Source organism: Polistes canadensis, unplaced genomic scaffold, assembly GCF_001313835.1.
Source record: "Polistes canadensis isolate GaletaPanama2010 unplaced genomic scaffold, ASM131383v1 scaffold_252, whole genome shotgun sequence".
Classification (NCBI taxonomy): domain Eukaryota; kingdom Metazoa; phylum Arthropoda; class Insecta; order Hymenoptera; family Vespidae; genus Polistes; species Polistes canadensis.
This window is the reverse complement of record NW_014569799.1, coordinates 165,217-230,258: the sequence shown is the minus strand read 5'-3', so window position 1 is coordinate 230,258 and position 65,042 is coordinate 165,217. Positions and strand designations below refer to the sequence as shown.

The 65,042-nt window shown below is 31.4% G+C and overlaps 6 protein-coding genes and 1 non-coding gene across 9 annotated transcripts; 4 read left to right on the top strand and 3 right to left on the bottom strand.

The window, feature by feature from the left end:
* Positions 1-12,693: 12,693 nt before the first annotated feature.
* Positions 12,694-21,289, top strand: LOC106790643 (cytochrome P450 4c3-like). Its single transcript, XM_014755708.1, has 8 exons — positions 12,694-13,269; positions 17,234-17,431; positions 18,010-18,195; positions 19,700-19,769; positions 19,877-20,003; positions 20,102-20,329; positions 20,448-20,610; positions 20,746-21,289. Exons 1-8 carry the CDS (start codon positions 13,080-13,082, stop codon positions 21,084-21,086), a joined length of 1,503 nt encoding a protein of 500 aa, XP_014611194.1. The 5' UTR covers positions 12,694-13,079; the 3' UTR covers positions 21,087-21,289.
* A 184-nt stretch (positions 21,290-21,473) lies between these two features.
* Positions 21,474-22,556, top strand: LOC106790645 (U11/U12 small nuclear ribonucleoprotein 25 kDa protein-like). Its single transcript, XM_014755710.1, has 2 exons — positions 21,474-22,100; positions 22,229-22,556. The coding sequence occupies exons 1-2, from the start codon at positions 21,798-21,800 to the stop codon at positions 22,490-22,492; spliced, it is 567 nt and encodes a 188-aa protein (XP_014611196.1). The 5' UTR covers positions 21,474-21,797; the 3' UTR covers positions 22,493-22,556.
* On the bottom strand, positions 22,190-23,698 carry LOC106790644 (ATP synthase subunit s-like protein). The gene has a single exon (XM_014755709.1). It carries the CDS (start codon positions 23,418-23,420, stop codon positions 22,551-22,553), a length of 870 nt encoding a protein of 289 aa, XP_014611195.1. The 5' UTR covers positions 23,421-23,698; the 3' UTR covers positions 22,190-22,550.
* A 294-nt stretch (positions 23,699-23,992) lies between these two features.
* On the top strand, positions 23,993-25,780 carry LOC106790646 (dynein light chain Tctex-type 1). Its single transcript, XM_014755711.1, has 3 exons — positions 23,993-24,396; positions 24,581-24,746; positions 24,979-25,780. Exons 1-3 carry the CDS (start codon positions 24,376-24,378, stop codon positions 25,125-25,127), a joined length of 336 nt encoding a protein of 111 aa, XP_014611197.1. The 5' UTR covers positions 23,993-24,375; the 3' UTR covers positions 25,128-25,780.
* Positions 25,552-35,375, bottom strand: LOC106790642. The gene is made up of 12 exons (XM_014755707.1): positions 35,182-35,375; positions 32,186-32,248; positions 30,749-31,135; positions 30,275-30,569; positions 29,323-29,461; positions 28,667-28,860; positions 27,908-28,601; positions 27,659-27,831; positions 27,375-27,530; positions 27,218-27,308; positions 26,423-27,135; positions 25,552-26,343 (listed from the first exon to the last, which is right to left on the bottom strand). The coding sequence occupies exons 1-12, from the start codon at positions 35,214-35,216 to the stop codon at positions 26,200-26,202; spliced, it is 3,084 nt and encodes a 1,027-aa protein (XP_014611193.1). The 5' UTR covers positions 35,217-35,375; the 3' UTR covers positions 25,552-26,199.
* A 1,227-nt stretch (positions 35,376-36,602) lies between these two features.
* On the bottom strand, positions 36,603-60,275 carry LOC106790652 (calcium uptake protein 3, mitochondrial). 3 transcript variants are annotated; one of them, XM_014755717.1, is made up of 12 exons: positions 60,017-60,275; positions 44,443-44,584; positions 43,790-43,900; positions 41,841-41,888; positions 40,159-40,241; positions 39,395-39,457; positions 39,086-39,190; positions 38,368-38,496; positions 37,981-38,204; positions 37,727-37,884; positions 37,435-37,592; positions 36,603-36,890 (listed from the first exon to the last, which is right to left on the bottom strand). In XM_014755717.1, the coding sequence occupies exons 1-12, from the start codon at positions 60,230-60,232 to the stop codon at positions 36,822-36,824; spliced, it is 1,506 nt and encodes a 501-aa protein (XP_014611203.1). In that variant the 5' UTR covers positions 60,233-60,275; the 3' UTR covers positions 36,603-36,821. The 3 variants fall into 3 exon arrangements, with proteins under 3 accessions (XP_014611203.1, XP_014611204.1, XP_014611205.1); XM_014755718.1 differs by lacking the exon at positions 39,086-39,190 and having other exon boundaries at positions 36,604-36,890; XM_014755719.1 differs by lacking the exons at positions 39,086-39,190; positions 39,395-39,457 and having other exon boundaries at positions 36,604-36,890.
* Positions 49,902-49,974, top strand: Trnar-ccu. Its single transcript has one exon. It is a non-coding gene; the product is annotated as a tRNA-Arg (tRNA).
* Positions 60,276-65,042: the final 4,767 nt, after the last annotated feature.

Sequence of the window (65,042 nt, the reverse complement as noted above, 5' to 3'; positions counted from 1 at the left end):
ATTAAAAGTGCGACGTGTTATTAGGTCATCGATAATTATCTGCTTGGACATACGATTAATTGTGCTCGTGTATATGTCAATGAACTCTATGTTCATTCATGGTTCACGAGCTTTACTAATGAACAGTGAGCGTCAATTAATTTTGTAATAATTAATAATTAAAATCATAAAAAAATACAAATTAATTTGTTTAAAGTAGTATGAAAGATCTTATCTTTCTTGCACATAGAAAATGTCCAATGCAGTTTTCAGGAAATGAAGAAAGAAGAGGCTAAATGCCGAAGAGGCTAATGCCGAAGAGGCCTCCACAAATTTGTGGTATCAAGTGGGCAACTACACAGACTATTAAGTTATTTTCAAAAGTTCAACAGCAAGTTCGAACTTTTCGAGAATAGCTCTCTAGTCATATTTATTATATTACATTCTTGCTCGTCATTAATTTGTAGTTGTAATTGGAGATGATGGACCATTCCATCTCCTTGAGACACCAAATTCGTGTCTATATTGTCCAAAAGATGCATATGTGTTAGTTAGAGTCAGAAATATTACAATTTTTATATTATTAAATTTTAAAGCTTTAATAACGTTCAGTAAATATTATAGTAATTTCTCTTTTCTTGTTTCGTCTTTAAGATTTTTGAATGTAATCGTATTTTATTTAATTTGCAATTTTTCTTTTCTATTAGTATTTCATAGTAATTATTAGATATTATTTTTTTTGGTAATCTAATATTTGTACTTTTTCCTTTTTCTTTTTTTTTATATATATATTTTATGTAAATGTAAAATCACGCGTTTAAATTTAATTTTATTGCAACGGGTAATAGAGATTTTTGATAAAAATAAATAAAGAATTTGATTGAAAAATGCATCTGCGAATGGGACGATTTATATGTCAGGCTATTGTTATATACTTGATTGTATGATTAATATAGTTTTCTTTTTGTTACAGGTGATCATCTTTGGATTCAACATCAAACCTTTTTGATTTTCTTTTATTTGAATGGTTGTCTTTTAAAATATATGTTTCAATGCATTTCTGAAGGTATATAAACACACTAAACATGAAATATAATTATTTAAATTTTTATTATAAATATAGCTTCATATAGTTGTGAGGAAATGTACCAAAGATTAAACATTTGTTTTTTAATAATATGTTTTATCAATGAATATATCTATTCGATATCTAAGACCATAGATCAATTTGTAAGTTAATTTCCATAACAATAATTGTGACAGGTGTACGGTTTGTACCATAACTTCAAATGCATTTTTATACTTCTTCCAATAATCTTTATTCAATCTAAAGTAGAATTAACTCATAGTTAGATATTTTTGCTCAATTTCTCCTGTCCATTGTCAATTAAATCTGGCGATGACATGCGTGTATCCGAAAAAGGCCTCGAGTGCAAACGGTTAAAATATTTCTTACTATTAAAGTATTTTTTATCTACATATATGCGATTATCATGTATCATTGGTCGGCAACCTTTACCGACCATTTCCTTCTATAGATAAGTAAGCATTCTTTTTTATCAAATTATTATGGTCTTATTTCAAAGATCGCGTCCGTCAATGTACGTATTTTTATTTTGATATTGGCATAGTTTCTTTTCCGGAAAGAAATTTCTTCTGAGTGATAATTCTTGATATCCTTATTGCAGCGAGAAATTATTGCACGGTGCGTGCTGTTTCATAAATCCTTACATCCAAGAATCACCTTATCAGTACAAATTGTCCAATTGTAGATTCTTTCATGCTAACAGTTGCACAAAGAACCGATTTTTTGTTATTGAAAAGTTTTGTCACTGCCAGATTTTAGTAACAAAAGATGGAAGAAATTGATCTAAAATATCTAAATAGGACTTTCTTCTTATTTTGCTTTTTCTCCTTGCCAAAGTTTATCGGGCTAATGAACGCTCATTCGTGCGTTGTAAAAAAAACTGGGTCAATGGAATCGTGACAAGGGCTGCTTGATTATTAATTATTCGAGTCAATTAATCTTGACTTGCATTCAATAAAGTTAGATTGGGATAATGCTCTTGCTTGTTCTCTTTATTTTATTATCGGCCGATAAGAAATGAACTGTATTTATCATTTCTTTTTCCCTTGTCTTCATTCGTATATAAATATACACATATTTGTCTTTTTCTATCTTATTATTATTTATTTGTCTCTTATAATTCCAATTAACATACATTCTCGTTAAATTGTCGCGATTATTATCCTTCTTTCTCTCACCGTTTCTTTTTTCTCTTATGTTTGATTTTCATCGTGATCCTTTTCTCTTTTTTTTCTAAACGTATATGCTATTTATCAAGCGTGAAAAGATTAATTACTCACAATCGGTCGACCTATACTTTTAGGGGTTTGCGAAAAACGATAACCAAACCGTTTCTTTTTTTTTTTTTTTTTTTTTTTTTTTTTTTTTTTTTTTTTTGAAATAAAAAACCTGGACAGTCTCAGATTCAAATAGAGCAGACCCGTCGAGTCCTTAGACATTCTCCCGAGGGTTAGGCGGTCATCCGTGGTAGGGAAGGTCACTGTCAAGGTCGTACACGTGTCGTCCATCGTTGGGCCGAAATGGGTGGTCCTTTTATCAGGGCCCACACGTGTATCCTCACCACCACTTTCAACTGAACTTCTACACGCCCGTTCAACCGTAGACGCATTGCGATAATGCATTTAAGTTTAGTTGTGTATATATCGCACTATAATATTTACATGAATATATATATGCATGCGTGTTACTACAATCGAAATGACGTACCAGTAATTATAAAATAAAAAATTGAACAATAAATAATTCATTAAATGTCTGATAAAATGACGTAAGTTACATTAAATGAAATATCAATCACAATGTAGAAGAAAAGAAGACGTTGCATTTAGATTTTTATTGAAAATTTTATTAAACTCAACTTACTTCTAAAATATATTCTTCCAAACACCAATTCGCTTGTAATATAAAATCAATGTCTCCTTTTTTCCTGACAAAACATATTCAAATTTATTTACCAAATTATTTTTCCAAAAATAATAAAATTTGTTCAAATTATCTTTCCTAATAATTCATATTAAATTCATAATATAATATAAATCATGAAATCATTATTTAAAATTAATGATTAATTAATGATTTATATATATAATACGAATGATAAATTAATGAATTATTTAATGAAGAATATCACACGTAATTTTAATTTAAATATAATACAATAATATAATTATAATTATTTATCAGATGAAGTGTGTTATAAAATTCATAATTTGTGTAAAAAAGAAGACAATGTTTAATTGGTTTATACATTGATAATTTTTGTCTCTAAATATACTTATTGAACGAAAAAGATTGGAAAGATTGAAAGAACAAGAAGGAAACCCAGAGATAGTGAGAGAGATAGGAAGTGAACAGTGGGGGAAGGTAACAGGAGTAGGTGAAAAAGAAAAGAAAAAGGACAGAAATTTTTTTTTTTTATAAGAGCCAACGGTTTGTGCTCCGCCCTACGACACGTGTGTAGCCTTGACTTTAAGCTTCAAAGGCAAACCCTCTGTACTCTTACACATACATGCATACATATATTCACACGTAAATCACACGCATATGTATATACAAATACGTAAGTTTAGAAACGATGATAGGATACTTCGAAGTCATGCATACTTACATACGAAATAAATCACGAAAATATTTATTATTACCATTCTTCTTCAATTATATAAATAATTCCATGATAATTAAAGAAAAATGAAAAATACGAAGTAGAAAAAACGAACCGACAAGCTACTAAAATAGAAAAAAAAAAGTAGGTTCCGATAAAGTTAATAATGACGACCACTTGTAGCAGAGATAATAGAAGATGATGAAAAAGAAGAAAAATAAATTCCATCTACTTTGTATCATGCGAATCGTATGATCATTGAAGAAAAAAAAGGGAGAGAGATAACTCATTTTTGTGTCAGTCAATAATTACGAAAGAGGACTAACATAAGTTAAGAAATTGTTGAAATTCACAAAATTCTTTTTAAGATTTTATTTGTTTTATTAAAAAAAAATGAAACCATATAATTTTATGATTTACTCTTATAGTACAATACGTTTTTTCAAAATCACGTGCATCAGCTTTTGACGTTTTATTTTTTCCTTTGAATATATTGTTGCACGTACTACACATTGCACACTGCACTTACTAAACCCTAGATTGTATCTTATTGTTAGAAAAAAAAGCAAACAAAAACTTAAACCACACCTTTGACTTTTCATATATTATTTTTATTTTATTTTCTATTTTATTATCTATTTTTCCTTTTTTTCACACATATGTAAATCCGGTGCAGTGGTCAACGTGTTAACTTAATCTTAGAATACATCATAAGATTATTATCCAAAGAGTTCAGATAGTTTAATCTTTAAACAATACTTTACATTTAAAGAATCACATTGTTTTTTTCGAACTATCTGTGATCAATCATAAGTGAAAGTAAGAGTGAAAGTTGGAGTGAGAGTGTAAAAGATAATTTACTCCCAATTGAATTGAAAGGAGTTCTCGTTTACAATTTTGGCATATATATATAGTGAGCCACAGAGAAGTATGCGTACTTACTCCTAATGTAAATGTGAAATAATGAATATCTATTTGTAATGTAAAGTTTCAAAGTTCTTTTACACAAAAATTTATCTTAGGATTTATAAACTTCGAAATTTATGTCAATTTAAATGCAGAAAAACATTTTCTTCTTAGAAAAATATAATTTAAACTTAAATGATCAAACATTGGTAGTTTTATATAAGATATAATAAAAATAAAAAGATTATTTTTGTAAGTAATGCTTGGTTTGGATCGTTTAATTCTTTTGAAACGATTAGGCATATCTTGCAAGACCAATTTTCTTATCAATTATGTCAAATTTTACTTCTCTTATAATAAAAAACTCTTATGCAATCAAATTTTGATATCAATTGAAAAGTTGAATAATTCTAGAATATGTTTTTGTGTATAAGAATTAGAAAATATTGTATTAGAAGAAAATGATGATAGTTTTCAATAGACAATGGTTGGGAATACAATTACTCCTGGGACTTACTGTATATGCAGAACTTAATATCTATATGTATATGCATGTATATGCATGTATATGCATGTATGGATACATAAATAGTTAATTATTTGAGAAACACTGTGATGAGAAAGTCGAGAGGCATCGTTTTAAGTCAGAGCAGTAGGATCTCAAGGACGATGAAAAGTTACACGTGCCAACCATCTCAGGGCGACAACCCTCGATATGCCCGTCTTTGGGACTGGGTAGAACATTCCAATGTGTTCTTTTTTATCTCTCTATGTATATATACTTTTATAATTATTTGTACGCTGGGTTTACATATATGTCAGTATTTATGCATATTATACATTATACTTATGATCTCAAATGCAATTTATTCAAATATTTTCAATTTTTTTCAACGTTCATTATCTTTTTCTTCTTACTTCATTAAAATAAACAATATGCGTGAGAGAGGAAAAAAGCATCGATAGGTCAAGATAGATATCTCATTTCAAATGAAGAATTTTTCCAGTGTTTTTATTTCTTTGTACGTCATCATTACGAGGTTCATGAAAATTCAATGCAATTATCGATAATTATTGTTTACGTATAGAATTAATTCTCGAGAATTACGTCGTAGTTCTGTTAGTTTCTCTTCGTGACTTTTTTTTCGTTCGAGTAAACTAATCGATTGAGTTTTCAAACTGTGAAAACGTAAAACGTAATATAATCTTTCGAAGAATTTTTAAACGTGATTAACTGGCATCTCATTAAAAAAAAAAAAAAAAAAATAATAAATAATAATTCCAAATCAAAATTTCGTTTCTGAATATATTTTACGAATGTATAAGCAAGTCCATTTACTAAACCAATAGGCTGTAGATAAATAAATATCTATCTTATCTATCGTTTGTGAATATAATTGAACAAAAAGAAAAAGAAAAAGAAAAAAACTGTGGGCATTCCGATTATCCTTTTTAATAATTTATATATTAATTTAATTAATTTTTTGTGTATGATCATATATCTCACAGTTGTTCTCTTATTACCATACGTTTCCTTTAAACGGAACACCTAAAAATATCGCGTGCATCAGACATTGCGAAGAGGCCGATGACATAACTCGATTGTGCATCATCTCTTTCGCTCTCTTCCCCTTCCTCCCTTCTTTCTTTCTCTCTCACACTTTTTCTTTTTATGCGAGTCGTCTATAAACAGCACGCGTAGCAGACTCGTTTTTAAAGGAGGAAGACGAAGAAGAAAAATAAAAGCAAAAAAGAGAGAAAAAGAGAAACAAAGAGAGAGAGAGAGGAAGATGAACGAAATGAAACGGTAAAGGGAAAGAAAAAAGAAAAAGGGAAGGGGGAGAGAGGGCCTTCGTCCTTGTAAATTCAGACACGTGAACGAGTATTCGATGCAGGACCCACTTTCGGCAAACTAACACGACGCTAATCGATGCACTCGTCCTCGTCCTCGTCTACGTCCTCGTCTACGTCCTCGACATTCGTGAGACACTTTTATAACGACACGATATATTTTCTATTAACAAACTATTACTTTAATACATACGATTATATATTTAAATCATTAATTATCATTAATCGAGTTTAATTAAACAAAACGAACAATGGAGAAAAGTGGTAAAAATAGTGTAAATTGATTTTTTAAGTTCCATATTTCAGATGTAAATTTAAATAAACATTGCAAAAGGTTTTATTGCAAGCTTTGATTTCATTTAACGACATATTTATAAAATGCATAAGACAGTAGTATATATCCTTGGAATGATAATTATTTTAATTGCAATTTTTGCGTGTCTAAACAAGTTAATTGTTTTGACAAGTAAAAATAAAAACAAAATATTATCATCAGAATTTAAAAAAAAAATGAATGATACTAATTCTCATCACTATTACAATTACCATTGCTTTTCCATTGCTGTTTCGTTTATTTGATCTTACTTTTAAGGATTTCGTTTCTTTGGTTTTGCTGACTAGCTTGCCCTTCTTCGATTCTTATATTAGTTAAGATATTTTGTATTGACATAAGAAAGATATAGTATAGGACCGGATGTGTCTAGCATTGTAAAATAAATATGAAAATGTGTTTTAAGGTTTCCAGATGGATCGATAATCAACAATAAACCAGTCTACCCTTATGCACACTTAGTAAAAGGGAGGGTCACTATCGCTCTGCTATCCTCTTACATTAGTTTATCAACTTTCCCAGAAAAATATAAACGAGATGGAGAAAGGGACGATGTTTTTCGAATATTTGTAACTACTTAAATCGGTTTTGATATGCGGAATAGAAATTTGGAGACGAAACAAAAACCAAATGTTGAGAAATTGATAACTAATGCGTTGACTGCTATGGTGGTTACATGTGACCGCAAATTATTTTCTCTTTAACGTCGCGGTGGTCATCAATGACCGGAATACATTAGGTGTTTATAATAATAAAAATTGAATGTCCCTTTGAAATAAAAAGTGCATTATTTAACAATTAGAGATTTTAATCATTAGGAGTTATTTGAATAGAAAATATGAACGAAAACTTGGTTCACTCTTGTGTGAATTAAAATACAACAAATCTTTTTCTCTGATTTGTCGTATTACTAATTTTCCATAAAACGATTAAAGATTAATTAATATTGTATTCAAATAATTAATGACCGTGTAGTTTTGGATTATGTAAATATATCATACCTATTACGTATTATTACACGTAGCATTTTCATGGTATTACATAATACTAAATTCAAACTCCGTTGGCTGTTTATTTGTTTGTTTGCCAACGCGTTCCTCCTTTCTATCTCTCTCATTCTCTATATTTTGTCTTTTTGTCTTTCTCTTTCTCAAAGATCGGAGTGCTGAGGTCGAACACGTGGAGTTTTGTTTGCAGGATAGGAATGCACAGAATCACTAATTTATGTCACTTTAATCATCACATCGAGACTTGATTATATTGTAGTATATTGCCATGAATGAATATTCATCATTTATTCATTCATTTCGGTATCATGTTTTTTTTTAAATATTAAATTATAATAGAAAATTATATATATATATATATAGATTACAAGAATACGAAAACAGAAAATGGGATTGATTAATTCGGTGAAAAATATTATAGCGTATTGGTAGTTATGACACTGGACTAAAATAAGTCGAAAAATTGTAAAAATTTATTTTGTTATACAAGTAATGCTAATGTAAAATAAATCATAAAATCAATTTCTTCAGTTTTTTGACTTATTGTTGTCATAATTAATGGCATATTTAAAATAAGAATTGATAGATAAGAGTTATCTTTGATAAATGTATCAATAATTATGACAGCGGACTAACATAAGTGAAAAAATTGAAAACATGAATTTTATGATTTATTTGATATTAAAATTATTTGTGTTATCAAATAAGTTATATAATTAATTTGTTATAATTGAGTTATATATATATGGGGTGTCTCAGATTTGTTCTCCAAGTTGAAATAAGGCAAATATGTCATTCGTGTATATGGCATATAACAAATTATATATAAAAATATCGCGACAATAATTAAGAAGTAATTAAGATCAGTTTTATCGTACATTTGTAAATTTGATTAAAAGAAGGAAGAAAAAGAAAGAGGAAAGAAGAAAGAAAGGGAAGAAATCTTAATTGCAAGATTGGACAATTTGCTATCCAAACTGTTGGACCGGGTGAAGAATTCGTATTTACATAAGTCGAGGCCACTTTTGTAATAGAACGGGTTTTATCGATTCGTCGTTTAGCGCGTGTCCTTTATATGTGCGCGAGTTAAGTTCGATGAACCAATGAGATCTCTCTCTTTCTCTCTTTATTTCTCTTTCTCCGTCTCTTTCTAAATGTTTTTTATTTTTTATTTCTTTTTTTATTTTTGCGACAATGCAACAACCTCATTTAGAAGCGCACGTGGTGCATAGAAACTAGCGTTTCTACAAAGCACGTTTGTTCAATTTTATTATACTGAATTGTGCACTCCCATGTTAAAAGATTACAATAAGAGCTGTGTGATCTTTTGTGTATATGGTAGAAGAATATTTGCAAAAGATAGAGGAAAGAGAAATAACAATGAGAGAAAGATTACATTAAATTCGTGTACTTGTACGTTGGAAAAGTCGAATATGTTTTATTATATTCGTATTTGCAGTATATAAGGAAAGGGAAACAAAATCCATTATTCGATTTGATTTGATTCTATTACCGAATATTAAATATTAATATAAAATATAATAATTCTTCATTGTCGACTAAATTTTTCATTTATGATCATTTCCTGCTCGCTTGTACTACCAGTTATATAGGACACTCTGTATATAATAACAAAATAATTAACACGTTTAATGCCACTTCAATTTTACCTGGCTAATGAATTGGTTATTATACGTTACATATTTTGTTCAAATATTATTTACAACAGATAAGTTATAGTGTTTAATCATTTTTAACGCAATTATCTTATTGAAGTGTCACCGGTGACTCCCACGGCGCTATAATGTATTTTTTTTATTTGCTTCAATGAACAAAATACCGAGATAATGCAATCCTCGATAGCATTTTTTCGCGTGCGAGCCTATTGAAAAAAACACGTCATGAAATAAAAGGATATGCCAGGAAAATCCACGGGACGATTTTGTAAAATATGTGAGGAACAAAATTCAAAAAACGTATCTAGGACAAAGGCAAATTTATCGCGAATTATGTGCTTCTAGTAATTATATTTTCGCCGGTTACCGGTGCATTCCCATGGCATTCAATGTGTTAAACATACCATATATTTTTATAATACAATATATTATTTTGTATATTTATATATTCATCATTATTCATTAGAAAGAAATAAAAAAATTATTTCTGTTAGCAAACATTTACAAATATTTACAGACACAGAAACATACTGTTTTATCTCATCGACAAAAGTAAACTGAATTATCAAATATTTCTCGTCACGTTCAAAATAATTTCGAAAGATGTTGGTATTTCGGATTGACATTAACTACGTGGAAGGGGATTACGAACACTAAGAAATTAATTTAATTATAGTTTATTTTTATTGTTAGTTAGGTAAAAACGTGCGTCACACCCGTTCACGCACGCACGCACACGAATATAGATTTTTTTTTAAATTTTTGACATTTTTTTCTCGAAGTATACCGCACATTATTTACAATAGCGAAGAAGGAAGAGAAGATAAAATCAAAAGATAGAGAAAAGATAATAATAATAGCAATAAAAATGGCACGTGTCGTCGATGATTGTTATTATTACGTCACGGCGCGACTCCCCGCGATACCAGTTGCTGAGATAATAAAATAAAATGGAAAAGAAAAGAAAAGAACAAAAAAAAAAGTTAGACAATCGATTTGTATCAGTCCGGTGATAACGCAGTGTAGAGAACCTCTAGTAGCACTGAAGAAGCGTGTAAGGAGATAATGATCGAGTACTGGTCAATCATCGTCCTTGGGTACCAAATACAAATCATTCTTTTTCTCTTTAACCACATGAGTGCATTTGTTGTCTTTGTCTGTTTTTCATGCTATTCGCTCGACCAGTTTTATATCGCATGAGTCGTTCAAGATTTATGGACAGCTCTCTCTCACCAATCCTCCTGTCCCGCCCTCCCTCAACCCTATCGTGATCGTTCTCTCTCTGTCCTTCAGTTTCTCTCTTGGTTATTTAATTATTCCGTCTCTGTTCTTTTTTGATTCCTTTCTACGCGAGCGTCCTCCATTTCTTTTCTTTTCTTTTTATTTTATTGGTTCCATCTGTGACACGTGGCAATATAAACGAACAACAACTTGTCCACACGAGCTGGATTATCGAAATGAACATCATCATCATCAGAATTATTCTTCAGTATCATGGGATATGGGATTAAGGTGTGTGTGTGTGTGTGTGTGTGTGTATAAGCAAATTTGATACGAGGGATGCACCCATTGTGATGTCATTCTTAGTTTACACTTAATTGCAGTTTTCTTTTTTCTCTTACGTATTCTTTTAATAACCTAATTTTATCTCTTTCTTTCTTTGTAAATACGTTATTGTTTTCTTTCCATAACACAATGCCCGTAGTTATCAGTTCATGTCTTTTCTTGTAATTTAAAAACCAATGTTTTTTTAATCATGCTGTTCTATCGGATCTAATCTACTGATCAAATCAATTCATATATTCATAAGATATGAACATGTAAGGGTTTTCATTAACTTAAATGAAAGTCAACGTAAAATTGACTTCATTAAGAAATATTTTCATTATAGTTTTAATCGTATCTCAATCTTATTTCTCTTGTATTCTAAACATAGCGAAATATTTATGGTGGATTGTAGGTATGTAAAACAGTAAAGCCATCATATCGTTATATTTATCTCCTGTTATAGGTTTCAAAGTTGTGTACAATGGTAACAAAATGATAATATTTTGCTGAAATTTGATAGGCTTCAACACTTTTTAAAGAAATCAAGAACTTCAAATTGTGCATTCTCTTTCATAGATATTTCGTAGAAAATTTTGTAAGGTTCATCTCTTTTAAATCCTCTCCAGCATATCTTTAGCCAATGTACAATAACCCAATTTATATTTTTGGTCTGTTTGATATTGCCACTTCTATGGTTTCGTCTCATATAAAAGGAAATTAGTTTTTCTTTTACAATTCTTTATTATATTATAATAATTCGGAGTAGTATATAAAATGTCCTCCTTCCTTAATGCTGTTTCTTCAGCTCTAAAATGTCTGTCCCTTCAAAAAAACAAATAACTTGGTAGGACAAATTTATGATCAGTAACATTTTTTAACCACATCAATGCAAATTTTACTTTTTGATTTTGTCCAGTACACGTGAGCCGTTGTTTCTGAAAATTGTATAAATCCATTTATTTATATTTTAAGATATTTTTGTTCAGATTACGAAACAAAAAAACACACTTTGATAATAAAATAATATACCGGATTTCAACTTTAAAAGATCTTTGGTGAAACGAATGTTTTATTTTAAAATTAACTTTGAATGTTTGTATGTGTATTAATATTCTTAACTATGCAAAATATGTGAAAACGGATCCAGAAATGATACATTAAAATAAGATAGATTACTCAAATATTTAATATCTATTTTGGATCTGTCTATTATGTGGTTTCTATTTTTTCTTTTTAGTAAATTCTTTCTCTCACTGTTTAGACACACATATATATTGCGTACTCTTGTGCATACGTTACTTACACACGTGCATAGTCTCTACGTTGCTGAGAAAAAGAGAAAGAGAGAGGAAAATATAAAAGAGAGAGAGAGAGAAAGAGAGAGAGAGATACGCATTCGAACGTTGCCGCCTTGCGCGTGTTTGTTTCTATTGGTGGATGAGCTAGCTGCTGACCATTCGGTGTAATACTCAGAGCATTCGCTAGTATATAAGGGCGGTTCTTTCGTACGAGAGAGAGTCACTTCTTGACAAGCGTCTTATACACTGGGCTCTTCAAAGTTTTACTTCTATTTGTTTATTTATATTTTTTTATCATCATATTTCTCTTTTTTATTTTAATTCAAATTTTTGTCTCTTCCACTCTCTTTTCCTTTTTCTTTCTCTCTCACTCTCTCTCTCTCCCTTTATCTCCCTTTTTTTACTAGTATCGCGAGTGAACATTTATTAATATATTTAAAAAATAAAAATCAACATTTGCTTTTTATTTAAATAATTTCGACTTAATTCGATCAATAATTAAAGTTATCATAATTTGTTATTTTTACATGTAAATATATGGCTCGGCAGATATTGAATTGTTCAAAAGTTTGATCTATTTTCCTCGATCCGATCGATCTGATCGATATGGTATTTTTTTTTTTTTTTAAAAAGAAACGTGAGATCGATGGAAAGTGAATAAGAAGTGAATTTTGATAAAAGTAGAGAAAATCAATCGCAAGTATTTGAAAGTGTTCAATAATAATCAGTTTTGATTAGATATTAAAAGATATAGTGTTTGCAAATTAATCAGAAGAGAGTTAAAAAAAGACACTATGCCTTCCGCGATACAAACGTTTTTTGATTATTCCTGGATAACTTTGATCTTGTCATTCTTTTTGCTACTTATGGTAACAGTATTCGCGATACAACATGGACAATTTATCTACGCTGTTAGAAAAATACCGCATCCGATATCCCTGCCATTAATTGGAAATGCCTATCAATTGAATTGCACTTTGGAAGGTAAGTTTTATTGATTTTCTTTTTTTTTTCTTTTTTTTATTAGTTTGTATGGATTGTTCTTACCGATTTGGTTATAATTTTGTTCGATTTTTATATTTTTCAAGTCTATGATTGCCCGAAAAGTGTTTGCCTATTTTGAGAAAAATTCATCTGCTCGAATTTTTGGAAAAAATCCAATACGTTCATATGTAATTCCTTTACGAACAAACGAATCCTTGCTTGTTATATATAATCTGTATAAAATTATCCTAAATGTTATTTGAACCTGTGAGATACAGATATGGGGTTCTGACAGCAATTCTAATATCGAGATTCTTCAACAATTTCAAATCTAAAACCCCCTACGACTTATCTGTAACATATCTTAGTACGTTAAATGAAAAAAATTGGCCGTGATCTAAAAATCCCAGCAGCGAAAAAAAACTTCGAAATTTCAGTAATTCTTTAGCTAACCATCCGAATCTCTTATCTTGTTGGTAATTAAATTACTTGATAACGCAGAATTTATTCCTAGATGAATCATTCCTAAACTCTCTAATCTCGTGACCTATACAATACAATGAAATTATATTCTAATTTACAATAAAATCATTAAATCGTATAGTTATCAAAGAACTATTCATATCAGTAATTATTATTTAATTTAGCTTCAAAATAGATATCTCTTATATATTTATAATTGTTTATAAGAATTGATTATAATATAATAAACCATAAATTAATAATGTGAAAATAATCTAAGAAGTTTTTACCGATTCTAAATTATTTTCCAATTAATTATCATTTAAACTTAGTCTAAAGTTTCCTGATAAAATCTATAATAATAAAGGAATGCATATGTTTACATTTTAGCTCAATGAATTGTATCAAATCATGGTTGTTATCAAAGTTCGATTAAATAGCTATCACTTTCACTAACTTTGAATTCCAATGATCGAAAATTGATCAAATTTTGATGAAATTTCAACCCTCCTATACCGATAAGCTCGAGTTTTATGCAAACGCATGTGTTATTCCATTGTTAAATAGAATTGAAAAAGAGAAAGGAAAAAAGAATCTTACCACGTTGTTCATTGAAAAATAATCGACAATATATTCTCTCCCGTAAGGAAGAAAAAGAAAAAGAAAAAGAAAAAGAAAAAAAAGTTAAAAAAGAAAGCCAAAAAAGAAAGAAGAAAAACAAGAAAGAAAAAAAACGGGTCGAGGTCGTTCGTGGTCTGAATGACTGTGCCACTCGTATTGCCCACGTAATTGCATACAATTATATATCCACCGACTCGAACAGTAAAAGAAAGAAAGAGAGATAGAGGAAAAAAAGGGTCGCATAAGAATAAGAAGAAAAAAGAATAAGAATAAGAATGAGAAAGGGAAAGGCGTGTCACGCGAATCTTTTCAGACAATGAAGAAATGTCGGATCAATTTTAGTAGCAGACAAGAGCTAGACGTTTAAACGATCCCCCATTCAACCCCACCCCCTAGAACAAATCAAACACATACACACACACAGTATACTTTTGCATAGACGAAGTTTTATCCAATCTATTAGACAACTATAAGTGTATTGTATGATTCATGTATTATTGATAACAGTCAAACGAATTAAGTCAATTGTGTGGGTGTGTGCATGTGCTTGTGGATATATTATATAGATTACTATTTCTATCATCCCAATCAAACTTTCTAAAGTAATATCAAATCAATAAATTGAAATGAAAATATTATTAGTATTATCTTATAGAACACACAGAATTTCTGAATATTGGACAACGTGGTATATTATTATCAATGACCCGTAAAATGATAGCTATTAATATTTAAAATAAGAAAAGTAATTAATTGGAACATAATTTCTATAATATTAGTCAAATATTTAAGAAACTTTATGTATTAGAAATATTGAAGACGTCATAGAATTAAAAAAGAAAATTTGTTTGGTACGTCAAATTAGATTGATAAACTTTAAGTTAAAATAAAAGAAAATTAGTTTAAACATTTCGGGGATTTTACCGAAACGAAATTATCGATTGAACTTACATTTCCTGATGTTAAAAACGAAAATAAGTTCAAATCAGTAGACGCAATTTATGCTGAGAGTGCGTTGTCCTAGTGACACGTGCCAAGGGTATTATAAAACATAGCTGCTGCTGTTCTTTCTTCTTCTTCTTCTTCTTCTTCTTCTTCTTCGGCAATACGAATTGTATTATTCCGAGTATCGATTGTCTGATCGAAGATAGAGAATAAGAAGAAAACAAAAGGATAGAAGAACTTCATTAGGTTTCAAGTTGCATCGAATCTAATCCAATAAGAGATACGCGTTGATCCATTTCACTGATTAAATTCTATCGAAAAAGTAATACGAGTTTTCAATTGTTATTCGAGTACCGATAAAGATCAATAAATCGAATGATAACTGTTCTCGATTGAAAATTATTTACAAATACAAGGTTGCAGAAAAGGTTCTTAGATTAAATTGTTCGTTTGTTTAGGTCACAGTTAGGCTAGTAGTTAGATAATTTAGTTAGATAATTTAAGGGGGAAAAAAAGATGAAATTTTGAAAATTAATCTACAAATTGTTATCCCAACTTAAAGACATTTGACCCACTCAGGGACTTTTGGCCGACCTTGTAAGTACGTATATTTGTGGTGTATGAAAAAGGTCAATGGAGTATACGCGTGGAGAGAGAAGAATGACCAATGGAAGTGGAACGAGTGCAAGACGAGTCAGACTGAGGATTTGGGCAAGCCCAAAGTGAGGCATGCAACGAGGAAACGTAGTAGGGACACGTGTGCGAGCAGAAAAAGGTCGATCTGATACGTGTACATATACATGTAGATATATATGTATACGCACAGAGTTACGTTTAAAAACCGTCTATCAACGCGTTTCAACTTTGACATTAGATTTCGAGGAAATAAAAAAAAAAGCAGAGAAAAAGAAAGAAATAAAGAAAGTCACAAATAAAAATCATAACGCGAGTGCAAATGATAACGAAGTTTAACTTTAAATTTGTTTTCGATCGTATTAACGCGTTGACATTGACGTCACTCACACCTAATTAATGAAATCAGAAGATTTAATTAGAGTATTGAACTGTACCAGATCAATAGATATCAAAATTTCATTTAGAATTTGTCCTGTCGTGTTTAAAATAGACTAAAATAGATCACGGTTAACTAGATCACGATTAACTAGATCACGATTGACCTTAAATTTGAACTACTACATCCAAAGATTTGACTAATTGTTAGACATTGAACTTTAAAAAGTTGAAACTCCAATTAAATATCATTCATTTCTTTAGGGCTTATGTTCATTGATATATAAAGCGACGCGAATAAGTTTCCGTTGAAGGATCTTTCAGTGGAAGGTCACTCGTCGTCTTTGTTTTTATATATATAATAGTTGCACTAGCAAGGTCTCGAAGTTATAAAGGTACCTTGCAACTCATCGTCCTCGGTGCAAATACGTGGCTTGCCCATTTTTACGGTCAATGTCCGGTCAGTGCGCCATAAGACTTTAGCACTCCTTTTACCAAGCAAGCAACACGCTGCACGTGCATCGGCTTCCATCGTTTTCTTCCTCTTTCCTCCCCCCCTTTCTCTCTCTCTCTCTCTCTCTCTCCTTTTTCCGTTCTTTCTCCCACTCTCCCCCATTTCTCAGTCCTTTTCTTTCTCTTATATTTGCATCATGGAGAGAGAAAGATACCTAGAAGCAAGCTAACGATAATAGCGTTGATTGCTTGTCACCATACATGTACGTACCATACATAGCTGCAAAAAGGCCTACTTATGTGACACGAGTTGAAGTCAATGACCGTTAAAGACTTGCAATTAACAATCTAAGAATTCTACCCACATTATTCTTCCTTCGTTACACGATTAACAACCTAGATTTGTTAACCTATTTAAGGAGTACACGTACCGATATATGATAACTTATATAACTTAAAAAATATTTTACAGAATTCTTCAGCAATTTAATCGAATGGAGTAACAGATTCGGGGATATATTTTTGGTTTGGGTTGGCATACGACCTTTCATCTTTCTTTACAAAGTAGAAACGGTTCAGCCATTACTTAGTAGTAGAGTTCATATTAATAAAAGTTTCGAATACGGATACCTAATTCCATGGCTTGGTAATGGATTGATCACTAGTAACGGTGAGTGTCAAAATTGAATTTTGGTTCGCATGTTTATGTTCTTACCAATCTAAAAATATACTTGACATTACTAAAAATAAGAAGTATTAAAAAAAGAGATTACCGTTTGCATAATCAGCCAACTTATGTGCAATTCATCGTGCAAAATTTCACATTATTTTCATGCTAATATGCTAATATTAACGTCAGAATTATTCAATAGTTCTTCACGAATATGTTGTTGATAATCTAAACGCCTTTATTTTTCTTACATCGTTCAAGGGGGAAAAATCTTAACGGCACAGTAATTAGTAGTAAAAAAAGCAATCAATAAATTAATATCAATTAGAAAGAAGTTAATACATTTCAATGCAACTTCATTTGACTTGCACGAATAAATTACAACTTCTTTATTTCACAACGTTGATTGATTGACTACGTTTTCAAGGAAGATTTTTCAACAAGAAAGTAGGGAAATTGATAGAAAATGATGATGCACTATTTCGTAGGATAAAATTAGTCGTCGATTAAATCCAAATCTGGCATGTGATTTTTGATTTGTATAAATAGACAAATAAATGTTGGTTAACAAATTTTAGGAAAAAGGTGGCATCATCGTAGGAAGTTACTGACACCGACTTTTCACTACAGTAACCTCCTAGAAGATTATTTTTCGAGTGCTATTAACGAAGCCAAAATTATGATCGATTGTCTTAAAGGAGAAATCGGCAAGAGTGTAGATATCGTTCCTTATGCCAAACGTGCTGCACTCGACGTCATTTGTGGTGAGTTATTTCAAATGTTATTTCAACGTTTACACTTTCATGATTTGTTTTTTCTCTTTTTTGGATTTTTACGCTGACGCTAATATTTGAAATCCGTTAAATTTATTCGATATCGTCGTCATTTGAAACTTTTTAAATTTCGCTGACGTATAAAAAACACATGTATCACGTGTTTCATTTTATTCGATATCTTTTCCGAATTCTAATTCTAGTCAATCACAATTATTGTTTTATCGGACCTGGAGTATTTCGGTTCCTGTTTCGCCATACATTTCCTTCTTCTCGTTCTCCTTTCTCTCCTTGGATTTTTCTTCCAACGATTTTGATCGTAACTCGATTCCTTACCATCTCTTCTTGATTCCAATTTATTTGACTTTTGAAATTCCATCCTAATTTTGTATCTTTTTATTTTTGTATTATCCTAATATTTTGTTTGTCTAAATACTAAATCAACGGAATGTTACCTGAATGACTTTCGGCGTTGTCTCGAGGACGATTTTGATGAACGGTCATCGATATTTTGTTTGGTACTTCTTACACGTGCCAAATGCAAAATCCTCGAATTGCATGGTGCATAAATTAATTTTCTTTTTCTCCCGGGTACCTTTTTTGTATTCTTTCTCGGTCGCGATAATTCTAGTATACGTTCGGTCGCTGAATATTATAAAAGGGAACATTTCTCTACCATATTCCCATCAAAAATAATCTTTCGAGGAGAATAAAAAAATAATTTGTGTACTAACGAATCGCAGTTAATGCAGCTGGTGAAACGTAATAAAGCAATTTAGACGGTGGCTCGTAAATACTTTTCGGTTTTGAAAGTTCGAGAATTCGTGGCGTGGCTTCTGAAATTTTCTTGACGTTTAATCGAGGTTCGGATACATCGGAAACGTTAGATCGTACTATCCGTGGTTGAGCTAATCGATTAACGCGATCTGTTATTTCGTACAATAGGGCTGATGTCTTCACCTGTTTATTGCAATAAATAATGCAACAAATAGATAGTAAGAAACTTGACCATATTCATACCTTGCAAGGATCATCTTTATTTGAAACGTTTTTAACATTTCTACTCGACACGTTCGACGTTTTATTCGAATGAAAATTCCTTCCTTTTCTCTTTACTGATTGAATTTTCTTATCAATTTGACAACGTCCATAATTATTCCTCGATCCTTCATACTCTTTTCTTCCTTTCAATTGAACGAATTCACTTTCCAATTGTCCCAATTGTTGAGAATCCGTCAATTCGAAACTCCAGCAACGCGAATGATTAGTCAAAAAGGTAGCCATATACCTGTTTTTTATTCTAAAATGAACAACAAGAAATTTGGAATTTGTGATTTAACCTTTCTCTTCGAGAAGAATTTTGACGCGTCAGCAATAAAATTTCAAATTGACACAATCAAAAAAAAAAAACAATCCCTAAAAATTGTTTAACGTCATTTATTTAATATAGTATTGCCTATAGGGAATTTTATTATGAAACTTTGTATATTTTTAGACAGTTCCATGGGTTACCGCATTAACGCGCAAACTAATTTATTCAATGAATATGTTTTAGCAGTAGACAAGTACGTATAATTGTTTTGTTTTTATGACAATGAATAAATGTTAATCAAAAAATGCTGCGTGTGTAGACTATAGAAAATTGTAAATTTTTGTTCCTAATCTATTCTAGGCTGTCTCAAATCGCGCAGCATAGATTTACAAGTGTTTGGACATCGATCGACTTTATATTTAAATTGACCAAATTAGCAAAAGAACACGATCGTGCTCTTAAAATAGTTCATAATTTCATTGATAAGGTAAATCGATGTTATTGCAAAGAAAATGCATAAAATGCATTTCCTCGTATCTAGATAAAAAAAAAAAAAGAAAATCAATTATATCAATGACTGTTTAGGTGATCGCCGAACGCAAACAAGAATGGAATAATAATCGAGACAAAAATTGTAACAAACCGACGAAGAAACATCAAGCTTTGTTGGATTTGTTATTGGAAATATCGAATAATTTAACAGACACTGACATACGCGATGAAGTTAACACGTTTATGTTTGCGGGACATGATACTACAGCTACCAGTATATCTTGGATATTATATGCTTTAGGAAGACGACCTGAATATCAAGTAATTTACATTTCTACTTTCATTTTGTATTCGCATTTTTTCAACAAGCAAAAGAAAAGATATTCAAATGACTTTCCGAACAATCTAATAAATTTCATTCATTTTGATGAATTTTTAGCAACAAATTCTTGACGAATACGACGAAATAATTGGTAGCGATGAAATGACGTCAGAAACATTAAACAAATTAGTTTTATTAGACGCTTGCATCAAAGAATCATGGCGATTATATCCAGTGGCGCCTTTAATAGCCAGACAAATTTACAGTCCCCTTGAAATACGTGAGTATTCAATGTCCACGCAATATCATTCGATTCTATATATATTTTTGTTCGTCTGTTTTATTTAGAAACTTGTTTTCAATTTTAAAACATTTTTTTTATAAATTAAAAACAGAAAACAAAATCTTTTTTCAGTGGGACACACAATTCCAGCTGGTTCAACGGTCTTAATAAACTCGTACTTGTTGCATCGAGACGCACGACATTTTCCAGAACCCCACGTATATAAACCCGAAAGATTTTTACCATGCAATCCTAGACCACCGCGCTACACATACGTACCATTTAGCGAGGGTTTACGAAATTGTATAGGAAAGAAATTCGCCACGGTAGTCGTTAAAGTGTTCATTTTGTCAATATTAAAGGCATATCATATCGAATCATTAATCACCGAAGACAAACTTCGTTTAAAAGCCGAATTAGTTCTCGTTAACAAGGATGGACTTCCTTTAAAAATAACTCCTCGAACGCGATGAAAAACTGCTATTTTTATTACTAGTTTTTATTTTTTTACCATTTCAAATTAGAAGTCTTCCTATTGAGACGATTTATGTCAAATTTACACGTATAATTAAGTTTTAGTATTACGTGTTATTTTACAAAACGTAATTATGGAATTTAAAAATGTATAATTACGAATAATCTATAGACCTGTAGAAGACACTATATAATTTACGTAGAAAAAAAAAAACAATTATGACGTGATGATATTGTTACAATCTTGTTAAACGCATGTAATCTTAATGTATTTAAGCGATTTATATATATTTACACGATAAGAGCGATTTATTATTTTTAATAATAATAAAAAAAAAAAAAAAAAAAGTAAATTTACTTACATCTCCTTGATTTTTCTAATAATTTTCATTTTAAGTTTTGCCCAGGGACACACATAGAAGGTGCAGAAGTTTTCTTACTTATCGATATATTTAACCAGTCGGTAATGTTATGTTTTATCGACCGATTTACATTCGGTTTGGGATACAACCGTAATAGTTCGTTTCAAGCATTACAGATGGCGACATACAGTTTTCTTTGTTACCGACTGATCCGACTGTTTTATCGATCGGTCTTAATACGATTCTTGCACAACAAAGTGCATTAGTTTTTACGATAGGGGGCCTCGTGTACTTGTTTATAAACATTGTTAAAAAAAACACAAACGTAAAAATTGTAATAAATAAAATATGGACGTAGTTGAAATCGAAGAACAAGATAGTTCCTCCAATATCGATCAAATGGATATTAAAATGGATGCAAAGCAAGAAAAAATAATTCCTAAAGAGAATACTAAGTCAGACTCAAATCATCAGGAATTAGTTAAGTTAACTAAAGAAGCTCTTGATAAATTAATTGACAGCGATCCGTTTCTAGCTGGATTACCATTAAATGTCACTGTAGAAGAAATTAAAGCACAGATTGCTGTGGCACAGGGTCAAGCTATAACATTATTTTTAAATCGTAGAAATCTTCCAAGGCTTTCTATTGTGGTAATTAATTTTTTAAAGATAATATATTTGTTTCTTATCATATGATTAAATATTATTGAATATGGGAATGGATATAAATGAATATTAATATTATATTTGTAAACAAACTTGAATTTATTTAAATCTAGGTACCTACACATACAACTACAGTGCTTGATTTAAAAAAAGCCATTAAGAGGCATACTAACTTGTATTTCAAAAGAGAAAATATTAAGAAGAAGATCAGTTGGAAACACGTTTGGAAAAAATATAATTTATGCTTTAACGATTTACAACTCGCCAATGACAATAAAAATTTAAAAGTTTACGGCATTGGTAATAAAGCTGAATTATATTATGTTAAGAAGTACAGAGAAAAAAATAAATTAAGAAATGTCGTTAAAAACGCATGATTGAAGCAACGTTTGTATATATTTACACATGTTTATATTTAATTAAATTGTTACCATTTTATTTAAATTCTTTCTTCTCGTCTTTGGGTTTCTTAGATTTATCTACGTACCACGAATTTAATATCTTACATTCCAGATTAGGAATACATTCTTCCAACATAAAACAAGTCAATTCGAATGCTGCTGATTTGTGATGGTTTGTTACTATCAACATTTTGAGATTATCTAATTTATACAATGCTTCTAATCCTCTCTCTGTAATATTTTTACAATCAGAAATATCTAAGAACTCTAATGACGGATAACGTGCAGATATTCTGTCGAGGCACCAATCATCAATATATTCGCAACCCTTAAAGCTTAGCCATTTTAATTTAGTAAGAGGCGACATGTTTTCTAGCCCTTCGTAACATATCATCGTTTTGCTTGCATCTATTGCAATAACTATATAATTAGATTTATAATAACTTGGTAAACGAACAGGTTTATCATTTTTAGCTTCTAACCAATTGGAGTTCTTAAACTTAATTTTTCCTCTCCATTTAATAACAAAGTATGCAGCTGCTATGTTTATACCCAATACGTTAATCATCTTGAGATCAACATGTTGTTCTTTAACATAGAGTATTTTTTTATTAAACTGGAACCATTGTTTAATATTTCCTACAGAAAATGTTTGCACTGGTGGAGCTTCTGTTTGAAACCAAGCAAAACTGGTATCCGTTTCAACTCCAGGCTCTACATCTTCTGAACTTATCGGTTTCTTTGTGGGTATAAATCTTGAACAATCTTTTAAATTTCTTGGTACACGTTCCATTAATTTATTTCCAGTATTAAAATGTTGTAAACTTGTAACGCTGACCACATGACTGGTTTTAATTAATTTGTTAAATATTATCAATCTGTTAATAAGATATTGCGACAACATGTCGCTAGAATTGTTCTTTGGGTCTCTTTTACTCAATCAATTGATATTCTTTATTATTCTGTAGTATTTCATATTACTTAAATAACTTTTGTTACTTGAATATATATTTAACCAGTATTAGATTGTATATATATTTGGTATTATTTGAAGTTTATAAGATTTATTTGTTACTTCGCATTGTGTGATTGGTTTAATATTATCATGAGAACCAATCCAATCTGTGAATTATACTATATTTACTATTTTTATTCTCTTATAAATTTTATATTAAATAATTATTTAACTTTAATTATATATTAAAACATACTTCAAATCGAATAGGTTATGAATGTTAGAAACGATTTAAAGTCCATCGATTCTTTTCATTACTTAATATTGATTGGTTTAGTCTCTCTTACTGTGAGAACCAATCAAATCGGTGGATTATACTGTGCGAGAATATTTATTATTTTAATTCTCACTAATAGAATATATAAATATTTGTAACAATAAAATTTATGAATATTAAATAATCAGTTTATAATTGTTTATCAAAATTTTAGTTGCAGTTAAAATGTTTCTTTTTATTGACGTGACATAAGGAACCAATATGGCTCCACCATCAGCTGCCTCTTTTTATATGTATTAAATATGAACGTACCATAAATGTAAAGGAAATAGAGTTATCGAGTTTGCTAGAGATTAAAGTTATATACTTTCTTCTTTCTTTTTGTTTTTATAAATTAGAAAAAAACGAATGAATTTTATTAAATGTACTTGTATTTATTTTATTAATTTTTGGTTAAATATTCGGATGCAGTAATTTAAGAAAAACAATTTGATGTATGAAAGTGTCACGCCTGTGAGTTGTCAAGAAATCATTTTCATTCATATATCTACATTCGTTAGGTGACATAATTGTGCGGAAATCAAAATCATTATTTTCGTTAATTAATTATTTTTCAAAATTGTCATAATGGAGGATATGCAAGAAGAGGTTAGTAATTGTTTTTTTGTTTGATAATTAAAAAATTATACAATATTACTAATAAAAAGTTAGTATGTAATATACAAATATATATATATTATATATAGTATATGATATTTAACGTTATGGAAATATAGTATGAACTTATGAAAGTATGAATATAATAAATAATTTATTTGCATTTAATTTATAGACTCAATTTGTTGTTGATACCGTAAGCAAGATAATAAAAGAGGCTATCGAAGTGTCTATTGGTGGAAATGCTTATCAACATAATAAAGTTAATCAATGGACATCGAACGTTGTCGAAGCATGTTTAGGAAATTTAACAAGGCTGCAAAAACCATATAAATATATTGGTTTGTATATTAATGATAATATTTGATTAACCTTTTAGACACTGCATGCCACTATAATGGCTTTCGTGAATATTTATATACAGAAAATTGTTGTACAGAGATAAAGAATTGTAGAAAGTTCTGCAGTAGCTAAAAGATTAATCATTAACATCCACTCGTGGATGCTTTCAAACTAATAGAGAAAAACAATTTGTATTTAGTATATTTATTATACTTATTTTTGTTTATTAAGTCACGTGTACGATTATGCAAAAAAATGGAGCAGGATTACACACAGCGAGCTCATGTTTTTGGGATAATGCCACAGATGGAAGTTGTACTGTACGTTGGGAAAACAAGACCATGTATTGCATTGTTTCTGTATTTGGTTTGGGAATCTAAAATCTGAAGGATAACAACTTTCCAAATAATCTATATATTTCATGATTAAGTAATATATTTAGTAATATTAAATGAATAATTAATTTAAATTATATTAAACCCCTTGCGCTGTAACATTGCATGTGATTTGTAATAAGTTTTACGGTCTAAACATGAGAAACATGAGTCTTATTCATGGTGAATCTTACAGTCTAAAGATAAGAAGCACGAAATGTAGCACCGAATATGGCACACAGTTCTAAGCATTAAATCATAGCGTAAGGGGTTACAAAAATGATTAACATATACGTACGTATATGCAGCTATTCCTGCACAAATTTATCTCTCTTTTTTTTTTTACTTATATCTTTTTTTTTTTGTAATCTTTAAATCGAATGTAAAGATATATTTAAATATTAATAAGAGGACGATCTTGAAAGTAATATTTCTGTACACAAAAACGCTTTATTATAAATGTACATTTAATTGCGATAACTTATAGATAAATTGCAACATATAGGAAAACGATATTTAACATTTTAATTTACCGTCGTTAATAATTTGTTTCTCTTTTTTCATTTGAGTATTTAAACTAAATTTTCGCTATTTATAATTATTTTATGATACACATATTTCTATATTATGTCAATTTAAATAAATCTTATTATTTTCTATAGCTTGAGAAAAAAGTAATAATATGTTTTGTTTTTTATATTAATAATATAATTTAAACTAATATCTTACAACGGAAGTATAGACTACTATTAATTAGATACAATAAACGTATATATATATATATATATATAACGCGTAAAAAAATAAAATATATATATTATACGAACAATAGAACTTATTGTTAGCAAATTTCTATTTCTAAGTAAAAATAAGGCTTCGTTTTTTCTTTCTTTTCTTATTCTATGTCTCTCTCTCTCTCTCTCTCTCTCTCTCTTTCTAATACTTTGTATGCCAACCACATAGTTGGAGTTTACTTATATTAATATTAAGTTTTAGTCAAATCTTTGAAGAACAAAACTTGTGGAAAAAATTCACTTGAATAAAATAAAAAGAAATGGTCGCATTATAAAATGAAATTTTAAGTTGTTTTTTTGTCAAAGAAATAATTATCGTAGAAAACTTCATCGTCGTTCAATAATACCATATTAATATTTAAATTCTTTAATTCTAAATTATCGTCGTCGATGTAGAAATCCTCTATCGAGGTATTAGGAGAATTATCCTGAAATAATGTGAAAAATGAATGATATTAAAATATAGATTGAAATTATTTTTAATATGTTATAATATTAAATACCTACAGCCTTACGTATCGGTAGTTTGCCTAAATACGAATGATTCCCTACTTTATGATGAGGAATAATATTTGGTAAAGAAAACCTTCTTTTTAATGATAATTTATTATTGCATTTACTGCAATTTTTGCTCGATGATTCCACATTTTGCTTTTCATCGGTAGACATTGAAGAAAAGAAATTCTCAGTATATTTTCTGTTAGATAATTTCTTATTATTAGATTTAATCGTATCAACATCATGTAATGAGTGTTTTAAATGACAGATATTTGCTCTGTAGATTCCATCTTGGTTTTCTCTCGTAGTACAGTTAGTCTTTTTAGAATTATTGATATTTTCTTTCAATGTATTACTATTTAATTCGTTATCAAAGGATTGATTGTTATTTGACATTAACGTTTTATTTGCATCGTTTATTTCTTTTCTTTTTTCTTCTTTGATATCGTCGGTATAAGCTAATTCATATGCCTTATCCAGGAACGATTTACTAATGTACTTGTTATTTGTTATAGTATTAATATTATCACAGGATCGATGAGAAGGTAAATATGTTGCGTCTGGTTCATTCTGGATAGATTTACTTGCACAAATTATTTCTGTTGCTCTATCCAACGCTTCTTTCAAAACTTGTAACGAATCGATTTCTGGTATCGACTCAAACTCAGTTAGACTTTCAGTAAGTACCCTGTCCTTTTGTTTACTTTGCTTTTTTACATTTTCTGAAAGAACAATTAAACTTAATGTTAGAAAATTCTTAATGTTGGAATATTTTTTTAATAAAATGTATCATTAGGGACAAACCTGATTTGTTGTTAACATTACACGTTTCCAGAGGTTTTATAAGTTCGTCTAATTTCGTAACAGGATTTTCTGTACTTTCCGCAGATATTTGCTAATAATGAAATAATAAAATTAATATTATCATGAATTTTAATATCGAGATAAATAAAAAACTTACTGTAACGATTGGATCCTCCTTCCACATTTTGGATATACATATTTCTTTTTCTTTTTTCCACAAGGATGTTTCGAAAAAGCCTCGAGGATGCGGTATTATTACACGAGGTTTCATTATTGCGGTTCTCACATGTGTAGGCATCTGTGAGTAAGGTTGCTAAATAAGAATAAAAAGTAATACCGATGTAATGTAAAGAATAATATCATTTACACTGATATAAATAAATTACAAAAATAAAAAAAAAGAAAGAACGGAAGAGAAATAAATAATTTATGTGAAAGTACTTTGCAAGTTGGTTGATTAGGCGAAATATATGGTGATACGTATGGCGAATCGTATGAACCGGGAGATTTATTATATTTTTTTTCTAAACTTGTCTTATGACTAGCAGGTTTATGTGGCTCGTAATCTCTACTCTTTACTTTGGCCAATATTTCTGACTCGACGATTGAATCATCTATTCAAATAAAATAATAAAGTTATTATTTGTTAACAATAATTATCCTTAATGTCCATATCACTTTGATACTTACTTTGATTTTTTTCAGGGGTCTGGGGTGTTTCGATATTCTTAAAGAAACATTCTCTTTTATTAGCAAGAATTTCTTTCAAACGTTGCAAATTAGCACGTGGGTTAGTCTGTGCTGCAATATCTTCTGTAATGTCAAGATACGTAGAAGATATCGCAGATATAGTACTAGAAGTAGAGTCAGACAGAATTTTAGGTACTTTTACTTTTTCATTTTTACTATTTGGTGATATTGAATTTTTCATAAATTGTGACTTTTTAAATGCAGTGTAAGATTGTAATTCTGGTAAGTCAGAATTGACGTCGTTACTTCTTTTTTTCGAATTATTTTTATTTTCCTTATTTTCCTTTTTATCCAATGAATTCAATTTCATTTCTTTATGATTATATCTTTCGATTGATCTTTTTGGACTCGAAACAAAGTTCGATCGATCATTTTGAGTCAGTGAGTTTAATTTTGAATTTGGTGCCTCTGTGAACACTTCGTTCGAAGTCTTTTTTTGAGCTAGACTTTTGATTTTCGTAGAATCCAAACATGATCTACTTTTTACAGTGTCGACATTTTGATTTAATGATATCGCCGATGGTGCGCTATTACAATCAGTTGCAGTCGAGGGTTCAATGGTTGGTGTTACAACTATCTTGTCAATTTCTTTTTTTTTACTTTCTTTGCATTCGTCCTTATACTCGTGTTGTATCTAAAATTATGACAATATTATTATTAACAAAATAATCAAAGTAATTTTAAGTCGATAGCACTTACTTCGAGACCCTGCAACAATCTGCGTGTTTTAATAAGATCGATACTTCTTTTGGTATGATCAATTTGTAAAGCTACTTCTAATAAACTATGAATTATTGGTGGAGAATCGCATAAATCTAGAGGAATACTTTGTTCCAATTGTACGTACTGCTTCTTGATTTCTGAAACGTCGTAGCCATTCCATGGTATACGCACTGTTAAAAATTATATAAAAAGATTATAAAGAGATATATATATATATATATATATATATATATATATATATAAATGTATTATAATTCCTAAAGTTACTTTTAATTGTATCTTGCATTTCAATCTTAGAAATACAAATTCTATAAGATTGCATCAGGAGTTGCATCAAAGTTGGTACAAGCGAACAAGGTTTTTAGTTTTTAGGATTGCAAGCTCAGTTGAGTGCACGCATACTTAACAAACTTTCAAACTTATTTTTTTCCAAAACAAAGCCTTATATGAACAAATTAGATTCTACATTTTCAATTCAGTTTTTCATATAAAATCATCCCCTGCTTGCTTGTACCACCAGTTATAGGACACCCTGTATAATGGAAGAACAGAAAAATAATAGATGAAATAACGTAGATCTCTTTTTTACCGTTTAAGCAAAACTATAGATAAGTAATTAAATTAAAGCTTACTGGTGCACATTTCCCATATGAGTAAGGCAAGCCCATAAATGTCGTTCTCTTTGCAGACAATATTAGAAAATAATTCTGGTGCTTGCCATCTGATGATTTCGCTACGTAAAATGTCCTCGTATTTTTGTTTGGATTTTGACTGCAATAGAAAAAATAAAAATAAAAGTAAATCAACGATATGATTGATTATAATTTAACATCAGATTTGTCAAGAGTTATTTTAGTGACAGATTGTAAATGTTGTTAGAAAAACATAGCATATTAGTGAGAATAAAAAAAAAGCAAATTTCATTAAATTCATGGCCATGAGATTTAATTAAATTCGTTTTAAATGACTTTCATGAATCCACATGATTCTCTACCATCGGTCTACCGAGATATCCCGCGTTTTAGGTTTTCATCCGGCACCAACCAGTGTAATCAACCTCAGTCATGGTAGAACGATTTTATACAGAAATCTACATTTCGTAGGAAACAATGTACATACATAAAACTCTGTCCGAGTTTCCTGTTTTTCAACGACGCTGGGTGCGTCATGGAATTACGGAAATGACGTATACCTCTCTTTCCCCTTTCTACTCCTCCTCTGTTATCCCATTAAATCTTTCCTATTTATCGCAGGTATTCTCGCCTGCGTAACACACAGCGAAACCAATAAAAAATTCTATTCTTTACATTTACAATTCTGTTCTTTACTTGAGATTCATTATATTAGATGGTAGAGGATAAAAGATGAAATTCATCTATTTCGTGTATATAATATTTCAACCCTTTATCTACTTGAAAATTTGTATCTTATTTTTCTTAAAACTTTTAGAAAAGAAGAAGAGGTTTACAAAATTGTCAACCCATCCTCCAATATTCCTAATTAATTACATAAAATAATTTTCAATTAGTAAGGAATTCTTATTGTAAGGAATACAATAGAATTCACAAATAAAGAATGTCTTACGTTAGTTACGCTGACAGCCAATTCCCATCCAGCAAGTTTAACAGTTTCACCAAAGGTGAGATAAACGCAATGGGGACTAATCGCACTGTGGATGTAACCACGCATGTGTGCATGCCTAAGTGCATCGGCTAATTTTCCGGCGAACCTTGCCATCTGTCGAACGGAAATTCGTTCGCCTTGCTCGTGTATGTAATTGTAAAGGGTACAGTCTACGGGTTCGAGAATTGAAATGAGCCCGTGTTCTTCCGTCTGTGTTAAAGCCATTAGCATCAATACATTTGGATGGCGAATTTTCCTAAAAAGAAAATAAACAAAAGCAAATTGAAAAATGGTTGTTCAATTTAAATGAAGTGATCGCATGATCACATAACGATGATGCTGAAAGTAAAATATCGCAACGCATACTTTCTCACATGATCAAAGGAAAAGAAAAGAAAAGAAAAGAAAAGAAAAGAAAAGAAACTCATAAATTACGTGAGAATTTCCATGTCGGCTTTGACCGCGTTTCGACACTCCGGATGCGTTTGCCTCTTCAATGAGATTCGCGTGTTTTCCCACTCAGCATAGATCAATTCCAAATATCGATCCTCCGTTCCAGCGACCGATCCGATCTCAAAGATCTCCGATGCCGGTACATGTGGTACATCCAGCATAAATAATGAATCTTCTTCTTGAGATATTTTACAATCGTTTCCACTAATATCATTATCTTTTTCGATATTGTTAACAGTATTATTCTCCGTTAATAAAGAATCGCTATTTACATCTAAAATATTGTTAGGAGGAGTTCTTCTTTCTATGACCGATGCTGAAAATCTTCGACGATCCATAAATGCTTGTAAAGCGTTTCGATAAGATTCACTGAAAGAATGACAAAATCGCTGCATTATGTCTATTCAAATTGTAAATAAATGCATTCATTCATTTGTTGATTGATTGTATGTTGTTATTGTTAACGGGGATTGACGATTTCAAATTTGCCGCCTATCGATTATCTTATTTTTTTATTTGTTATTTCTTTACTTATTCATTTGTTTTTTAATTTAAATATATTTAAAAAGTTATGATAAATTGTTGGCACGATAATTATATAAAGCAGTAGTTCGTTCTCTCTATCCTAAAATTGGCAAATTTAATTGTAATCATAGATTTCGAACATTTTTTAATTCATCTTTGTTTACTCAAAATAATTATCTCGTAAAAAAGCGGTAGATGCAAAGAAAATATTAAAGAATATACAATAAGATTATATTAAATAAAAAACTTATATCTATCGTCAATATGAAAAAGATTGTCAATTTGTTAAAATAATTGTACTCTAGTATTAATAACTGGTATTCAATCATATGATAATTATAAAAAAAGAAAAAAAAAAAAGAAAATTCAAAAGATAAATCATCATCGAAGGAGGTTATGCCGGCTTCTTTTTGAGTAAAAGAAGATAAAGATCGAACTTACGCGGTTTCATTGGAACAGCTTGTCCTTTGTCGTCGTTTTTTTGCATTGTGAATTGTTTTATAAGAAGCCGACATTTTCCTTTTTTCTCCTCTTTCAGTCTTTTTCTTTAAAGAATTTTGTCACCGTTTTTTTTAAATATTTGTTCTCTTCTTCATTGAAATTCGATCGAGTCGATTATTCTATTGTAATTAATTCGATAATTGATGAACGATGGCACCACTGGTATTAATACGATTTTAACCAAATTTATGTGAAAACCAATCAGATTAATTAGAAGATTACATCTTATTGGTTAATAAATGAAAATTAATAAATCATTTCGAGATACGAGTGATTTTATTGGTAGAGGCTTATTTTTATTTTAATGTTTCATTGGTTAAATTAGACGATTATTGTTACTTTTTAATCTCTCTCTGTATACTTTATGGTGTAATAATTTATATTCATACTTACTTTGGAAAGATCTGTTGTCTCTCGGATAAGCTTTGTCTTCTTCTGTCTCTGCAACGAATATCCCTGTAAGTAAGTGTATTATAATAACTATAAATTGTGTAAATAATAATAAACTTTAATAAATGACCAATTATATCGAATTGTAAAAATCATAAAGTCATTTTAAATTTAGGAAAAAAGTTGGCGGGCTACGAGTGAATGGCGGACTTTTAAATTTTTCCTCATCAAATTAAATGATCATTGCGATCGTCAACTTTCTCTCTCATCCTAATAATCTTTTTGTTTCGGTATTGTATAGTATATAAATACGTTCGACTATGTAACTTTACGATTTCATATAAAACTAGTTTCACATATTCTAATCTCTATTTCAATCTCTTTTATTCATTAAAGTTAGTTATATACAGAGTGCCTCAAAAGTAGCTTCATCGAGAAAACAAAAATGAAAGAACAAAAATCAATATTGGTTTGATAATAGAATTACTATCATTTATTTTTCAGTTTGAGAAAGATTGAATTAGCATTTACGAGTAGCGCGTGGGTGTTATTTTCAATGGAGTGACACTTTTATCAAGATGTGAATCTAAGATAACAGTGTTGTTAATAAGATATGGGTCCAGAAAGCAGCCACTCTAAATTCTTAGCAAAAATTCTTTTTTCCCAATTCGGTAAAGCGACTTTTAATGCACTCTCTCTATATATATGTATAAATGTATATATTTATATATTGTTGTAGGTGTTGTTATATATAGATACGGAAGACAAGTTGAACTAGTTATTAAATACGATATGCATATGCAGGTTGTATAAATTGAAATACATTCGTTCATTCATTACTTGAATCTTAATAGAGAAAGTATCAAGCACATTGGAATACTTGATACATGTTAATTATGTCACTGAATTTATTTTCAAGTTCCATATTATTTCCTAGTGTCTATAATTGGCACTAATATTAACGGGGATATTTTAATATGGTAATCCGAGACATACGTGTTAATACTGTGTATTAGAACAATATATATTATTTTTATGAGATATAAATATATACAGGGTGTCTCGAAAGGTTAGAACCAAACTTATACTACGCGTTAATGAGGTTTAGTTGGTCAACAAAGTTCATACAATCTTATGTTAGAAAATACTTTGCAGAATAGTTAAAAGAGTGCATGCAAAGTTAAGATTGCACGTGGATCTTCATCGTAACATGCGATACACGCATACAATTTCTGTTATAAACAACTGTTTTCGTGAGAATTAAGAAGAGAAAGATCTTACGATCTTTATTTTTACGTGGCAAAAGATCACAGGGGTCATTCGAGCGAGTCTAAGATCTTGAGAAAAGTAGGTAACTGTTAAATTCTTATTCTATTCTATTCGAAACAAACGATTATGTTTCGTTTCCGTTCACGAAATTTATGACGTTTTAAGAACATTCACTTTCTCCTATTATTCTCTTCTTTTTTTTTTCTTTTTATTGATCGGAGACCGAAAAATAATTAATCTCGTTTAAAAGTATTTTAACTTCAACGTTCTAATTTCTTTCTAATTTCATTTATAAGATAAATCAAATGAGCGAATAACAACGGAATCTGTTCTAACGATCGGACTGCTACTTCATTATGTTTGAAAACATAAAAGGAAGAAGATAAGGGAAGTACGTGTTCTCGTATAAAATAATGAGATAATTATACATATATGGATTCTATGCACATACGTATACACGATCTTGAAATTTCGTATAAAAATGAACTTGAGAAAAAATTCTTTTAGTGCAACTTTTTTTCATTTACAGTTTCTTTATAGAATTGTTAATAAAGGAGATATTTAGGTGATCCCATTTAGCTGAGACACTCTGTAAATAAAACTACGTTGAATATAAGCATGTAAAGAAGAAGAATTGATTCTGGTAACGGTTTAAGAGTAACACGTAAGATCCAAATCTCAGCAGGTGTTCTTGTTCTTTTGGGCCACAACAATAATTAGCCCGTGTCTTTGATACGCTTGAAAATTTTTCGGACACTTTTACCGGAACGTTGAAACGTTATTAAAGTCAACTGTAACACTTCAAAATATGACTTTAGTTATTGCATTAGAAGTAAATCAAATGAAACAATTATTTATAACAATTGTTTTATCAAAAATCGAAATACGAAGCCGTAAGATTGATTTGTTCATACCGTAGTGTTTGAATATTTTTGGGAGTCTAAAATAGAAAAAATTAGAAACAATTACCACGATGATTGCTTTATAAATAAAAAATGATATCACATCACGCATACACGCGCACACACACACACACACAATACCAAGTTGAACGAGTTTCGTTTTTGTTATCGTAACTTGACGCAAATGTAAACGTCCTTCACCTTTTAGTCGTGATGTTATAATGCAAAAATATACATTGCTTACTTAGTATGAACCGTGATACTCGTAAAGGATAGGACTAACGTTAGATTCTAATGAAAGTTACGGCGAACCTGTTCTTTTCCTAGGAATTAATATATATATATATATATATTAATATATATATATATATATATGTATAGATAAATGCATAAAAGAGAAAAGTACATTGAAATGAATTTGTTAAACGAAATGAGAGATGTTTGTAATTTGATAAGCTTCATTTATTTTCGAGTCAAAGGTCATATATATATATCTCTGTATTTGATTTGAATTGTATACACGTTAATCTTGTTCACGTATGATAATACGAATTCTATATTTGAAATTTATTTATATATATATATATGTATATGAAATACCAGATCTCGAAGTGAAAGTAATCGGAGTAATCGAACGTTTCATATTATTGCACGAATTTATAAAAAAAAAATTTAAAATGATATAAAAGAACAATTAATGAAAATTCTATTAAAACTGAATACTTTGATGAAAATTAGTAGACTTATTTTTGGAAGTATTGTAAATTGTAGATATTTAAGTAAATTTATATAAAATTTGCGAGTTTCAATTAGGAATAATTAACTTACTTTCTGAGCCACTTTAAGACACTCATCACTCCCATCTTGAACGTGACACCGCAAAGTATTTTATAATTGAATGTTCACTGATTTTGTTTTATAATTGTTTATTTAAAAGAACGATTTTTGAACAAACAAATGAACGAAAGATCGACTATTTGTCTCGCAACACTTCGCGATCGTCTGACGGTAAACATTTGAACGTTTCCTCGCACTGCTAACGTTTGCTCTTCTCTTTCTCTCTCTTTTTACTCCCCACTTCAACAAAAGTTCCCCCTCAGCCCATCTTGCTTATTTGCTCTTGAAGATGAGGTGTAGGATTTGCGTATATGTGTATGCATGTATGGGTAGGGGGGTGTTCATACTTTTGCACGTTACTTCTGTTCTTCTTATTATACGTTCTTTGAATTTTAATGCAATTTTTTGTTTGTTTGCGTGATCCCTTATTTGTCTAACAGTCTTCTCTTCACAATCGTATTAGAAACTTATTTATATTTTATTGATTTCTGTAAGAATAACTGTACGGTACGAGTATTTTAACAACATTGTCAAAATTAATCTTATTATATATTATACTTATACGAATAATATGAATCAGAATAATTTAGATATTTATAGATCAACATTAATAGAATTAATTGGACACTTAAATTAACGTAGAAATATTATTTGAACGAATCAGTTAACATGGATTAAAATTACTCTCAATTATTCGTCAAGTAAAATAAACTGGACTTCTTCACAGAAAACTCTGTGCAATGTACATTGAAGGCGTACGTTGGAATTTATTCATTTTGGTCGGCTTCTTTCAACTAAAACGTCTGACTAGATTTCGTGTACGATATATAAACCAAGAAGAATCACAATTCATATATACAGGGTGTCCCAAAAGGTCAAGACCAAATTTATTAATTAGGTCAAGTAAGTCAAGAAAGTTCATATTGTTTTTGGTAGTCAGAATTTTTGTTCTCATCCGTTGAATTAATTCTTGCATGAGTAGGGATAATGGTAAATGCATTTTTGATGCATTCCCGAAAGTTGGTCTTCTTTTTGCAATTACATTTTCGTGCAAAACAAAATACCATCCAAAAAGGATTCATTAATTTTTCATTTATGTATATATTTATTGAAAATTGAAACTTGTGGATGAATCTTCATCATTTCGTAAAATTCTGGGACACCCTGTATGTATACTTAAATACGCAGAACGAGGGAATCAGGATAGTCAAGCATGATCAAGCATGGATGCAAGTAGTTTCGTGAACTAACAATAAGAAAAAACAATGGTTCGTGAATACTTGACAAAGGCATTTATTTATTTGCGAATATTTTGTATAAGTAATATTATCACCAACATGTTAATACAAAAATCGATAAATTAACTTATAATAATAAATATATATATATATATATATATATATAATATTTCATTTAAAAAAATTTCAATACAATAACGCAGATATTTTTTGGTAAGTTCCTTATTTAAATTATATTAGATTAACAGAAGCAAGTAGAATATGAGAATACTGTTTTATGGTTGTCTTTCTTGTTCTTTTTTTCTTGGTTTAATATAGGCACAATATTGTAATTTTTGTTTCTTTTAGAGAAATATGCGCGCTGTATTTTTTTAAGAATCGATGCTTTAAACTTCAAGGTGCTTTCATTTCTTGTTTCACGCAATATTTAAATGCCTCGCGACCTTCGGTTCGTGGCTGAGACTACGAAGAAGGAATAAAAATTATAGTTATATCGTGTTAGCCTTTTTACAAAACTGGATTTTATTATATTGGACGAAAGTAAAGACATTTTTTCATCAGATTTCCTTAAATTCATTGAAATATGTGTGCTTCCATTTATATATTTATATTTATTATTTTGCTGGGATAAATAATTTGTCAATTATATATTCATTATTTAATGTGTCTTGTACAATCGAATAAATTAGTTCGATTTTGATAATTTTCTATAGAATATTTAATAATTTATTATTTTTATTTTTGTTATAATTAATATCTACGTCCAATAGGAATCCAGCTGTAAGAGCATGAAAAAGTTATTAGAAAAGTTTAGGAAGATGAAGAAAAAGGGTGCCCCTAGTGGACGTTGTCCCGTCATGCTTAGCGTACTTGAGCGAATTTTTAATCAAATTACAGGAGTCTCATACGTATATGAGAGAAGACTTTTATAGGAAGAATTGAGGAATTACAAATGATAGGATTATAAAAAAGAAAAGGAGCATATAATTTATTGTTTTGTTTATACCTTAAATCCTCTTTTAAGCCGATCTTTCATAATCGCTATGAATTCTTTATAGGACAATTGTCCATCACCATCGTCGTCAAATAATGCAAAGACGGTATCCAAAATATGCGAAGAAAGTACAGCACCGGTACATATTTTAACAGCTCGTTGAAATTCATCTAAAAATACAAATCATCCAATAGTATCGATGAAGTATCGATGAAGTATCGATGAAGTATCGATGAAGTATCGATTTAACGAACAAAAAATCGTCTTTTATTTTCTATCGAAATTAATTAATTTCGATGTCTACCTTTAGAAATCGGATGATCTGCGAGAGTATACATTTGCATGGCTATTGAAAAATCATCCAAATTATTTAAAAATTGATAGAAACGTCTAAATTCGTCGAAAGTAATACCGATGTTCAAATTGGATCGATCCATCATTCTATCCAAATATTTGTCAAATCTGTAACAACATATTTATTCGCATATTTCGATATTACATAGATAGGGAATGAAAATGAAAATATGAAGTAAATGTCATTAAAAGCCATCATCTTACTCTTCGACATCCAATTGAGTGTATCTTAGAAGAATTTTAGCAAAGTCCAATTCGTTTATCGTGTCATGACCTTTACTAAATTCATGAAATTCCAATTCTAATACCTCGTGTTGCAGATTTTCCATAAAACGACGGAAATCGTCGTATTTTAATTCATAGTTACCATCTTTACCAAAGAAATGTATCATCAAGGTTGTGTCCACTGCATGACGTCGTTGTAGGCCCTATTATATCAGTTTATTTAGATTCTTTTATTCAGGATAGAAATAAATTCATTTCTGGATTCACGTCCGACGATGAACAATTAACAAACTATCGATTTCATAAAAGATTGATTTCAAAAGTAGTTGATTTATTTTCAACACAATGGTTTATTTCTTTCAATACCTGATCATCATTAATGAATTGTCCTTGGATTTCTTCAGGACTTGTTTGACGTTGATTCAAATGTTCCAACTCGTCTTTCGTTTCAATACCATGACGTCCTCTCCATGCATGACTAAAGACTTTTTCCATCTGCGTCATATCATGCATTTTCAACATTCAAATGTATATGTATTGTCGTCAAAGCCGAAAATCAATCATTGCTAATTCTTCCTCGGCATTCTTATCTACGAAAAGCACCTTCCGACGAAGCGGTAATTCAACAATTCTTACAATTTTTCAAAGTTATGTAACATAATACTTTCATATTTTATAGAATATGAAAAACTCGGGAAAAAGCCTTATTTCCGTAGATAAGAATGCCGAGGAAGAACTAGCAATGACTGATTTTCGGTTTTTCATTTTGATTGTTAAAGATAAACATATATGTTACCATTAAAGTCTATAACTATGTTAACTAAGCATCTTAGGGAAAGCATGTAAAAAGAATTTGATTATACACTTTTTATTAAATTAGTCGTTTTATGAAACGTGTCGATTGAAATGTGATTCGTCTTCAAAATAGATACTTTGCTTTTCTTTTTCTATCGGCCCTTATCTTTTTTTTTTGTTTTTTTTTTTTTTTTATAAATTCAAGACAAATTGTTAGAATAAAAATATAAAACACGGTGATTAAATTTAGTTCCATTTTTAAAAAGAAACATCACCAGTACGGACTTACATAAGAGCCAGGGACGAAAGTATCGTTCTTGTTTGTTCGTTCATTTGCATTACGAAGTTTAATAGTTGCTGCATTTTCTTCATTCGGTGTCAGTATTTGTTGCAACTGACATTTTGAAATGAAAACAATAATGACGTAAGTAATAATAATCGCTAGAAATAATACTGATTAAAAATAAATATAATTGAACGCCAATGAGTCAAATAAACACGTCCTATGTATTTAGTTAATATGGGTTAGTAAGTAGCTTTGCTTCGATTCTTTTTTTTTCTTTGTTAAAATTTGAGATTTTTTATCGTCAAAACTCACTGCACGTTTCGTCGTTTCGTCTAGATCACGTTTCTTCAAGCTTCCACCCAACAATCGTCGAATCTGCGAAAATTTTAGATGACAATTTTTCTTTTAATCATAAGTCATGTCCGGACTGTATATTTACCAATTAAAMAAAAAAAAAAAAAGAAACAGTATTTTTCAGTTCCTTCATTTTTCCTGTTCAACTAAAATTTTCGTTTGACGACGACGAGGATTCTATCTACGAGCCTATCTACATTTTTTCAGTAACATTCATATCAAAGGCAAAGAATCATGATTAAATCTTACCCTAAGTTGCTCTAAAACCATGATTTAATATAATTCTACATGAACACAAACGCACACGCATTTAACATGCAGAAAAAAATCAACACATTTAACAGATATTTCATTGGAATATAATTGAATATGGTAAAGACATACTAAAAATGATTGTATCATTTTTGAATTATGTGCGTTGTCTAACGCGTAATTATATGTAACATTTATTAAAAACTGTTATATTTATCCATTAATTCATATTTTTATTAACAAGGTTTGTTTCTATCCGAATCATTAAGATTACGAATGTTTTATGAAAATTTATAAATGACATGTAGGAATATTTAAAAATTTATTAATAGAGATAAGCTTTTGCTTCGGAATTTATTAGATACGATCATTTATAGTGTCACATTTTCTTCTTATTTATAAGATAATAATTTCGTAATCATTCGAAATATGTATAATTAACGATAAGAAATTCTTTAGATAATTCTTACCACGAGGAACTCTGTCTTATCCACACGTTCGTTGCCATCGGTATCGAACATGTTGAAAGCAATGTGAAAACCAGTTTTTGGCTCTGCAAGAAATTGATCATAAGAAAAGCAATAATAATAACAATAATAATAATAATAATAATAATAATAATAATAATAATAATAATAATAATAATAATAATAATAATAATAATAANTAATAATAATAATAATAATAATAATAATAATAATAATAATAATAATAATAAGAAGAAGAAGAAGAAGAAGAAGAAGAAAGAAGAAGAAAAAGAATTTGGATTCGTATGCGTATAGAACGAAATTATTTGAATTACATCGTTAGCTGCATTTTATTTTATTTGAATTATTTTGAATAAATCATCAAATGAATATTTTGAATTTTTTAAAAAGTCTATACAGTTGTAGGTGTATAATACATTGGGATCGTCATATTGACCAGCATAATTCATGTTAGACTGAAAACTTGTCAATTCCCTGTCACGTGTTAGGTTCAACACACGTTGTAAGTTATGATTTAGTTGAAACACCCCGTATATAGATGAAATGATAATAAAAACAAAAATTGAATACAACATACACTTATCTGTCTTTTGGACCACCAAGGATAGATAGAACGCATATAATACTTCCGCAAATGTTGCGAGATAATTCTTCGCGTTGATCTTTTTGTTTGTTTTAATATATATATATATATATGAAAAAAAGTAATTGATCTATGTATCATCTTCTTCGTCCCCCTATCTCCGACAGTGAAAAGTTTATAATATAGACGTCGTTAACCGACATAATAACTACAGGGAAGTTTGCAACTTGAGATATCTTCTTAAATAAGAAAGATGACTAACGTGAATGCACACAACACACTTGCACTCGCGTTTCTCCCTGGATGTCATCATTTTCAAAATGAGATGAGCACAAGTGTTATCGGTGAAAGAGACCGAGAGAGAGAGAGAGAGAGAGAGAGAGAGAGAGGAATAGTTTCTTTGTAAGATCTTCGAAGATAGATGAACACATCATTTTCTTCTACTTAATTTCTACCTTTCTCTCTTTCTCACTTTCTCACTTAATAATAATACAAAGTATATTCGTATGCACACACGTATACAAGGTGGCTCAATTGCATCGATTACATTTCATTTTGTTTACTTTTCAATGGAATTCATTTGCTCGTATTCATTTGTTCATATTTCATAAATAAACGCGTTAAACAAATTTATTCTCATAAAAGATCAGCAGTGGTATTGTCTTATTATTGTCAACAAAAAAAGTTGATATTTTTCTTAGATTTTGAGAAGACAGGTTGTAAGATTTGATTTGTACCACCCTGTATATCCGTGCGTGTTATACACGCGTACGTGTACCTCTTTTATTATTAACATAAGTGGAAAAATGATAAAATAACTTTGTAACACTTTATACGCGACCTATCGCGTATATCCAAATGTATACAGGGTGTTCCAAAATTAGACGATCAAATAAATTTCATAGTCTTTTCTTTGTAGACGATATGTTTAAATCTTTGTCGTTTGATCGTCTAAGTTTGGGACACTCTGTATATATACTCATGTAGGTTTTTCTATGGAAAGCATGTATGCAATATCGAGACGTATAATTTTCTTGACTAAATTGGTATCGAACGAGCAATGTATTAACGTTGAACTTACTTGTCAGAATGGATAGAAGAAACAGGTACTCCGTGTAAGAAATTATACCTGAAAACGAGAAAAAAGGCTTGTAATTAATGTTATTACATTCTAAATGATTCTTCTAATAAAACGACACACGCGCGCGCGCGTGCAAGTTGACTTATTATTCGAGAAAAAATTGAAACAATTAATTTGATCGTATAACTAATAATAGAAAATATCACGACATTAATATTTTCAATTTCGGATACGATTCGAATATATTCAAATGACGAGTTTCAATGATTTCAATGGCATTCGTTGTACAGTAATCATAGTAATTCATTATCGGCTTAATCCCACATAGATTTATTATAAAAGATAAGTAATTATACCTAAATTAAAATTCTTAATTGTATCTATATATCGGGAATAAATTTCAATCAAATTCCTAAGAAAAAAATGTGTATAAAACAGATTAGACACACCTCATAAGTTTAAAGGTATTTTTTTCGGAAATTTCGTTTCCATTTGATATAACGTAATAGCCTTCACAATAATTTAGAACATAATACTACAATCCACGAGCATCTTCTAAGTCTTTTTGATATCCTCAAGCATATGTGTGTGTGTGTGTGTGTGTGTCGGTAAACCTTTTATTCGTCCCACGTTACTATACTAACGATCCAAACTTATAGGTAAAGCAAACCGTACCGTTTCACACGTCCATAACCACCCCATAAAATCTTTTTTAGGATTAGAAAAGGAAGGAAGGAAGGCGGGTCCCATCAGAAGATATGAGTGAAAGTCGACCTGGTCGAAAGACAACCTTCCTTTACTATAACCCTCCTCCACCATTCCTCCTATCTCTCTATCTCTTTGTATGAATAAGTATTGTACTTACTTAAATATATATATAAAAAGAAATTATTGAAATAAATGAAAAACGTGTGCCAATTTTTCGGGTTTTCAACTAAGCGAGGGTGTTTATTTGAAGAAAAACTAGTTAGTTGGCAATCCAATATTAAGTCATTAACTATGAAACTTTCGATTACTTTCGTGCTTAATGACATAATAATTACGATTTATTTCATAGTTTAACAGGTCGATATAATTATTAGACGATTTAGGTAGGTTATTTAGGTAGGTTATTTAGGTAGGTTATTTAGGTAGGTTTAGATCGTATTGATAAAATGAGTGCTAATGGCACGGTCATTACGAGGAATAATTTAATGGGAACGCTATGAATCGGTTTCTGTTAGGTTACGATAAGGAAGCAGGTACCCTTTATCTAGAAGACATTTAGCCATACTTGCCGATACTTTTGTTGCATACGTTTACGTATTTACAATCTTTTGCAATCTTTTACGTGGGGTTCAATCTTTCGAGTCGTTTATAGTAGTTTATAATCGTTTACGATTATACCAAGGTGGATATCTTCAAAGCAGTATCTATCCCGCAACTCGAACTCGTTTATCTGCCAAAGGAATTTCTGGCTCGTGACACGCATGCGTGCACGCACACGTGCACGCACACGAAAGATAGAGAAAGAAAAAGAGAAACAAACAAAGATGCAAGAAACTCGTTATATCGAAGGGAGGTGTGAGACTGGTTCCCCTTTCCAACCCCCTTTCCAACCCCCTTTCCAACCCCCTTTTATATCCCATCCTTGCTCCTCGTGACTATTTGCATTTCCATTAGCGTGACAAACGTGAGCCGAACGCGAAAATCCTCCTAAGATAGTTCTTTCAGTTTAGTTCCAGTATTACTTACACTTTCTTTCTTATTTCTTCTCTCTCCCTTTATTTGATTTAGTTTTTTAGTTCAAGTTCCTATGATTTAATTACTCGAGAAATTTATTTTGCTGAATAGAAAAAGTTTGTAAAGTCAATCAAATGTTTTGACATTACAATCTGGCCTTGTATGTACATATACGGTTTATACATGAATGTATCTATATAGAAATCTAATTCAGATATTCATCTTACCCTTGTCTCTCAAACCTCGAAACATGTGCGGACTTCCATGGCGTAGCGAAGGTATGGCGTTTCCCATCACTTCTAATTCCTTATCCGACAACACTCGTCTCTTCAATCTCGCTGAAAAAACAACACTTTATATTTCTTCTTCTTCCTCTTATTAAGGACGACCTCATCTGTGATTTTATTTTCGTTAAAGATCAAAAGATTCGAGGATTGACGATTTAACGACAAACCTTGTTCATCCAAAATCTATCAACCCTATCTCACAAATTCTCATTCAATATTTATTTTAACGAATTCCACTCTAAATTTGCTCTTTCTTTCGTATTCTTAACATTCCCATGAACTTGACTTTTTAAAATCCCCCCCTTAAACAAAAATAAATATAAAAGAAAGCCCGACAGTCGTATCGAGGAGAAAAATGATCCAAGATAGCTCGTTTATTTTGTCTTTTTTTTTTTATTAAATGCATTAGACATTAATTTATGTTTGATAAAATGAAATGATCCGTGTAATGTTTTATTAATCGTCCGATCAATTTTGATGAAAATATTACAGTCGATTTATTTGATGCATCGCTATTAAGATCGGATGATTATTAAGATAAATTATAGTTAAATATGTTTGTATGTTTTTGTGCACGTGTACACCACACTCACGTCTGGGTTCGGATTCAACGACGCTGTCGAGGAAATCTTGCGGAGTCATATAGAGTTGTCCATCATACTCGACCGATGCAAACTTTATAAATCTTCTTTCCCTCATCGTTAGTTTCACGGCCTTCTGTAGCTCATCTTCGCGCTAAAACGTGTAATTAAATTATACGCCGTTAAATCGTAATTGTTACCAAGATCCTACCAACAGTTTATACACATTTCTATATCTATTTATCCACCCGAGAAGAAGGTACATACCTCGGAAATGAATTTTTCTATTAGAAAAGTTTTGCAACTGCATGCAATTATCTGGTAGGCGCCGTAACATTCGTTTTTACATTACCTTCCTTATCAGATCTTTGAAATTGTATTTTATGACGTTTAAGGATCGCGACAAAATAAATGTCACGATTTTGAAATAACTCGTAAGAGAGAGAGAGAGAGAGAGAGAGAGAGAGAGAGAGAGAGAGAGACGCATCTTTTATTCAGAGAGTCTCCTCCTGTTTGACAAAATTCACGCGAATAAAGATGTCACTTGTGTTACAAGAGAATAGGGGAGAGAGCAACCAGTGCGCGCCTACACTTTGACATCCTTTTTACCATTCTTTTCTTCAAGGTCACTTTTTTTTCCTTATGCCATGGGACACGCACGAACTTACACGATTACGAACATTCGTTCGAATTCATTTCTTTTTTTTATTTTTTTAATTAAAATTTTTGTTAAATAAAATACTTGTAACATCTATTTTTCGATTTCGTTCTAATTCTTGACAAGATTCATTATGGAAAAGATTAGATCTTCAAAGATGACGTATTAATAATGATTTTTAACGAATAGGAATATTTCGAGGTACGTAGGTAGATTCGAGAAACGTCATTTTTCACGAAGACCATACTCGATTCGTTCTCGAAATCTCCATTTGTTGTTCTTCTACGGTGTTAACTATAATACATCGGAACCTTTTTATCGCCTCGAGCTGACATTTTGAATGGGGACTCGTAATACTGAGTGAGAGAAAAAGATAGATAGATGAATAGATAGATAGATAGAAAGAAGATTTGCGATCCGTTGAAATTAGAAAATTCAAAGTAACCTTTTCGAAATGCCGCTTACGAGGAATTCTTTGTTAATCCCTCTTCGAGGTCAATTTTGCTTGACCAAACATAGGTCCAATTTATTACGAAAGATATTTCCTTTATGTAGTGTACAGGGTGTCTCAACTCTTTTTTCACTAATGCGATTGAAATTATATTTTTCGGAGTCACCATTTATGCATACGATGTGTTCATTTGAAAATAATACATTTAATTAATCGAAAATAAATATTACATATATATTTTTATATATTTATTATATTCAGACAAAAATGATTATTTACACGGTACTATGCTATTAGTGCTAGATAGTATAACTTTTATCTAGAACTAATAGTTTAACTAGTTTTACTAGTAGTACTAGATAGTAGTAGCACTTTTATCTGATACATAACTTGATTCAACACAATAAGTAAAGTAAAAAATAAATATTATACTTGTCATTTTCTTGTAGATTGAACATCGTTGACAAATAAAATCTTATTTTCATGCAAACACACGGTATATGTATAACCATTGTATATATCTTGGGCTTGAATTTTTAAAGGGTTACTCTTCTTTTTTTTTTTGTTTCTATGGGATTCGGCAATACGTCAATAAAGAAACGATTCGGGTGATCTTGCGAACGAGGATATTTCCGCGAGAATGAATTTATGTTTGTGGTATACTCGTAAATCCTGTTCTGGGTTGCCTCTATCTATATCTTTCTCTCTCTCTCTCTCTCTCTCTCTCTCTCTCTCTCTCTCTCTCTCTCTTTTTTTCTTTCTTTCTTTCTTTCTTTGTCCTTGTTTCGTTTCTTCACCTCAGTTAACGCGAGAGACATCCGGGAGATTTATAGACTATGCTCGTAGTATTCTCGAACTACATATCTTTTTGAAAATAAAAATCAAAATAAAAATCAAGAAAATATCGAGATACATTCACGTTTCACGTACCAACATGGAATATCCGCAAATAATCGTGTCGAATCATTTCAAATTTCCCGCCGCTCTTAATACAATTTTTCTTCCTGCTATCTTATTTTCTTTCTGCGATCTTTTTAATTGGTATCGTATATACAGGGTATCTCAAAACTATACGATTCAAATTATTTTGCAAGAATTTACTTCGCCGATCCCCACTTGACCTCATTAACTTTATGCTTATATAGAATTTGTTTATGATCTTTTGGGACATCCTGTATATATATATATATATTCACGCTATGTATCTCATTATGCAGGCAAAACGCTTACAGCATCACGTAGGGAGACATTAATCTTCTCGGAGTGCTCGACGATGTCAAAAAATTTTACTCCAGTATATAATATCTGTGTGCGTGTGTGTGTGCGTGTGTGTGGGGGGGTTGAACGTGTCGTGATCTCTTTTACGAATCACGCTTGAATTTATCCTAAGAAAGAAAGTGTATAAAGGCAGGAGGAGAAGAAACCGATAAAAAAGAAAAAGAATATTTATATGTAAAAGAAAAATATAAATATAAAATAAAATGAAATAAAATGAAATAAAATAAAATGTAAAGAAGAGAGAAAGATGGAGGATAAGAAAGTTCCCCGTTTTCGTTTTAAGTAGAATCTCGTTCGATCAATATTCCGGACAGGTTCCTTCCTTCTTCTTTCCTTCCTTTCTTCCTCTTCGATATCCTTCGGTGAAACGAACCTGAGAGAGCTCACTGTTGGCACATCCTTTGCGTGCCTACTGGACCTGGAAGGGTGTTAGGCCGGCATGTTAGCGGCCGACGTAATGACAGGCGCGGTGAACATTATGCTAAGTGTGACCGTTTCTTTTTTTTTCTTTTTCTTTTTCTTTTTCTTTTCTTTTTTTTTGCCCCTCTTGTCGCGCTACTACTCCTCTAGTCGTAGTAGTACCTTCCCTCCCAAATCTTGTCTTTACATCTATTACTATTACTAATATTTTTACTTTTCTCTTATATCTCTTCTTATAATAATAAATTAGACAAGATTCTCTCTAGATGAACAAAAATAAATCCTAGATATACTTGACTGCAATTACTATCGATTGGAATCGCACTTTCTTTAAATAGAAATCATTACACCTTCAACCCTGCCGCCCCCCTCCTCCTCCTCTTAGGAACGCATACGCGCGTACAATTAATAACATAAGTATGTATATAAATCTTTAAATAATATTCTTAGAAATGTAATCCACACACACACACACACACACACAAAGTCTAAGAGTACATAGGTGCAATCATTCTCGAAGATTGCAATTCTAATCATACGTAATGATTTATGTTCTCATAAGTTGAAGAACTCGTTACGATTGGATGGACGCGATAACTAATTAAATCGATCTTTCCAAGTTCTTACCAGGTTCCAATCTATACGAGAAACTACCCTTCTTCCTTCTAATCAACAAAAAACAAATGAAATAATACAAATAAAATGAGAGAAACTGATTGTGAGAAACGGTAAAAGAGACGAATGAACTAAAAAAAAAAAAAAAAAGGGAAAAAAGGTAAAAAAAAAAAAAAAAAGCGAGCACTTAAAGATCGTTCGACGATATTATACCTCGTATCGCGAGGTGCGAGAACGAGACGAGACGAGAGAGGAATCGGCTTCTCGTTGAANATATATAGGAGCTCATTGAAATATCTACTATATCTGATATATAATATATTATGTTATCGTTGCATTATTTGCATTGGAAATGAAAAAAAAAAAAAAAAGGGAAAAAAGGTAAAAAAAAAGAAAATAAGCGAGCACTTAAAGATCGTTCGACGATATTATACCTCGTATCGCGAGGTGCGAGAACGAGACGAGACGAGAGAGGAATCGGCTTCTCGTTGAACCGTATAATCATTTAACGTTCTTCATTTTCTGGATGCTGCAAGAGAGAAAGAAAGAGAGAAAGATTAAAGAAATCTTGCCGGAGAGAATCATATCATTCGCACCTGTCCAATTGCTGTTCGCACCGGCACGATCGTCGCAGACACCCGCCAGGAGCGCAACAGATTTATAAAATCCAATTTGAATAACGAGATGCGTGAAGTGTTAATATTCGCCCGCCACAGAAATGATCTCTTTTTCTTATACGTGTACGTACTTATATGTGAAAGACATAATGTGATGCGAAATCATACGGAGCGTTTACAGGTATAGTTTGGTACTGGCATACGTAAGATATAATACGACGCGAAATTGTAATGAGTACCTATATACCTATATAGATACTTTTACATATATTTTCATCGTAATAGTTATGTGCTCTTTTACACGTACAACAGATTAACAAGCTAAATTATTATGCGCATCATTTATAAATATTATCATTCTTCTTAATATATACGTGTGCATTTAAGTATACTTTCCTAGTGGATAGATCAAAGGATATATTATGTTAAAACACAATCATATGATACGTATAATACATTTTAATATAAATTAACAAAAATGAAAGTCAAATCATTTCTATCATTACAGATGCCATAAGAGTATTTCCATTCGAGTATACTTTTAATATTTATTTTTCCGTATCCGTAGGAAAAATAGAAATTTCCCCAACAAAAAGACAAAACTGTGAACTATTTACCCATACAAGATATGCAGTAAAATGCAAAATCATCTATAGCACGTAAATAGGATCACCTGCAGTATAGAGCAACTTACATATTACGGATACTTCCCCTCCCCTCGCTCATATTCTTTCTCTCTCCCTCTCTCTATTTATCCATCTTTATTAATCTTTCCTTATCTATCTTGGAAGACTCCTTTGCGTTCCTTAAAGGTATACCAACCCTACCTGCATAATGTTTGGTATGCATGGCCCCATGATTACGGATCACCATAGTACTTAACTGCTGAGGTAGAAGATCGCATACGTATACATACACACCGGCGCCCAGATTACTCGAGATAATTGAAATCGGATAACGAGTACGACGAGTATAAATGCGAATCTAGTTGGTAGAATTTAATCCATGGGGAATATCTTCGTATTTGAATGACATGTTTCATGTCGCAATCATTCGATCGACTTGTAATGCTCAACGAGAATTTTACTCGATAAAATGTTGCGTGTGTACAAATCAAAGGGTGGCTAATTACGGGGGAGGAGAGGAAACGGGGGAACGTTTATTTCTCGTAGTTGCATACTGATCTGTAATTTTATTTGAACGAATAAAGAGTAGGGTGACTTTAAACGTGTTGTATACGAGGTGCTAATAAAAAGGGTACAATATTTTATGGGATTATAGTAGGGTAAGGTTGCTCAAATCGTACCTTCCAAGTTATCGATTTAATATCGTATCAACACAGGGTTCCTAGTAACAGATAATTGTTCATGCAATCAGTTTTTCACTTTAAGGGTTGAATTACAGGAATAGTAGATAAAACGTTATCACAAGAGCCCCTGTGGCCTAATGGATAAGGCATCGGTCTCCTAAACCGGGGATTGTGGGTTCGAGTCCCACCAGGGGTAAATTTACTTTTTTTTTTTTTCATTTCCAATGCAAATAATGCAACGATAACATAATATATTATATATCAGATATAGTAGATATTTCAATGAGCTCCTATATATATATATATATAAATTTGCAAATTATAGAAGACCACCCTCTACTGCAGTTAGATCAAATATGTTTCAATATTAAAATCATTGTAAATGAATAACATGATCCAATTATCTTATGCACATCGTCTAACGCTTAATGAACAATAACTTTAATCGTAAAATTGAAATCTAAACATTAATGAAGATTTATTTTCAAAGACGAAGAATAAAATTGATGCCAGTCTAAAAGTAATAAATAGCGTTTTAAGGGGCTTGACATCGTTCGCGTCGTGTTCTTATAATATGCACAACGGAGAAAGAGAGACCAAACGAGAGTCCAAGCGAGAGTCCAAGAGAGAAAGATAGAGAAAGCCCTTAAGGGACGAATAAAGTATCCTTACTTTATTACTTATTGCTTAACAAACTAAACCAAACGAAAGGGACAAAAAAGAAGAGAAAAGAAAAGAAAAGAAGTGAAAAGAAAAGAAAATAAAAGAAAATAAAAGAAAAGAAGAGAAAAGAAAAGAAGAGAAAAGAAAAGAAAGCAAGAGTCCGATTGATAGCTGGGTGGTCCTAACAGCCATAATTTAAGGGTGGCCTCGATGAACTCGCATGATCACGAATCTCTATTCGTCCTTCTCGCATACATTCTCACATATTACACACACTTCTAGCTCGGGTTAGAACACGGGAGCGATAAAATCGATATCTTCACAGTTCTATCGCGTTGTCGTAGTTGTAGTTGTAGTAGTAATAGTAGTAGTTTAAAGTTATGGTACATTTTCTTTCGAATCTTTAGTTCAAAGGACACGACAGTGGTCTTTTAACGATTTAAGGCTAAATTCCAAAATGTCCTTTTTTTTTCAATCTGACAAGGACACGCATACAGGATGATTCATCCAACTGCGCTACATAAATTACACCTAAACTGTTTGTTATACCAACAGAATTTCTGTGCGATATAAAATGTTAAATGACCTAATTATTAATTTACATCTACTTTATTTTTATTTTGTTTTACGCTCATTTGCACAATAGTTGCAATCAACAACGATCCTTCCTTTGTTGTACAAAATTTCGATAAATATTCGTTTTTCAACTCATTGATATCATGCGACTTTCGTATGAAATATTTGTTGATGTCACAAACAATTTAGAGGAAATTTAAATGATGCAGTAAAATAAATCACCCTGTACCCGCGCATACGTGCATTGTTAATGGTTTATAGATGCGTTGTACCGTGCATTTGTATCGGTGAAAGTGTTAGGGTTCTTTTCTTGGAGACAGTTATTCAATTACACACACACACACACACAGAAAAATATACACGTGTGTAGGTATTCTTAGGTTGACGGAATCTTGTAGCAACTTTTGCTATCAGATCGTTCGATCGTGGAAGATCGGGAATAAATGATTGCATCTTTTTCTCTCTCTATCTCATCCTTTTTTTCTTTATCTATCCTTCCGAGGGACGATAACAGTTACTGGAGTTTGTAGAAAAGAGGCATAGAAAAAAGGCATAGAAAAAAGGCATAGAAAAAAGTGGGTCCCCGGTGATTTGTGGCCACGCGAAAGATTCGATCTCTATCTCAATACACGTACATATACACGCGTAGGAGATACATTGTATATGTTAATCAGTCATTGGTAGTAATTTCTCGGTATTGTTATCAATGCAAAGCGCCTTCCGACCAAATGCTATTATTGAAAAGAATACATCCTCGGGCACAGGCACCCCCTAACCACCATACCACCCCGCATACAAAGGCGAGCTTGGTGGGGGTGGTTGAGACAGACGTGTCGTTATACGGAAAATCTCTATCTTTTGTTCTTTTAAATAGTCAATCGGATTTATAAAAAAATGCTTTATACTTGCATTCTATTCGCTCGCTTCATCAAGCCGATCGCTCGTGTCGTGTGCGTGTGTATGATTGTAGGGAGGGTCCGCATGTCTCTGTGTATTTCCATATTAATCTATTGGATTTGTAGAAAAGTAATTTCTTATTTTAAATCTCTAAATGATTTGACAATTTAGATGTTTCCGACGTTGTGTAGAATACACGTTATACATGAATTAATTTCTATGCACTTTTGTATAGGAGAGTAGCCACAGTACATATACCAATGTAAGAATGAAAATATATTGCAGCGTTAAATAAGATGTTTGTTTGTAAGAGATACGATGGATGTTACTCGATTTGGAAAAGTAACAACCAATTCGATTTCCAAGCTTGTCTCTCCGACACCGTATACGTATATGTTCCTTCGGACATTTAAACCATGTACCTTCGAGTTTATAGCGTCCTTCAACGTAAAACACGACGGTAGCCTATTCGCTTGATAACTTCAATGATATCTATTTAAGTATAGTTTAATCTACACAAAATCTCTCTCTGACGAAAAAAACAAACGAAAAAGACTGACGTTTTATTAAGAAGAAAATTGAAAGGAAAATGTTGAAGTGTGAAATAAGTAGGGTCTTGGTATAGGTTGTCTCTCGATGAGTTAATGCAAATGAGACGGAGATTCGGGCGATTCGTCTAAATTAATTAACGCTGTGGTCCGTAGCAGCGTGAAATTAGCGCGAGTGCGTGGGATGCTTTGGAACGGGTAGCTATTAGCTCGCTAATGGCCCAATACCACCCTAAGCGCATAAATACATATAGGGAGTTGTGTGCCGGATCACGTGTTACCAGGCTATGCATCAGCGACGAAACAATGCCGGGCTGTAATTGAATATTTCCAGGGACTATGATTTAAGAATAGCCCTTTGGCCATCTTCTCTTTCTCTTTCTCTCTCCTTTTTCATTTTGTTCTTTGTATTTGCCTTCGCCCTCCTTAGATCGCTGCAACACTTACGTACGTGCGATAAATAATGACCTTTTGGTGCTTTTCTTTCAGACGTTATAGGACCGGGTAAAAGTTGCTACGCGATCTTATAAATCAATTACTCTCTCTTTTTTTTTTTTTTTTGGAAATTTGAATTTTGGCCCATAGGGTGGACCGAAAGTACAAGATTGTCGAAGGAAACGTTTGGTCTACCCTGTATAACGGAAACTCCTTTCGTTTCGTTATTTTTTTATTAAGTTACCTGTGAATATTTTGGACTTTAAGTGGCGTGGCGTTCGCGCGGCATTTCTTTGATTTTCGGAAAAAGTTCGAAAGGTCAAACGAAAAAGGAGGAATGCGTTGGGAAAAAAATAAGCCGAACGGAGAAATTGAGAATGGAATTTCTTTTTCTCGGCACACGCGGAAACTTTTGAAATCGACTAATAACAGAGGTCCTCGAAAGCGATAATTTCACGATGCTGAATTTGTTTTTTCCTTTCTTTCCTGCACGCAAATGGACGCGGGAGCTCGAGAGACGTTTAGTTTCGAAAGTATTATTACTATTATGAGTCATCCTTTGTGCACATATTTAACAAATCAAAAGAAAGACAATTATCTTTCGATCATTTCGATGAAAGAAATGAAAAATAACAAAACATTTGAATACATTCATTGTATCCGTAAATAAATTAATACATGAGAAGCATCTTGATATTTTAAGGTTACTCTTATAATTCCTTTTCTTTTCAAACAGACATTCCAGCAAAAAAAAGACAACATTTTCCTTGGAAAAATCAAAAAAACTTTGAGCTTGGAAAATATGGAAGGACTCTTGCACGGTCGTAAACCCTTAAGGGAAAATATTTTATTATTGTCTAAATTCTTCGCATTCCTGAATTAGAAACTTTATACCTGAGGATTGAAATATCATTTAATTTTTGTTCAATCGTAATTGTCAATAGCGACAAAAGGAAGATCAACAATTGGCTTTTCCAAAGGACAATGTCCCCTTTCGATACTTTTTACGGTAAAGGGACAGAAAAAATAGAAACCTTTTGGTACCTTTATTATTCATCAGCAATGCACGTGTCTTCGGGGTCAAGAGTTTGGAACTTTCCCTTCGAACCTTCCCTTCGAACCTTCCCTTCGAACCTTCCCTTCGAACTTTCTCTTTTTCACAATGAATACATATTGTTTTCAAGGGTTTCATCGAATGGATCACTCTCTATCCAAAAGTCATTCAATTCTTTTCCCCACTCCTGAACCTAGAATCCTATAAAAGGCTCTTCCCAATAAGCTTTTCCTTATTACTGTCTTGTCCATCGAAGCTAACAGTCGTTCTTGCCGAGAAATTATTTGTTCACGTTTAAGAGTTGTTCAAGTTGCTCAAGTTAAGTTGTTCGCGAGTTCCTTCGATTTTTATTTGGGAATCCTAAGTGATACATCGTTTAACGAAGAATTATCAAACGTGCAACTTCCTCGTGCTCGTGCTCGTGCTCGTGCTCGTGTTCTTCTTAATCAACGAGATAAGGTATTTTAATAATTACACGAAAAATCTCTATCTTACATACGAGATAATAACATAGTGTTCGTTGCTTAAAGTGAAAGACAAAAGATCTAACGAATAATTTTCTATTTATTTTAGAAATATATTCGACACAATGAAGGGTCCTGTTATAAAACATTTGGAATCATTTGTATCTGAAGCTGCTGGATTAATAATTAAGTTCGATCCAAGTTACATAGAATTTATGGCTTGGGAGATGAAATTGAATAGCATAATACGTATAGTTGAGCTTCCGCATGACATGAAAGTGCCTTTCTTATTAAAAATGATTGAACCTTATGTTTTAACCGAAATTGAGAAAAGAAGATGCATAACTCTTACCGAGCTAAGCAACTCATCGTACCAAGATCTTACACATATATTACTAGATACCTTCAAAGATGTTGAACAATTCGAGTTGTCTAGAATAACATTCCGAAACCGAAAACAAAAAGAGGGTGAATCACTAGTGAGCTATTTTAATACGCTTAAATATATCTGTATTAGTTGCAATTTTCCTACCCGTTTTATAGACGCGACCATAAAAATACAATTTTCTAACGGTTTAAGAAATCGAATGATTCAACGTGTATTATGGAAAATGCTGCAATTACGTAGTGAAGAACTACTAAATATTGCAGAAGAAATGGAACTTCATGACAGATTAACAGCCATGGGAATTCATTATCCTTACCCGTCTATACTTTATGACTTACTTTATTAACTTTTTATTTAAACTTGTTAACTTTTTCATTTATAACACTTTCAACTTCATTTTCATACAAAATTTCATAATTGTTTTATTTAAAATATATTGTTATTCTATTAAAAACATTGTATATCAAAATTTTGTCCAAAGAAAAATACATTATAATGTAATTAACAATATCTCCTAATCCTTTTCTTATCTAGAGTCACTAGAAATCAACATAACTAACATTAAATGAATTTCTTAGCGTTTAAAGATAGCCATTATCAAATAAATGATTAAGTCATTAAATAAGTCGTAGATGATAATAATTGAAAGCTACGTAGAAAGAACATATTTTCGAAAAGCATAGGAGCGTGTGAGAGAGAGAGAGAGAGAGAGAGAGAGAGAGAGAGAGAGAAAAAGAAACGTAAGATTATATTTGATAATTCGTGTTGGAAGAACGAACAGTTAAGTTGAATCTGATTTATCGTTTATCCTCGATAATAGGTAAGAAGGTGTACTCGAACGATCGATCACTCTCTCGCGTTGGAATTATCGAGGGTACCAAAGTGATGGTACCAAAGTGATGGTACCAAAGTGATGGTACCAAAGTGATGGTACCAAAGGACGGGGTGCCGAAGCGTGGCCCGACCACCTTTTCTTTCTTTCACTCACTCATTCAAGTCACTTCTTCGTAGTCGAAGAAGGTTAGCATAATGGGTCCGAAAGGCCCCCATGAGAGTCGAAAAGTGGCCTCGGGAGAAGAGAAGCTTGTTGTAGACAGTGTCGATGGGGATTTGCTAGTAGGAGGATCCAACCCATTAGTTACCTTAGCCGCTCGTCAAACATGCCTCTGCATACGTAATGCGAGCTGATAATGCTGGACCACGTCTCGTAATAACGCGTAATGTATTGTACAACCGAACCACTCCTGTCCTTTTTTTTTTTTTTTTTTTACCAATATTTTATTTTATTCCATTCCTAATTTATACTTACCCTGTTTAACGAGAAATTATAATCTATCATAATACAACTACCTATATCTAAATTACATAAAACATAATTAATTACCAAACGTTCAAGTACCATTCATTCCACGCGAGTGAAAGTTCATTTATATAAATTTAACTTTCAAATTCTTTTTCAACAAAATCCGAACTTTTTTAATCGCGTATTTCCTGTTTTTCTCGAAACTAGATTTTCGGATCTGCCCACGTCTGACTTAATCAAAAACTATAGATACACTTTTTATCTACATATGTTACGTAGCTACTTTATTATGATACATACAAATACACATATCCACATATATATATACATTATCAATATACGTTTTAATCTCATTATCTCTACGTTTCTTTATTTTTCATCGTCAACGACACGTGTAGTACTATTATACAGGGTGTCTTAAAAGTCAATTTATCGAACTGATCAATAGTAAATCATTTTTCTTACAAGTATTGCAAATCGTGGATCTAGAATTTGTCAACCACACTTTAATTATTGGACATTTAATTATTTGAAAGGAAGAAGCCAAAGAATTAACTGTTTGACTGTGCTGTGAACGCAAATAACATTCTTATTTCCACTTGTGGAATACCTGTTGATCCTCCGGTAAATTCCAGAATACCCTATGAGCATAAATATATAATTTACGATAGCAATATTTTCCTATAGTTACCAATGACGGAAAACGTTTATTAAAGATAATTATAGATCTTAACTTAAGTACTTTGTATTACGATTTGTTCTAAGATCTCTGTCACTGCATATATTTAACTATGTACCCATAACCACACGATTATGGTATTTACTGGATTGTAACTGGTGTGTGTTAATCAATCCCAAAAAAGAATAAAAGAAAGTAAGATGAATAAAAAATTGTAGCAGATTTTTTACTCGATATCGATTGCGCTTCATGCCTACCTCTGGATGATATAATTTGACGTTCCTTTCCATGATTTATTATACCCTCGATCTCTCCATCCTTGATCTTGATATTTCATATTTTTGTTCTTCTAACTTTTATTCCAAGTCTTTGTCGGTACTGTAATCTCAACCCCTTTTTCCTATCGTACATGAAAATCTGAGCGCGATCGTTCGATCATGATCAACTACAATTCCCATAGATTGCGAACATTATATAAAATAACTAACAACGTACATGTACATACATATTTATGTATATGATCAAGTACATTCCAAGGAAGGCGCATCTCCAATTTTATTTATTTTATTTTATTTTATCTGTTAATTTTTTTTTCTATTATCATTGTGTGCGTGTATACGTCCGGTTAAAATGACCAGGCCAATGTTTCAGTCTTTTTCATGGTAGCGCTTAGTAAACGTTTCCGTTTCTATCTATCACGTGGATTATTCCTCAGGATATTTATACTTTTGCAAATGATTATAAGTTTCGTAAAGAAACGATCCTGAAACGTATGATTTTTCATTTTTTTCTTTTTTCTTTTCCCCTTTCCCCTTTACTTTTGTAACTTTTTTTTAATAATATTTGAAATCGATGATACCCTTCAACCTGGAAATATTCTATAATATTTCAAAGAAGCCGTGATAAATATCCTTGATAATCTACCATATGAGAGATAATATGTTCAAGTATACGATGAAGTTGTAACACGCTGGTATTAAATTCATCGATCGAAAAGAAACTCTTCTTGAACATTGCTATTCCGATTTTAATCGCTTTTCACGCATCTATTTTCTGGATAATAAATTATAGTTGATAGTACATATGCAGGAAAGAAAAATTCTATTGATAGAAATATAATCAGGACAATTTTTTTATTCTATAATATCTAAGTAGAAAATTCTAATTGAACACGAACAGTTAATTGCAAATCTATGAAACCATGATTAAATCCATTTGGATCTATGGAATATCAGTTTGAGGCATAGGTGCTAAGTTGCATATCGTTTATGTTCAGTCCAATTCATATCTACACCCAATACATATATGCCAATTTTTAATTAAAATCTTTGAATAAATTCAAACAAATCTCTCGCATTTCTCAATTCTTGTTCTTCTCATTTGGAACAAATTCTTCATCATATATTCATTTATTTCCCTATATGTATACACACATTTATACATATTCTTATCACAAGGCCAATAAGTCTGTTAGAATGTAAATAAAACGTAATATAAGTTTGCAGAATATATGTAAGAATATATGTACATAAAGAGATATAATAACGTCAACGTTTTTCGACAGCACTAGTCGAACGAGTTTAGAATAGATAACATTTGTATTCTATGCTCATTATTCATTCTAATGTATGTATATATATATATATATATATATATACTTAACTATATACATACCAGTGTATGTATTAATATTCAGAGCAATGTTACCGTCTTTGTCGTACTTTCCAATAACCATGCATCTTTCTTTCTATTTTTCCAATACCAATCGTTCTTACCACATTGCAACCACCCACGCATATAAGATAGCGAATGACTAAGATAGAACTACGTATTAAATATATACAGTTAGTCCTAAAATTGTATCATACCTTAATGAGACTGCGTTGAATCAATAAAGTTTATCCTACTTATATCCAAAAATGTTTTATCAATGAATTATAAATTATAAGAAAAATATGTAATAGAATAAAAAATGACAAATGGTGCACTGTAAGCTTACCTAAAAAAAAAGAAAAGAAATTTTTAAGACAAACCAATATACGTATACTTATATGCGTGTTAGATATGCACGCATAGGAGTAATATATTTAAATAAATATGTATATGTATATATATGTAACGAATTAGTATTTATGTTTATACAAATTTATTTATAGATCTAGTATGCGTGCGCATAGATTAGTAGACACATCGCATAACTAAAACTTGTACATCCTCTTTTCTCTGTACAATTTACTAAGCAATAAGAAAAAGAAAGAAAGAAGATAGGCAATTGGGAGAGACACGTTCTTAGCAGATTACGATGACAAATGATTGGATGTTATAAAAAAGTATGATAAAAGGTCGAGTAGCCTTCTTATCATTATCGTGTTTTCTAAGTTATGCGAGTTAGATGATAATCGTTGAATTTATAAGGAAATAGACCATATGTGTCAAGTTTTCTTTATCTTTTTTTTCTCTCTCTCTCTCTCTCTTTTTTTATTCTTTTTGCTTTTTACACTCATTAACAAAATCAAAGATCTCTCATAAAAATTTAACATATTATTACAATATCGATAACTTTGAAATATTTTTCTTTCGACTAAATTGTTAGGAAATATGAAAAATATCAAATAAAAATAAGTCCGCATAAAAATACATTCTTTTACAAAGTTTTCTTTATTTGTTTTATCTATTTCTCTTTCTCTCTCTCTCTCTCTCTCTCTCTCTCTCTCTCTCTCTCTCTCTCTCTCTCTCTCTCTCTCTCTCTCTCTCTCTCTCTCTCTCTCTCTCTCTCTCTCTCTCTCTCTCTTACATATATACAATGTATCTTAAATCGAAGCGCTTAATCAAACTTTAGGAAGTTATAATAATGTCGATAAGAACATTTTATTTTAACTTTAAGTTCATTTAAAGTTTTAGAAAATCTCTCCACAGTGTCACATTTAAATCAAAACATAATCTACATTTCGAAGAAACTTACTAACAATACGGAAGAATATAGGTCAACCAATAAAAAACATTGTTTGTAATGAAAACATGACCTACATTTCGACGAAACTTACTAACAATACAGTAGAATATAGGTCAACCAATAAGTAAACATTGTTTGTAATGAAAACATGACCTATATTTCGAGGAAACTTAGTAACATTACTAAAGAGTATATGTCAATACTTCGATTTGTATACATGTGCACTGACATATGCATATATATAGATATAACTTTTAAAGTGGACTGTACTAACGCACCTTTCGTGATTTCAAGGCGTGCACCACATTGACTCTTGAGTATTTCTCCGTCAGAATAAGTATCAGTGAACCGGCTGCGAGTATTCCAATGCCGGTTCTCAGCTTCTTAAGGCTATCGTCACCACCACGCCACGAGTTGTACGCACGCACGACATGTCGATAATTTCGCGAGAACGAAACGGCTCGTCTCGTAAGAACAGTACCCGTCAACGCCATGTTTCTATTCTCTATTCTTTATCTCTCTCCCTCTCCCACTATGATACGCTGACTCTCTCGCGCTCGCTCGTAATAGTTCGGTCTTTGTCGTGTACATTCGTGCGAGTGCGCACGCATGCTCAGTAGGTAACTTTCATTTTTTAAATTCAATTTTCTACTATATTTATGCAATAACTTTTTACTCTATCTTTTACTGCATTTTTATTGTATTTTATATTATATTTATATTATATTCTTACATAATGTTGTATAATAAAGATTTCGATATTACTTATTGTGTGATCATATCAACAAATATTTTTAAAAAAATTTGCAGCAATTTGTATTCCATTTTGTACTGTGTTGTTTTCATTAAGGATTTCTTTTCAAAAACAAGATGTATCTTCAATTTATCGAATTACTTTTTTTGCAATTCGTTATTCTTTACCGTACCTTTTATTACAACAAATCAATGCGATACAATTCTTCTTTATTTAAATGAAAACTACAATAAACTAAATGAAGCATCAGACAGATATTAATACTTTTCGGAAAGAATAGAAATAAGGAACTAAATAACGTAAGTATATCCGAAGACCTTTGATCTTACCAAAAAATGAGTACACAGTACACCTGTACTACGAAGGTCTACCATCAGACAGGTATTAATCCCGGTAATCAGTATAGGAGGAGGAGGAGGAGGAGGAGGAGGAGGAGGAGGAGGAGGAAGAAGAAGAAGAAGAAGAAGAAGAAGAAGAAGAAGAAGAAAAAGAAGATGAAGGAGGATAAGAAAGCCGAAAAGGGGAAAGCGTAGTTGGTCTGGCCCTAGGTCGTTAAGTCAGTGGACTGAATCGTAATGCTTGAGAAGTAAGTAAAGGAAGGAGTAAGAAGAAGCAGAAGAAGGAGAAGGTGGTATGGAAGGAGTAACTGAGTGAGTAAGAAAGAAAGAAAGAAAGATAGAATGAGTGAATAAGCGAGTGAACTAACAGAGACAGAAGCTGGGGCACCTGTCTGTCCCTCCACTGGTGAGGAAATACGAGGAAGAGGGGCCGGCACCGTTCCGTGGTTCAGTACCCCGTGCACGCTCACGCTGATAAGACCATACTCTAATCACTCGTCGTCGGTAGTGTCTAAACACGGACGATTGATATAATAATGTGCGTGCTAGCTTATTAAGCCTCGTGGCATGGGCCTTTTTTCTCTTTTTTCTTTTTTTTCTTCTTTTCTTTTCCTTCATCTCTCTGCCCCTCCCTCCCTTCCTATCCTTCTCTTTTTTTATTTCTTACCTTTCTATGGAGTTTAGCCTTAAGTGAAGCTAATCGTTCCTATATTCGATTAAAGTTTTAATACTCGTGTGCAAACCGCGATCGAAACGCGTCGAGGAGGAGTCTTTCGAATGGTATGTGACCCTTGCTCCCCCCGTTCGTTTGACCTCTCTCTCTTTCTCTCTCTCTTTCCCTCTTCCTCTTCCACCAGAGAGTACTCTCGTTCTTTCACTCCAATCTTTTTCCTCTCTTTTTGATACTCTTTTACTCTTGCGAAAGAGGAACCACGTTATTCTTATTTCTTCATCGTCCATATACATATCTCCGGCTTTTCTTTTCTCCAAATTTATTGATGTCTTTTTATTAGAAAATTCTTCAAGAATAAACCAATCATTTTTCATCTCTTTTATCCTTTATTGCAAGTATATTTATTATAGAATTTGTTGATAAAAATTCGTCAATTATTTTCGTCCTTATCATCATTATAATAATCGTCTACTTATTTCTTCTCTTACTGTTCCATGTTACCCCAATAAATCCGTCTCTATCACTCTCGTCGAACTGTTTCTACAAACCCACCACACCAGCAGCTCTTCTTCTTCCTTCTCCCTCTTTTGTTTCTTCTTCTTCTTTTTCACGATCCACCACTTCTAAGTCTTGAACTACCGATAAGGCAAGTTGAAGTACCTCCTGAAAGACTATTTCGTCGATCGAAGAAGATCAAAAAGGACTCGATCGAGAAGCTTTACAGATACTCAACAGCACATCCCACCCTCTTCCTCTTTTCTCCTCTCCTCTTTTGTCTTCTGCCCGGGCGAGTTTTTGCAGATACTCGGACTCTTATTTTTCTTCTCATCGGTTACTCCCTATCATCCTACCTCAGCCCATGATCAGCCCATGATCAGCCCATGATCAGCCCATGATCAGCCCCTTCTCCCTCCCTATTTCCTAAAACATCAGCAACAAATTTCGTTGTTCCCTCTGTCCTTTTTACACTGGCCAACACATTTTTTCATACCTGAAAACGTAGAAACTTTTGTTGGATATATTCGAGTCGTTTATTATCGGGCATAGTTTGAAAAGTATTGTCTTCTATGATAATTCAATAGATTGCATATTATCACGTATTATTAAATCATTTCAATATTACTTACATGGTAGTATTTTAATTATGGCATATCAATTTTATCAAGTATACCACCCCAAGAATAAATTCAACTTCCGAAATATCGTAAGTTTGATGAATCTAGTCAACCGTTAGGTCAGTGGTTCTTAGTCGATGTTCTGTGATCACTATGCTTCTTACGATTCAAAGTGTTCGGTTCCTTTGACGAAGTTAAGAATCACTGCGTTAGAAGTTTACACGCGAGATTGCTCGTACGTCAGCATGCCGACCAATCAAACCGGACCAGAAAATCGAGCACGTGCTCGAGGCCTTCCGCGAGAAAGTTTTCCACCTTCTTCTTTTACTTCTTCTTCTTCTTTCTTCTATCGATTCAAAATTTGATTCCTTTTAATCTCTATTATTCGTGATTTAGAAAGACAGAAAGACATTTCCATATTTTCTTTCGGTATAATTGAAGATCGTTTTAAAACCCGTTACGCGTACGCATACGATACGTATATATAAATGTAAGAGAGAAGAGAAAACATTTCAGTGAGCAAGGAAATTTGAAGTGCTTATTATCGATATATTTCTCTCTTTCCTTTTGCTTTTCATTTTGGAAGAGAGAAGAATCAACGCAATTGGGAAACAAGTCTACTGTCCTATTTTTCTACATTTTTATGCATTCCAACATCAAAGATGATTACACGATCAGAACACAACTGGACGGAGAGGTAAGTCTTACGAAATAACGAAGATTTACCTTTTTTTTTTTTTCCTTCCCTATTAAATAAATATGATCTGTTTAAAAAGACATATAATAATGGTGTTGCAACGAGTGGTGTTCTAACAAAAAGAAATGATTTCCACAAACTCAAGATTACGAATTTGTATAACAGAAAAAATTCATTACATAATACAATGAAACTGTGCATTACTTTTAGCGTATAATATATCTGGTCAACAATGTGTTATAACATATAGCCTTGGCATACTTTCAATTCCTGTTTTCTTCGTTTGAATTGAACGTTGTTCCAACGTGTTTCGATATGTATTTCGAGTTCTTTCTTTATTTCTTTTATCTTTTTTTACCGGTTCTTATAATAACACAGTTAGAGAGTGTTGCGTGTACGAAAAGAACATATTAGATGCATACTTTTAAATGACTATGTTGACTTCCCCGATGACAGTTAGATGCCACATCATGTTAGCTGCTCTGTTGATTTCTATTGCAAGTTTAATTTAATCATACATATGTGTGGTAATAGTACATTGACAGTTGGCAGGTGAAAATGATTGAAAAGGTAACGGTTCGCGTTCAATTTTATACGCTGCAAAAGTTGTCTGTTAACTTGTATAATCTATTAATAATACGATGCAAAATTTCTCGATTCGATATATTATTTACAAATTTAAACAAATTTTGTGTACAATTCTATTATTTTAAATATATTATAATACACACGGTTTATATATAAATGTTGCGTTTTAGTATTATTCTTACGTGTGTTTATAATAATGAACAAAATTCCTAACGACGATAATCATTAGAATTGATTAACAAATTAATAACGTGATTAGACATCTATGTACTCGCTATAATTACACCATGATAAGGCTTAGACACAGACCAAGTATAATAAGCGAACGAACTTTATTCCAAGACTCATCATATAAAATAAGAAAAAGTATTCCATAGGAGGTTCGTTAGAAACCCTGTCCCATAAGAAGAAAAAAGATGAAGGAAAAGAATCTCCTGATGATTTTACCATGAGCAATTAGTGTTACTTATTTTTTTTCTTCTTCTTCTTCTTCTTCTTTCTTAACTTAGGTATAGATATCCAACTGTGGGCTAGGACAATTAGTTTGCTAATTAATAGTACCGCAGAGAGTAATTATCATCTCCCACGATGATAACTATCGGATGAATCCCAACGAAGAATAAGATGAATAAAAATAATAACAAGAAGAAGAAGAAGAAGAAGAAGAAGAAGAAGAAGAAGATGATAGTGTTCGTTATTACTGAGGCATCATCTTTTTTAAACTCTCTCTCTTTCTCTCCCTCTTACATATTCTATATCTTGTTAACATTGTATATATACGTAGTAGTATTACATTACCAATCCCCATAAGTAGGAAGTTCATCGATGAAGCGAGACGGAGAAAGTTACTATCTATATTGTGCGCATGGTGTACCGTACAGGTGATTAAATACGAAACCATATCGTCAAATTCTTACATGCACTCGTAAGAATAGAATACAAACTTATGAATAAATCAAATGACAAAATTATAATATATTTAAATACTAGAATATATATATATATAGAGAATATAATAGTCTTGAATTATTTTTAAATGAAAAAAAATAAGGAAAAATAATAGAAAAGCCAGTGCATAAATTTGTTCATGTGCATAGTTAGCGCAAGTCCCATTTTGTTAAAAATAGTATGAGTACATA

Bases quoted from the DNA above. Each gene is read 5' to 3' on its own strand.
- LOC106790645 (XM_014755710.1), top strand. From the start codon at position 21,798: ATGGACGTAGTTGAAATCGAAGAACAAGATAGTTCCTCCAATATCGAT. The intron at 22,101-22,228 runs GTAATTAATTTT...ATTTAAATCTAG, and splicing joins TTCCAAGGCTTTCTATTGTG to GTACCTACACATACAACTAC.
- LOC106790652 (XM_014755717.1), bottom strand. From the start codon at position 60,232: ATGGCGTTGACGGGTACTGTTCTTACGAGACGAGCCGTTTCGTTCTCG. The intron at 39,191-39,394 runs GTGAGTTTTGAC...TCAAAATGTCAG, and splicing joins ACGAAACGACGAAACGTGCA to TTGCAACAAATACTGACACC. The intron at 38,205-38,367 runs GTATTGAAAGAA...CTGATATAATAG, and splicing joins AATTCATTAATGATGATCAG to GGCCTACAACGACGTCATGC.
- LOC106790646 (XM_014755711.1), top strand. From the start codon at position 24,376: ATGGAGGATATGCAAGAAGAG. The intron at 24,397-24,580 runs GTTAGTAATTGT...TTTAATTTATAG, and splicing joins TGGAGGATATGCAAGAAGAG to ACTCAATTTGTTGTTGATAC. The intron at 24,747-24,978 runs GTTTGTATATTA...TTGTTTATTAAG, and splicing joins AAAACCATATAAATATATTG to TCACGTGTACGATTATGCAA.
- LOC106790643 (XM_014755708.1), top strand. From the start codon at position 13,080: ATGCCTTCCGCGATACAAACGTTTTTTGATTATTCCTGGATAACTTTG. The intron at 19,770-19,876 runs GTACGTATAATT...AATCTATTCTAG, and splicing joins TATGTTTTAGCAGTAGACAA to GCTGTCTCAAATCGCGCAGC. The intron at 20,330-20,447 runs GTAATTTACATT...ATGAATTTTTAG, and splicing joins GAAGACGACCTGAATATCAA to CAACAAATTCTTGACGAATA.
- LOC106790644 (XM_014755709.1), bottom strand. From the start codon at position 23,420: ATGTTGTCGCAATATCTTATTAACAGATTGATAATATTTAACAAATTA.
- LOC106790642 (XM_014755707.1), bottom strand. From the start codon at position 35,216: ATGGGAGTGATGAGTGTCTTAAAGTGGCTCAGAAA. The intron at 28,602-28,666 runs GTAAGTGCTATC...TCATAATTTTAG, and splicing joins GATTGTTGCAGGGTCTCGAA to ATACAACACGAGTATAAGGA. The intron at 27,832-27,907 runs GTAAGTATCAAA...TTATTTGAATAG, and splicing joins GACCCCTGAAAAAAATCAAA to ATGATTCAATCGTCGAGTCA.